This window comes from Leuresthes tenuis, unplaced genomic scaffold, assembly GCF_036924035.1.
Source record: "Leuresthes tenuis unplaced genomic scaffold, fLeuTen1.0.hap1 SCAF_17, whole genome shotgun sequence".
Taxonomy (NCBI): domain Eukaryota; kingdom Metazoa; phylum Chordata; class Actinopteri; order Atheriniformes; family Atherinopsidae; genus Leuresthes; species Leuresthes tenuis.
Genome location: NW_027325371.1, coordinates 25,655,008 through 25,727,096, shown reverse-complemented (window position 1 = coordinate 25,727,096; position 72,089 = coordinate 25,655,008). Strand labels below are relative to the sequence as shown.

Below are 72,089 nucleotides of genomic sequence, written 5' to 3'. Positions count from 1 at the left end.
ATCTTTCTAGACATGGTAAATATGAAGGACAAATCAGTTTTAACATAGTTTGAGTGAAGTAATGCATTTTATAAGCAAAATCCCAAATCATGCAAAACTCACGAAAAGCTTTTTCTCACTTTTCACTGCTTTTTACAAACTTTGGTCGGACGTTCACACCTTCTTGCATCCGAACACCTCCGCTTCCGCTTTTGATGATGTATATTCGGGCATTCGAACCTTTTATTACCCGCTTTTTACAAACCATTGTTGGACTTTCACACCTTCTTGCAGCCGAACACCACCTCCGCTCCCTGTTTTGATCATATATGGTCTGGCTACTACCTTTTCTTACCCGTTTGTGAGTAATTATGGCTGGACATTCACACCTACTTGCAGTCGAACACAACCTCTCTCGCTTTTGATGATGTATGGACCGGCATTTTTACCTTTTCTAACACATTTTTCAGCAATTATGGTCGGAGATTCACACCTACTCACAGCCGAACAACTCCGCTCCCGCTTTTGATGATATATAGTCGGGCATTCTCACCCTTTCTCATCAGCTTTTTGCAAATTATGATCTGACATTCACACCTACTTGCAGTCGAACAGCTCTGCTCCCGCTTTTGATTATGTTTGGTTGGATATTCGAACCTTTTCTTAACTTCTTTTTACATATTTTGGTTGGACGTTCACACCTTCTTGTAGCCGAACACTTCCACTCCTGCTTTTGATGATGTATGGTTGGGCATTCACACCTTTTTTTTGCCCATTTTTCAGGAATTATGGGTGGACATTCACACCTTGCAGCTGAACACCTCCTATCTCACTTATGATCATGTGCGGTTTGATTTTCGAAAAGTTTCTTTCATGTTTTCTAGCAATTATTGATGGACATGTAGACCTTCTTGCAGCAGAACACCTCCGCTCCCGCTTTTGATCATACATTGTCAGGCATTCGCACCTTGTCTTACCCACTTTTTACAAACTTTAGTCGAACAGTCACACCTTTTTGCAGCCGAACACCACCTCTCCCGCTTTTGATGATGTATGGTCCAGCATTCTTACCTTTTCTAACACATTCTTCAGCAATTATGGTCGGACATTCACACCTACTCAGAGCCGAACACCTCCGCTCCCGCATTTGATGGTGTATAGTCGGGCATTCTCACCCTTTCTCATCAGCTTTTTACAAATTATGATCTGACATTCACACCTGCTTTTGATAATGTATTGTTAGGCATTCGCACCTTTTTTTTAACCCATTTTTCATGAATTATGGGTGGACATTCACACCTTCTTGCAGCCGAACACCTCCTCTACCGCTTATGATCATGTGCGGTTTGATATTCGAAAATTTACTTTCTTGTTTTAAAGCAATTATTGATGGACATTCAAACCTTCTTTTTGATGGTGTATAGTCGGGCTTTCGAGCCTTTTCTTCCCGGTTTTTACAAACCATGGTCGGACTTTCACATCTTCTTGTAGCCGAACAACTCCGCTCCCGCTATTGATTGTGTACAGTCGGGTATTTTAACCTTTTCTTACCCGCTTTTTACCAACTATGGTCGGACATTCACACCGTCTTACAGCGGAACACCTCTGCTCCCGCTTTTGATGGTGTATAGTCGGGCATTCGAACCTTTTCTTACCCGCTTTTTACAAACTATGGTGGGACATTCAAACCTTCTTGTATCCGAAAACCTCCGCTCTCTCTTTTGATCATACATTGTCGGACATTCGCACCTTTTCTTACCCGCTTTTTACAAACCATGGTCGGACTTTCACATCTTCTTGTAGCCGAACACATCCGCTCCCGCTATTGATTGTGTACAGTCGGGTATTTTAACCTTTTCTTACCCGCTTTTTACAAACCATTGTTGGACTTTCACACCTTCTTGCAGCCGAACACCACCTCTCCCGCTTTTGATGATGTATGGCCCAGTATTCTTACCTTTTCTAACACATTTTTCAGCAATTATGGTCGGACAATCACACCTACTCACAGCTGGACACCTCCGCTCCCGCTTTTGATCATACAATGTCGGGACATCGCTCCTTGTCTTACCAGCTTTTTACAAACTTTAGTCGAACATTCACACCTTCTTGCAGCTGAACACCTCCGCTCCCGCTTTTGATGATGTATAGTCGGGCTTTCGAGCCTTTTCTTACCCGGTTTTTACAAATTATGGTTGGACATTCAGACCTTGCAGCCAAACACCTCCGCTCTCTCTTTTGATCATACATTGTCGGGCATTCGCACCTTGTCTTACCCGCTTTTTACAAACTATAGTCAGACATTCACACCTTGCAGCTGAACCTCCGCTCCCTGTTTTGATCATGTATGGTCTGGCAATACTACCTTTTCTTCCCCCGTTTGTGAGTAATTATGGCTGGACATTCACACCTACTTGCAGTCGAACAGCTCTGCTCCCGCTTTTGATTATGTTTGGTTGGATATTCGAACCTTTTCTTAACTGCTTTTTACAAACCATGGTCGTACTTTCACACCTTCTTGTAGCCGAACAACTCCGCTCCCGCTATTGATTTTGTACAGTCGGGTATTTTAACCTTTTCTTACCCGCTTTTTACCAACTATGGTCGGACATTCACACCGTCTTACAGCGGAACACCTCCGCTCCCGCTTTTTATGGTGTATAGTCGGGCATTTGAACCTTTTCTTACCCGCTATTTACAAACTATGGTAGGACATTCAAACTTTCGTGTATCCGAAAACCTCCGCTCTCTCTTTTGATCATACATTGTCGGACATTCGCACCTTTTCTTACCAGCTTTTTACAAACCATGGTCGGACTGTCACACCTTCTTGTAGCCGAACACATCCGCTCCCGCTATTGATTGTGTACAGTCGGGTATATTAACCTTTTCTTACCCGCTTTTTACCAAGTATGGTTGGACATTCACACCTTCGTACAGCGGAACACCTCCGCTCCCTCTTTTGATGGTGTATGTTCGGGCATTCAAACCTTTTCTTACCCGCTTTTTCCAAACTATGGTCGGCTATTCACAGCTTCCTCTCCACCCACCATACTTGTATGGTGGGATATTCACACCCACTTGCATCCGAAGACCTCCGCCCCAAATTTTGTTGATATTTAGTCGGACATTCGCACCTTACCCGCTTTTGGCAAACTATGGCCTTCTTGCAGCCAAACAACTCTGATCTTGCTTTTGATGATGTAAGGTTGGGCATTCAGACCTTGCTTCACCTGCTTTTCACCAAATATAGTCGGACATTCACACCTTCTTGCAGCCGAACACTTCCGCTCCACCTTTTAGTGTTCTATCACACCTTTTTTTTCACCGCATTTTATACATTATGGTTGGATATTTTCAACCACTCTCATCCGAAGACCTCTCCTCCCGCTTTTGTTAATATATTTGAACTTTAGTTTGACATTCAAACCTTCTTGCAGCTGAACACCACCTCCGCTCCCTGTTTTGATCATATATGGTCTGGCTACTACCTTTTCTTACCCGTTTGTGAGTAATTATGGCTGGACATTCACACCTACTTGCAGTCGAACACAACCTCTCTCGCTTTTGATGATGTATGGACCGGCATTTTTACCTTTTCTAACACATTTTTCAGCAATTATGGTCGGAGATTCACACCTACTCACAGCCGAACAACTCCGCTCCCGCATTTGATGATGTATAGTCGGGCATTCTCACCCTTTCTCATCAGCTTTTTGCAAATTATGATCTGACATTCACACCTACTTGCAGTCGAACAGCTCTGCTCCCGCTTTTGATTATGTTTGGTTGGATATTCGAACCTTTTCTTAACTTCTTTTTACATATTTTGGTTGGACGTTCACACCTTCTTGTAGCCGAACACTTCCACTCCTGCTTTTGATGATGTATGGTTGGGCATTCACACCTTTTTTTTGCCCATTTTTCAGGAATTATGGTTGGACATTCACACCTTGCAGCTGAACACCTCCTATCCCACTTATGATCATGTGCGGTTTGATTTTCGAAAAGTTTCTTTCATGTTTTCTAGCAATTATTGATGGACATGTAGACCTTCTTGCAGCAGAACACCTCCGCTCCCGCTTTTGATCATACATTGTCAGGCATTCGCACCTTGTCTTACCCGCTTTTTACAAACTTTAGTCGAACAGTCACACCTTTTTGCAGCCGAACACCACCTCTCCCGCTTTTGATGATGTATGGTCCAGCATTCTTACCTTTTCTAACACATTCTTCAGCAATTATGGTCGGACATTCACACCTACTCAGAGCCGAACACCTCCGCTCCCGCATTTGATGGTGTATAGTCGGGCATTCTCACCCTTTCTCATCAGCTTTTTACAAATTATGATCTGACATTCACACCTGCTTTTGATAATGTATTGTTAGGCATTCGCACCTTTTTTTTTACCCATTTTTCATGAATTATGGGTGGACATTCACACCTTCTTGCAGCCGAACACCTCCTCTCCCGCTTATGATCATGTGCGGTTTGATATTCGAAAATTTACTTTCTTGTTTTAAAGCAATTATTGATGGACATTCAAACCTTCTTTTTGATGGTGTATAGTCGGGCTTTCGAGCCTTTTCTTCCCGGTTTTTACAAACCATGGTCGGACTTTCACACCTTCTTGTAGCCGAACAACTCCGCTCCCGCTATTGATTGTGTACAGTCGGGTATTTTAACCTTTTCTTACCCGCTTTTTACCAACTATGGTCGGACATTCACACCGTCTTACAGCGGAACACCTCTGCTCCCGCTTTTGATGGTGTATAGTCGGGCATTCGAACCTTTTCTTACCCGCTTTTTACAAACTATGGTGGGACATTCAAACCTTCTTGTATCCGAAAACCTCCGCTCTCTCTTTTGATCATACATTGTCGGACATTCGCACCTTTTCTTACCCACTTTTACAAACCATGGTCGGACTTTCACATCTTCTTGTAGCCGAACACATCCGCTCCCGCTATTGATTGTGTACAGTCGGGTATTTTAACCTTTTCTTACCCGCTTTTTACAAACCATTGTTGGACTTTCACACCTTCTTGCAGCCGAACACCACCTCTCCCGCTTTTGATGATGTATGGCCCAGTATTCTTACCTTTTCTAACACATTTTTCAGCAATTATGGTCGGACATTCACACCTACTCACAGCTGGACACCTCCGCTCCCGCTTTTGATCATACAATGTCGGGACATCGCTCCTTGTCTTACCAGCTTTTTACAAACTTTAGTCGAACATTCACACCTTCTTGCAGCTGAACACCTCCGCTCCCGCTTTTGATGATGTATAGTCGGGCTTTCGAGCCTTTTCTTACCCGGTTTTTACAAATTATGGTTGGACATTCAGACCTTGCAGCCGAACACCTCCGCTCTCTCTTTTGATCATACATTGTCGGGCATTCGCACCTTGTCTTACCCGCTTTTTACAAACTATAGTCAGACATTCACACCTTGCAGCTGAACCTCCGCTCCCTGTTTTGATCATGTATGGTCTGGCAATACTACCTTTTCTTCCCCCGTTTGTGAGTAATTATGGCTGGACATTCACACCTACTTGCAGTCGAACAGCTCTGCTCCCGCTTTTGATTATGTTTGGTTGGATATTCGAACCTTTTCTTAACTGCTTTTTACAAACCATGGTCGTACTTTCACACCGTCTTGTAGCCGAACAACTCCGCTCTCGCTATTGATTTTGTACAGTCGGGTATTTTAACCTTTTCTTACCCGCTTTTTACCAACTATGGTCGGACATTCACACCGTCTTACAGCGGAACACCTCCGCTCCCGCTTTTTATGGTGTATAGTCGGGCATTTGAACCTTTTCTTACCCGCTATTTACAAACTATGGTAGGACATTCAAACTTTCGTGTATCCGAAAACCTCCGCTCTCTCTTTTGATCATACATTGTCGGACATTCGCACCTTTTCTTACCGGCTTTTTACAAACCATGGTTGGACTGTCACACCTTCTTGTAGCCGAACACATCCGCTCCCGCTATTGATTGTGTACAGTCGGGTATATTAACCTTTTCTTACCCGCTTTTTACCAAGTATGGTTGGACATTCACACCTTCGTACAGCGGAACACCTCCGCTCCCTCTTTTGATGGTGTATGTTCGGGCATTCAAACCTTTTCTTACCCGCTTTTTCCAAACTATGGTCGGCTATTCACAGCTTCCTCTCCACCCACCATACTTGTATGGTGGGATATTCACACCCACTTGCATCCGAAGACCTCCGCCCCAAATTTTGTTGATATTTAGTCGGACATTCGCACCTTACCCGCTTTTGGCAAACTATGGCCTTCTTGCAGCCAAACAACTCTGATCTTGCTTTTGATGATGTAAGGTTGGGCATTCAGACCTTGCTTCACCTGCTTTTCACCAAATATAGTCGGACATTCACACCTTCTTGCAGCCGAACACTTCCGCTCCACCTTTTAGTGTTCTATCACACCTTTTTTTTCACCGCATTTTATACATTATGGTTGGAAATTTTCAACCACTCTCATCCGAAGACCTCTCCTCCCGCTTTTGTTAATATATTTGAACTTTAGTTTGACATTCAAACCTTCTTGCAGCTGAACCACCTCCGCTCCCTGTTTTGATCATATATGGTCTGGCTACTACCTTTTCTTACCCGTTTGTGAGTAATTATGGCTGGACATTCACACCTACTTGCAGTCGAACACAACCTCTCTCGCTTTTGATGATGTATGGACCGGCATTTTTACCTTTTCTAACACATTTTTCAGCAATTATGGTTGGAGATTCACACCTACTCACAGCCGAACAACTCCGCTCCCGCATTTGATGATGTATAGTCGGGCATTCTCACCCTTTCTCATCAGCTTTTTGCAAATTATGATCTGACATTCACACCTACTTGCAGTCGAACAGCTCTGCTCCCGCTTTTGATTATGTTTGGTTGGATATTCGAACCTTTTCTTAACTTCTTTTTACATATTTTGGCTGGACGTTCACACCTTCTTGTAGCCGAACACTTCCACTCCTGCTTTTGATGATGTATGGTTGGGCATTCACACCTTTTTTTTGCCCATTTTTCAGGAATTATGGTTGGACATTCACACCTTGCAGCTGAACACCTCCTATCCCACTTATGATCATGTGCGGTTTGATTTTCGAAAAGTTTCTTTCATGTTTTCTAGCAATTATTGATGGACATGTAGACCTTCTTGCAGCAGAACACCTCCGCTCCCGCTTTTGATCATACATTGTCAGGCATTCGCACCTTGTCTTACCCACTTTTTACAAACTTTAGTCGAACAGTCACACCTTTTTGCAGCCGAACACCACCTCTCCCGCTTTTGATGATGTATGGTCCAGCATTCTTACCTTTTCTAACACATTCTTCAGCAATTATGGTCGGACATTCACACCTACTCAGAGCCGAACACCTCCGCTCCCGCATTTGATGGTGTATAGTCGGGCATTCTCACCCTTTCTCATCAGCTTTTTACAAATTATGATCTGACATTCACACCTGCTTTTGATAATGTATTGTTAGGCATTCGCACCTTTTTTTTTACCCATTTTTCATGAATTATGGGTGGACATTCACACCTTCTTGCAGCCGAACACCTCCTCTCCCGCTTATGATCATGTGCGGTTTGATATTCGAAAATTTACTTTCTTGTTTTAAAGCAATTATTGATGGACATTCAAACCTTCTTTTTGATGGTGTATAGTCGGGCTTTCGAGCCTTTTCTTCCCGGTTTTTACAAACCATGGTCGGACTTTCACACCTTCTTGTAGCCGAACAACTCCGCTCCCGCTATTGATTGTGTACAGTCGGGTATTTTAACCTTTTCTTACCCGCTTTTTACCAACTATGGTCGGACATTCACACCGTCTTACAGCGGAACACCTCTGCTCCCGCTTTTGATGGTGTATAGTCGGGCATTCGAACCTTTTCTTACCCGCTTTTTACAAACTATGGTGGGACATTCAAACCTTCTTGTATCCGAAAACCTCCGCTCTCTCTTTTGATCATACATTGTCGGACATTCGCACCTTTTCTTACCCGCTTTTTACAAACCATGGTCGGACTTTCACATCTTCTTGTAGCCGAACACATCCGCTCCCGCTATTGATTGTGTACAGTCGGGTATTTTAACCTTTTCTTACCCGCTTTTTACAAACCATTGTTGGACTTTCACACCTTCTTGCAGCCGAACACCACCTCTCCCGCTTTTGATGATGTATGGCCCAGTATTCTTACCTTTTCTAACACATTTTTCAGCAATTATGGTCGGACATTCACACCTACTCACAGCTGGACACCTCCGCTCCCGCTTTTGATCATACAATGTCGGGACATCGCTCCTTGTCTTACCAGCTTTTTACAAACTTTAGTCGAACATTCACACCTTCTTGCAGCTGAACACCTCCGCTCCCGCTTTTGATGATGTATAGTCGGGCTTTCGAGCCTTTTCTTACCCGGTTTTTACAAATTATGGTTGGACATTCAGACCTTGCAGCCGAACACCTCCGCTCTCTCTTTTGATCATACATTGTCGGGCATTCGCACCTTGTCTTACCCGCTTTTTACAAACTATAGTCAGACATTCACACCTTGCAGCTGAACCTCCGCTCCCTGTTTTGATCATGTATGGTCTGGCAATACTACCTTTTCTTCCCCCGTTTGTGAGTAATTATGGCTGGACATTCACACCTACTTGCAGTCGAACAGCTCTGCTCCCGCTTTTGATTATGTTTGGTTGGATATTCGAACCTTTTCTTAACTGCTTTTTACAAACCATGGTCGTACTTTCACACCTTCTTGTAGCCGAACAACTCCGCTCCCGCTATTGATTTTGTACAGTCGGGTATTTTAACCTTTTCTTACCCGCTTTTTACCAACTATGGTCGGACATTCACACCGTCTTACAGCGGAACACCTCCGCTCCCGCTTTTTATGGTGTATAATCGGGCATTTGAACCTTTTCTTACCCGCTATTTACAAACTATGGTAGGACATTCAAACTTTCGTGTATCCGAAAACCTCCGCTCTCTCTTTTGATCATACATTGTCGGACATTCGCACCTTTTCTTACCCGCTTTTTACAAACCATGGTCGGACTTTCACATCTTCTTGTATCCGAATACATCCGCTCCCGCTATTGATTGTGTACAGTCGGGTATTTTAACCTTTTCTTACCCGCTTTTTACAAACCATTGTTGGACTTTCACACCTTCTTGCAGCCGAACACCACCTCTCCCGCTTTTGATGATGTATGGTCCAGTATTCTTACCTTTTCTAACACATTTTTCAGCAATTATGGTCGGACATTCACACCTACTCACAGCTGGACACCTCCGCTCCCGCTTTTGATCATACAATGTCGGGACATCGCTCCTTGTCTTACCAGCTTTTTACAAACTTTAGTCGAACATTCACACCTTCTTGCAGCTGAACACCTCCGCTCCCGCTTTTGATGATGTATAGTCTGGCTTTCGAGCCTTTTCTTACCCGGTTTTTACAAATTATGGTTGGACATTCAGACCTTGCAGCCGAACACCTCCGCTCTCTCTTTTGATCATACATTGTCGGGCATTCGCACCTTGTCTTACCCGCTTTTTACAAACTATAGTCAGACATTCACACCTTGCAGCTGAACCTCCGCTCCCTGTTTTGATCATGTATGGTCTGGCAATACTACCTTTTCTTCCCCCGTTTGTGATTAATTATGGCTGGACATTCAAACCTACTTGCAGTCGAACAGATCTGCTCCCGCTTTTGATTATGTTTGGTTGGATATTCGAACCTTTTCTTAACTGCTTTTTACAAACCATGGTCGTACTTTCACACCGTCTTGTAGCCGAACAACTCCGCTCTCGCTATTGATTTTGTACAGTCGGGTATTTTAACCTTTTCTTACCCGCTTTTTACCAACTATGGTCGGACATTCACACCGTCTTACAGCGGAACACCTCCGCTCCCGCTTTTTATGGTGTATAGTCGGGCATTTGAACCTTTTCTTACCCGCTATTTACAAACTATGGTAGGACATTCAAACTTTCGTGTATCCGAAAACCTCCGCTCTCTCTTTTGATCATACATTGTCGGACATTCGCACCTTTTCTTACCGGCTTTTTACAAACCATGGTCGGACTTTCACACCTTCTTGTAGCCGAACACATCCGCTCCCGCTATTGATTGTGTACAGTCGGGTATATTAACCTTTTCTTACCCGCTTTTTACCAAGTATGGTTGGACATTCACACCTTCGTACAGCGGAACACCTCCGCTCCCTCTTTTGATGGTGTATGTTCGGGCATTCAAACCTTTTCTTACCCGCTTTTTCCAAACTATGGTCGGCTATTCACAGCTTCCTCTCCACCCACCATACTTGTATGGTGGGATATTCACACCCACTTGCATCCGAGGACCTCCGCCCCAAATTTTGTTGATATTTAGTCGGACATTCGCACCTTACCCGCTTTTGGCAAACTATGGCCTTCTTGCAGCCAAACAACTCTGATCTTGCTTTTGATGATGTAAGGTTGGGCATTCAGACCTTGCTTCACCTGCTTTTCACCAAATATAGTCGGACATTCACACCTTCTTGCAGCCGAACACTTCCGCTCCACCTTTTAGTGTTCTATCACACCTTTTTTTTCACCGCATTTTATACATTATGGTTGGAAATTTTCAACCACTCTCATCCGAAGACCTCTCCTCCCGCTTTTGTTAATATATTTGAACTTTAGTTTGACATTCAAACCTTCTTGCAGCTGAACCACCTCCGCTCCCTGTTTTGATCATATATGGTCTGGCTACTACCTTTTCTTACCCGTTTGTGAGTAATTATGGTTGGAGATTCACACCTACTCACAGCCGAACAACTCCGCTCCCGCATTTGATGATGTATAGTCGGGCATTCTCACCCTTTCTCATCAGCTTTTTGCAAATTATGATCTGACATTCACACCTACTTGCAGTCGAACAGCTCTTCTCCCGCTTTTGATTATGTTTGGTTGGATATTCGAACCTTTTCTTAACTTCTTTTTACATATTTTGGTTAGACGTTCACACCTTCTTGTAGCCGAACACTTCCACTCCTGCTTTTGATGATGTATGGTTGGGCATTCACACCTTTTTTTTGCCCATTTTTCAGCAATTATGGTCGGACATTCACACCTACTCAGAGCCGAACACCTCCGCTCCCGCATTTGATGGTGTATAGTCGGGCATTCTCACCCTTTCTCATCAGCTTTTTACAAATTATGATCTGACATTCACACCTGCTTTTGATAATGTATTGTTAGGCATTCGCACCTTTTTTTTTACCCATTTTTCATGAATTATGGGTGGACATTCACACCTTCTTGCAGCCGAACACCTCCTCTCCCGCTTATGATCATGTGCGGTTTGATATTCGAAAATTTACTTTCTTGTTTTAAAGCAATTATTGATGGACATTCAAACCTTCTTTTTGATGGTGTATAGTCGGGCTTTCGAGCCTTTTCTTCCCGGTTTTTACAAACCATGGTCGGACTTTCACACCTTCTTGTAGCCGTACAACTCCGCTCCCGCTATTGATTGTGTACAGTCGGGTATTTTAACCTTTTCTTACCCGCTTTTTACCAACTATGGTCGGACATTCACACCGTCTTACAGCGGAACACCTCTGCTCCCGCTTTTGATGGTGTATAGTCGGGCATTCGAACCTTTTCTTACCCGCTTTTTACAAACTATGGTGGGACATTCAAACCTTCTTGTATCCGAAAACCTCCGCTCTCTCTTTTGATCATACATTGTCGGACATTCGCACCTTTTCTTACCCGCTTTTTACAAACCATGGTCGGACTTTCACATCTTCTTGTATCCGAACACATCCGCTCCCGCTATTGATTGTGTACAGTCGGGTATTTTAACCTTTTCTTACCCGCTTTTTACAAACCATTGTTGGACTTTCACACCTTCTTGCAGCCGAACACCACCTCTCCCGCTTTTGATGATATATGGTCCAGTATTCTTACCTTTTCTAACACATTTTTCAGCAATTATGGTCGGACATTCACACCTACTCACAGCTGGACACCTCCGCTCCCGCTTTTGATCATACAATGTCGGGACATCGCTCCTTGTCTTACCAGCTTTTTACAAACTTTAGTCGAACATTCACACCTTCTTGCAGCTGAACACCTCCGCTCCCGCTTTTGATGATGTATAGTCGGGCTTTCGAGCCTTTTCTTACCCGGTTTTTACAAATTATGGTTGGACATTCAGACCTTGCAGCCGAACACCTCCGCTCTCTCTTTTGATCATACATTGTCGGGCATTCGCACCTTGTCTTACCCGCTTTTTACAAACTATAGTCAGACATTCACACCTTGCAGCTGAACCTCCGCTCCCTGTTTTGATCATGTATGGTGTGGCAATACTACCTTTTCTTCCCCCGTTTGTGAGTAATTATGGCTGGACATTCACACCTACTTGCAGTCGAACAGCTCTGCTCCCGCTTTTGATTATGTTTGGTTGGATATTCGAACCTTTTCTTAACTGCTTTTTACAAACCATGGTCGTACTTTCACACCGTCTTGTAGCCGAACAACTCCGCTCCCGCTATTGATTTTGTACAGTCGGGTATTTTAACCTTTTCTTACCCGCTTTTTACCAACTATGGTCGGACATTCACACCGTCTTACAGCGGAACACCTCCGCTCCCGCTTTTTATGGTGTATAGTCGGGCATTTGAACCTTTTCTTACCCGCTATTTACAAACTATGGTAGGACATTCAAACTTTCGTGTATCCGAAAACCTCCGCTCTCTCTTTTGATCATACATTGTCGGACATTCGCACCTTTTCTTACCAGCTTTTTACAAACCATGGTCGGACTTTCACACCTTCTTGTAGCCGAACACATCCGCTCCCGCTATTGATTGTGTACAGTCGGGTATATTAACCTTTTCTTACCCGCTTTTTACCAAGTATGGTTGGACATTCACACCTTCGTACAGCGGAACACCTCCGCTCCCTCTTTTGATGGTGTATGTTCGGGCATTCAAACCTTTTCTTACCCGCTTTTTCCAAACTATGGTCGGCTATTCACAGCTTCCTCTCCACCCACCATACTTGTATGGTGGGATATTCACACCCACTTGCATCCGAGGACCTCCGCCCCAAATTTTGTTGATATTTAGTCGGACATTCGCACCTTACCCGCTTTTGGCAAACTATGGCCTTCTTGCAGCCAAACAACTCTGATCTTGCTTTTGATGATGTAAGGTTGGGCATTCAGACCTTGCTTCACCTGCTTTTCACCAAATATAGTCGGACATTCACACCTTCTTGCAGCCGAACACTTCCGCTCCACCTTTTAGTGTTCTATCACACCTTTTTTTTCACCGCATTTTATACATTATGGTTGGAAATTTTCAACCACTCTCATCCGAAGACCTCTCCTCCCGCTTTTGTTAATATATTTGAACTTTAGTTTGACATTCAAACCTTCTTGCAGCTGAACCACCTCCGCTCCCTGTTTTGATCATATATGGTCTGGCTACTACCTTTTCTTACCCGTTTGTGAGTAATTATGGTTGGAGATTCACACCTACTCACAGCCGAACAACTCCGCTCCCGCATTTGATGATGTATAGTCGGGCATTCTCACCCTTTCTCATCAGCTTTTTGCAAATTATGATCTGACATTCACACCTACTTGCAGTCGAACAGCTCTTCTCCCGCTTTTGATTATGTTTGGTTGGATATTCGAACCTTTTCTTAACTTCTTTTTACATATTTTGGTTAGACGTTCACACCTTCTTGTAGCCGAACACTTCCACTCCTGCTTTTGATGATGTATGGTTGGGCATTCACACCTTTTTTTTGCCCATTTTTCAGCAATTATGGTCGGACATTCACACCTACTCAGAGCCGAACACCTCCGCTCCCGCATTTGATGGTGTATAGTCGGGCATTCTCACCCTTTCTCATCAGCTTTTTACAAATTATGATCTGACATTCACACCTGCTTTTGATAATGTATTGTTAGGCATTCGCACCTTTTTTTTTACCCATTTTTCATGAATTATGGGTGGACATTCACACCTTCTTGCAGCCGAACACCTCCTCTCCCGCTTATGATCATGTGCGGTTTGATATTCGAAAATTTACTTTCTTGTTTTAAAGCAATTATTGATGGACATTCAAACCTTCTTTTTGATGGTGTATAGTCGGGCTTTCGAGCCTTTTCTTCCCGGTTTTTACAAACCATGGTCGGACTTTCACACCTTCTTGTAGCCGTACAACTCCGCTCCCGCTATTGATTGTGTACAGTCGGGTATTTTAACCTTTTCTTACCCGCTTTTTACCAACTATGGTCGGACATTCACACCGTCTTACAGCGGAACACCTCTGCTCCCGCTTTTGATGGTGTATAGTCGGGCATTCGAACCTTTTCTTACCCGCTTTTTACAAACTATGGTGGGACATTCAAACCTTCTTGTATCCGAAAACCTCCGCTCTCTCTTTTGATCATACATTGTCGGACATTCGCACCTTTTCTTACCCGCTTTTTACAAACCATGGTCGGACTTTCACATCTTCTTGTATCCGAACACATCCGCTCCCGCTATTGATTGTGTACAGTCGGGTATTTTAACCTTTTCTTACCCGCTTTTTACAAACCATTGTTGGACTTTCACACCTTCTTGCAGCCGAACACCACCTCTCCCGCTTTTGATGATATATGGTCCAGTATTCTTACCTTTTCTAACACATTTTTCAGCAATTATGGTCGGACATTCACACCTACTCACAGCTGGACACCTCCGCTCCCGCTTTTGATCATACAATGTCGGGACATCGCTCCTTGTCTTACCAGCTTTTTACAAACTTTAGTCGAACATTCACACCTTCTTGCAGCTGAACACCTCCGCTCCCGCTTTTGATGATGTATAGTCGGGCTTTCGAGCCTTTTCTTACCCGGTTTTTACAAATTATGGTTGGACATTCAGACCTTGCAGCCGAACACCTCCGCTCTCTCTTTTGATCATACATTGTCGGGCATTCGCACCTTGTCTTACCCGCTTTTTACAAACTATAGTCAGACATTCACACCTTGCAGCTGAACCTCCGCTCCCTGTTTTGATCATGTATGGTGTGGCAATACTACCTTTTCTTCCCCCGTTTGTGAGTAATTATGGCTGGACATTCACACCTACTTGCAGTCGAACAGCTCTGCTCCCGCTTTTGATTATGTTTGGTTGGATATTCGAACCTTTTCTTAACTGCTTTTTACAAACCATGGTCGTACTTTCACACCGTCTTGTAGCCGAACAACTCCGCTCCCGCTATTGATTTTGTACAGTCGGGTATTTTAACCTTTTCTTACCCGCTTTTTACCAACTATGGTCGGACATTCACACCGTCTTACAGCGGAACACCTCCGCTCCCGCTTTTTATGGTGTATAGTCGGGCATTTGAACCTTTTCTTACCCGCTATTTACAAACTATGGTAGGACATTCAAACTTTCGTGTATCCGAAAACCTCCGCTCTCTCTTTTGATCATACATTGTCGGACATTCGCACCTTTTCTTACCAGCTTTTTACAAACCATGGTCGGACTTTCACACCTTCTTGTAGCCGAACACATCCGCTCCCGCTATTGATTGTGTACAGTCGGGTATATTAACCTTTTCTTACCCGCTTTTTACCAAGTATGGTTGGACATTCACACCTTCGTACAGCGGAACACCTCCGCTCCCTCTTTTGATGGTGTATGTTCGGGCATTCAAACCTTTTCTTACCCGCTTTTTCCAAACTATGGTCGGCTATTCACAGCTTCCTCTCCACCCACCATACTTGTATGGTGGGATATTCACACCCACTTGCATCCGAAGACCTCCGCCCCAAATTTTGTTGATATTTAGTCGGACATTCGCACCTTACCCGCTTTTGGCAAACTATGGCCTTCTTGCAGCCAAACAACTCTGATCTTGCTTTTGATGATGTAAGGTTGGGCATTCAGACCTTGCTTCACCTGCTTTTCACCAAATATAGTCGGACATTCACACCTTCTTGCAGCCGAACACTTCCGCTCCACCTTTTAGTGTTCTATCACACCTTTTTTTCCACCGCATTTTATACATTATGGTTGGAAATTTTCAACCACTCTCATCCGAAGACCTCTCCTCCCGCTTTTGTTAATATATTTGAACTTTAGTTTGACATTCAAACCTTCTTGCAGCTGAACCACCTCCGCTCCCTGTTTTGATCATATATGGTCTGGCTACTACCTTTTCTTACCCGTTTGTGAGTAATTATGGCTGGACATTCACACCTACTTGCAGTCGAACACAACCTCTCTCGCTTTTGATGATGTATGGACCGGCATTTTTACCTTTTCTAACACATTTTTCAGCAATTATGGTCGGAGATTCACACCTACTCACAGCCGAACAACTCCGCTCCCGCATTTGATGATGTATAGTCGGGCATTCTCACCCTTTCTCATCAGCTTTTTGCAAATTATGATCTGACATTCACACCTACTTGCAGTCGAACAGCTCTGCTCCCGCTTTTGATTATGTTTGGTTGGATATTCGAACCTTTTCTTAACTTCTTTTTACATATTTTGGTTGGACGTTCACACCTTCTTGTAGCCGAACACTTCCACTCCTGCTTTTGATGATGTATGGTTGGGCATTCACACCTTTTTTTTGCCCATTTTTCAGGAATTATGGGTGGACATTCACACCTTGCAGCTGAACACCTCCTATCCCACTTATGATCATACATTGTCAGGCATTCGCACCTTGTCTTACCCACTTTTTACAAACTTTAGTCGAACAGTCACACCTTTTTGCAGCCGAACACCACCTCTCCCGCTTTTGATGATGTATGGTCCAGCATTCTTACCTTTTCTAACACATTCTTCAGCAATTATGGTCGGACATTCACACCTACTCAGAGCCGAACACCTCCGCTCCCGCATTTGATGGTGTATAGTCGGGCATTCTCACCCTTTCTCATCAGCTTTTTACAAATTATGATCTGACATTCACACCTGCTTTTGATAATGTATTGTTAGGCATTCGCACCTTTTTTTTTACCCATTTTTCATGAATTATGGGTGGACATTCACACCTTCTGGCAGCCGAACACCTCCTCTCCCGCTTATGATCATGTGCGGTTTGATATTCGAAAATTTACTTTCTTGTTTTAAAGCAATTATTGATGGACATTCAAACCTTCTTTTTGATGGTGTATAGTCGGGCTTTCGAGCCTTTTCTTCCCGGTTTTTACAAACCATGGTCGGACTTTCACACCTTCTTGTAGCCGAACAACTCCGCTCCTGCTATTGATTGTGTACAGTCGGGTATTTTAACCTTTTCTTACCCGCTTTTTACCAACTATGGTCGGACATTCACACCGTCTTACAGCGGAACACCTCTGCTCCCGCTTTTGATGGTGTATAGTCGGGCATTCGAACCTTTTCTTACCCGCTTTTTACAAACTATGGTGGGACATTCAAACCTTCTTGTATCCGAAAACCTCCGCTCTCTCTTTTGATCATACATTGTCGGACATTCGCACCTTTTCTTACCCGCTTTTTACAAACCATGGTCGGACTTTCACATCTTCTTGTAGCCGAACACATCCGCTCCCGCTATTGATTGTGTACAGTCGGGTATTTTAACCTTTTCTTACCCGCTTTTTACCAAGTATGGTCGGACATTCACACCTTCGTACAGCGGAACACCTCCGCTCCCTCTTTTGATGGTGTATGTTCGGGCATTCAAACCTTTTCTTACCCGCTTTTTCCAAACTATGGTCGGCTATTTACAGCTTCCTCTCCACCATACTTGTATGGTGGGATATTCACACCCACTTGCATCCGAAGACCTCCGCCCCAAATTTTGTTGATATTTAGTCGGACATTCGCACCTTACCCGCTTTTGGAAAACTATGGCCTTCTTGCAGCCAAACACCTCTGATCTCGCTTTTGATGATATAAGGTTGGGCATTCAGACCTTGCTTCACCTGCTTTTCACCAAATATAGTCGGACATTCACACCTTCTTGCAGCCGAACACTTCCGCTTTTAGTGTTCTATGAGGCATTCACATATTTTTTTTCACCGTATTTTATAGATTATGGTTGGAAATTCTCACCCACTCTCATCCGAAGACCTCTCCTCCCGCTTTTGTTAATATATAGTCGGGCATTCGAACCTTTTCTTACCCGCTTTTTACAAATTATAGTCGAACATTCACACCTACTTGCAGCTGAATACTTCCGCTCCACCTTGTAGGTATGTATGGTTGGCATTTGCACCTCTTTTTATACTGATTGCTGAAGATTAAGTTGTACTTTCTCAAACTACAACTTTTTTTTATTTGTTGAAACTTGATTTGAAGTGGATAAATAAGGAGGACAAACAGTTTTAAGTCAGGCTGATAGAAGGAATTAATTTTATAGCAAAATCTGTACTTCGTCATATGTCGAGAGATGCTTATTGCTGAAGAAGTTCTTTCTCATTCTACAAAGTACAACGTTGTTTATCGTTGAAACTTGATTAGACATGAATAAATATGAAGGACAAAGCAGTCTTAACTTGGTTTGAGTTAATGAATTCGTTTTATAGGAGAATCCGAATTCGTGCATAACTCATAAAATAGAGCTTATTTTCGGATTCCTGAAGAATGATTCTGGTTCTTTCTAATAATACAAAGTTTGTTGTTTATTGTTGAAACTTCATCAGAAGTGAAGAAATAAATGAATGCCTATCAACAAATTGACCTTCTGTTGACCTTCGGGGAGGTGAGTATCTTCACTAGACTCACCTGTCTGCTCTTCCTCCTCATTTAGCGTAGCTCCACCCTCTGCCTGTGAATTCTCACAGACTTCAACACTGAGTGGTGAGGCCTCTACAGGCCCCTCCCCTTTTTGCTCCTCACTTCCAATCCAAGCTTTTGGCGGGAAGTTTGAATTTATTGGGTCAACCTCTTCACTTTGTTCACCAACTGCCACCTTTGGTCCTTCTCTTTGTTGGCTTGACTGTGGCTTTACCGTCTTTAATTTGTTGGCAAAAGATTTAGGGCAATCTCTGAAGAGGTGATTTAATTCTCCACAGAGATTACATTTCCTGCCATTTGGACACTCTCCAAAAGTTTGCCCAATTTCTCTGCTCTTCCCACATAACACCTTGGTACAAGCCTCAACCAGGTGCCCATGCTCACCACACTTGCGGCAGAACTTGGGCTGCCCCTGGTAGTGGATGTAACCTCGGTTTTCAAGGTGGCCAGAGTGTCGCCCACCCGCTGCACTGAGCACTCTTCAGCCCTTTTAAATGGTATAACTTTGCACTCCCGCACGCTCCAGCAAGCACCATTCAAGCAACAACTTTGCACTCCAGCTTCGAACATCGGCACAGTCGCAACAAGTAAGGCGACTCTACTCAGAGAAGTCACTCTGCACAGTAACAAGATTTCTTTTGCACAGACAGAAAGGGCTTCACCCGCAAAGGTAAAGCCTGCCAAAAATAGAAACAACTCATTAGTGCTGCTCTCCACAGAAATCTTTAGTAAAAGGCGAAAGACTTGTACGTTATGAAGAGAAACCAGAGTACGATTATCCGTCACAGCGGGAGCAGGGCATCAGGTTTGTTGGCATAGCCACCTTCCCCATGGTGAGCTTTGCTTGGTTGAGACACTTGCTCCCCCCCCCCTTGCTCCTCGGCTGACCAAGTAGGAACAATCGGGCCCTATTCGATGGCTGCCTTGTCTTTTACTCTGTGCAAAAGACAAGGCAGCAACAAAAACACCACGAGAATCCCGTATTGAGGCTTTGTTCTGACCGCTCATTCGGGGTCGCATTTCTTTCAAGCAATTCTCCTGGTTAGCCCACACTCGGCTCGCTCCCATAGCCGTGTTAAAGTCTACTTCGCATTCACTCTCTTTTCCCATCAGACTCTTGGGATTTTATCTATAAAATGAATTCCTTCACTCTAACTATGTGAAAACTGCTTTGTCCTTAATATTTACCATGTCTAGAAAGATTTAAACAAAAAAAACAACGTGTACTTTGCAGTAAAAGAAAGAGCAAATCTAAAGTTTCAGGAATCCGAGAATAAGCTTACTTTCATGAGTTCTTCACGATTTCGGATTTTGCTATAAAATGAATTCCTTCACTCAAACTAAATTAAAACTGCTAAACCGCTAATCTGTTATATGTAAGGCAGATGTCAAATTCACCGAAATAGGATCGAAGGGTATTCGGCCAATCGAGCTGTAGCAACTTCGGTAAAAGAGTATAAGTTGAAGAGTTTGTGAATAAAGGTGTGCGCACACATAGTGTGCTGTATGAAAATAGGCAGGGAGCAATGCCGGCTGGGGTATATGTTCTTGTATGTTGTCTGACTGTTTGATTTGAATGTGTTGTGTAAGTGTCCTGTTGAATGTTACATGTTTGGGCTTTGACACGCTTAACTGTGTGGTGTGTCCTGAAATGTTTTATGTTTGGGCTGTGTGACATGCTTAATGCTTGTCAGTAGCTACCCACTTATTCATATACTATCAAAGTATGTCCGGACTTCTTATGTTGTCAGTTCCCATCAAAAACGGAAGCGGAGGTCTTCGGATGCAAGTGGGTGTGAATATCCCACCATACAAGTATGGTGGAGAGGAAGCTGTGAATGGCCGACTATAGTAAAAGGCGGGTGAGAGAAGGTGCGAATGCCTAACCATACATCATCAAAAGAGGGAGCGGAGGTGTTCCGCTGTAAGACGGTGTGAATGTCCGACCATAGATGGTAAAAAGCGGGTAAGAAAAGGTTAAATTACCCGACTGTACACAATCAAAAGAGGGAGCGGAGTTGTTCAGCTAAGAGAAGGTGTGAAAGTCCGACCTTGGTTTGTAAAAAGCGGGTAAGAAAAGGTTCGTATGCCCGAATATACACCATCAAAAGCGGAAGCGGAGGTGTTCGGCTGCAAGATATTGTGAACGTCCGACCAAAGTTTGTAAAAAGCAGTTAAGAAAAGGTTCGAATATCTAACCAAACATAATCAAAAGCGGGAGCAGAGCTGTTCGACTGGAAGTAGGTGTGAATGTCAGATCATAATTTTCAAAAAGCTGATGAGAAAGGGTGAGAATGCCCGACTATACATCATCAAATGCGGGAGCGGAGTTGTTCGGCTGTGAGTAGGTGTGAATCTCCGACCATAATTGCTGAAAAATGTGTTAGAATAGGTAAAAATGCCGGTCCATACATCATCAAAAGCGAGAGAGGTTGTGTTCGGCTGCAAGTAGGTGTGAATGTCCAGCCATAATTACTCACAAACGGGTAAGAAAAGGTAGTATTGCCAGACCATATATGATCAAAACAGGGAGCGGAGGTGGTTCAGCTGCAAGAAGGTTTGAATGTCCGACTAAAGTTCAAATATATTAAAGAAAGCGGGAGGAGAGGTCTTCGGATGAGAGTGGTTGAAAATTTCCAACCATAATGTATAAAATGCGGTGAAAAAAAGGTGTGATAGAACACTAAAAGGTGGAGCGGAAGTGTTCGGCTGCAAGAAGGTGTGAATATCCGACTATATTTGGTGAAAAGCAGGTGAAGCAAGGTCTGAATGCCCAACCTTACATCATCAAAAGCGAGATCAGAGGTGTTTGGCTGCAAGAAGGCCATAGTTTGCCAAAAGCGGGTAAGGTGCGAATGTTCGACTAAATATCAACAAAATTTGGGGCAGAGGTCTTCGGATGCAAGTGGGTGTGAATATCCAACCATACAAGTATGGTGGAGAGGAAGCTGTGAATAGCCGACCATAGTTTTGAAAAAGCGGGTAAGAAAAGGTTTGAATACCCGAACATACACCATCAAAAGAGGGAGTGGAGGTGTTCCGCTGTACGAAGGTGTGAATGTCCGACCATAGTTGGTAAAAAGCGGGTAAGAAAAGGTTAAAATACCCGACTGTACACAATCAATAGCGGGAGCGGAGTTGTTCGGCTACTAAAAGTGTGAAAGTCCGACCCTGGTTTGTAAAAAGCGGGTAAGAAAAGGTTCGAATGCCCGAACATACACCAACAAAAGAGGGAGAGGAGGTGTTCGGCTGCAAGAAGGTGTGAACGTCCGACCAAAGTTTGTAAAAAAGCAGTTAAGAAAAGGTTCGAATATCTAACCAAACATAATCAAAAGCGGGAGCAGAGCTGTTCGACTGCAAGTAGGTGTGAATGTCAGAGAATAATTTGCAAAAAGCTGATGAGAAAGGGTGAGAAATCCCGACTATACACCATCAAATGCGGTAGCGGAGTTGTTCGGCTGTGAGTAGGTGTGATTCTCCAACCATAATTGCTGAAAAATGTGTTAGAAAAGGTAAGAATGCCGGTCCATACATCATCAAAAGCGGGAGAGGTGGTGTTCGGCTGCAAGTAGGTGTGAATGTCCATTAATAATTGCTTTAAAACATGAAAGAAAATTTTCGAATATCAAACCTTACATGATCATTAGCGGGAGAGGAGGTGTTCAGCTGCAAGAAGATGTGAATATCCACCCATAATTACTGAAAAATGGGTAGGAAAAGATGCGAATGTCCAACCATAAATCATCAAAAGCAGGAGTGGAGTTGTTCAGCTACAAGAAGGTATGAAAGTCCAACCATGGTTTGTAAAAAGCGGGTAAGAGAAGGTTCGAATACCCGAATATATACCATCAAAAGCAGAAGTGGGGGTGTTCGGCTGCAAGAAGGTGTGAACGTCCGACCAAATATTGTAAAAAGCAGTTAAGAAAAGGTTTGAATATCCAACCGAACATAATCAAAAGCGGGAGCAGAGCTGTTCGACTGCAAGTAGGTGTGAATGTCAGATCATAATTGCTGAAAAATGTGATAGAAAAGACTAGAATGCCGGACAATACATCATCAAAAGCGGGAGAGGTGGTTTTTCGGCTGCAAGTAGGTGTGAATGTCCAGCCATAATTACTCACAAACGGGGGAAGAAAAGGTAGTATTTCCAGACCACACATGATCAAAACAGGGAATGGAGGTGGTTCAGCTGCAAGGTGTGAATGTCTGACTAAAGTTTGTAAAAACCGTGTAAGACAAGGGGCGAATGCCCGACAATGTATGATCAAAAGAGGGAGCGGAGGTTTTCGGCTGCAAGGTCTGAATGTCCAACCATAATTTGTAAAAATCGGGGAAGAAAAGGCTCGAAAGCCCGACTATACACCATCAAAAGCGGGAGCAGAGGTGTTCAGGTGCAAGCAGGTCTGAATGTCCGACCAATAATTACTGAAAAATGGGTAAGAAAAGGTGCGAATGCCAAATCATACATCATCAAAAGCAGGAGCGGATGTGTTCGGCTACAAGAAGGTTTGAATGTCCAACCATAGTAAGTAATAGGTGGGTAAGAAAAGGCTCGAATGCCCGACTATACACCACCAAAAGCGGAAGCGGAGGTGTTCGGCTGCAAGATATTGTGAACATCCGACCAAAGTTTGTAAAAAGCAGTTAAGAAAAGGTTCGAATATCTAACCAAACATAATCAAAAGCGGGAGCAGAGCTGTTCGACTGCAAGTAGGTGTGAATATCAGATCATAATTTGCAAAAAGCTGATGAGAAAGGGTGAGAATGCCCGACTATACACCATCAAATGCGGGAGCGGAGTTGTTCGGCTGTGAGTAGGTGTGAATCTCCGACCATAATTGCTGAAATATGTGTTAGAAAAGGTAAGAATGCCGGTCCATACATCATCAAAAGCGAGAGAGGTTGTGTTCGGCTGCAAGTAGGTGTGAATGTCCATTAATAATTGCTTTAAAACATTAAAGAAAATATTCGAATATCAAACCTTACATGATCATTAGCGGGAGAGGAGGTGTTCAGCTGCAAGAAGATGTGAATATCCACCCATAATTACTGAAAAATGGGTAGGAAAAGATGCTAATGTCCAACCATAAATCATCAAAAGCAGGATTGGAGTTGTTCAGCTACAAGAAGGTATGAAAGTCCAACCATGGTTTGTAAAAAGCGGGTAAGAAAAGGCTCGAATACCCGACTATATACCATCAAAAGCGGAAGCGGAGGTGTTCGGCTGCAAGACGGTGTGAACGTCCGACCAAAGTTTGTAAAAAGCAGTTAAGAAAATGTTCGAATATCCAACCAAACATAATCAAAAGCGGGAGCAGAGCTGTTCGACTGCAAGTAGGTGTGAATATCAGATCATAATTTGCAAAAAGCTGTTGAGAAAGGGTGAGAATGCCCGACTATACACTATCAAATGTGGGAGCGGAGTTGTTCGGCTGTGAGTAGGTGTGATTCTACAACCATAATTGCTTAAAAATGTGTTAGAAAAGGTAAGAATGCCGGACCATATATCACCAAAAGCGGGAGAGGTTGTGTTCGGCTGCAAGTAGGTGTGAATGTCCAGCCATAATTACTCACAAACGGGTAAGAAAGGGTACTATTGCCAGACCATATATGATCAAAACAGGGAGCGGAGGTGGTTCAGCTGCAAGAAGGTTTGAATGTCCGACTAAAGTTTGTAAAAAGCGGGTAAGACAAGGTGTGAATTCCCCACAATGTATGATCAAAAGAGGAGTGGAGGTTTTCGGCTGCAAGAAGGTCTGAATGTCCACCCATAATTACTGAAAAATGGGTAAGAAAAGGTGCGAAAGCCCAACCGCACATGTTCATAAGTGGATGAGAAGGTGTTCGACTGCAAGTAGGTGTGAATGTAAGATCATAATTTGTAAAAAGCGGGTAAGAAAAGGTAAGAATGCCCAACCATAAATTATCAAAAGCGGCAGCAGAGTTTCGACTGGTATTTATCAATGTCTAGATAGATTTCAACAAAAAACAACGTTGTACTTTGCAGTAAAAGAAAGTGCAAATCAAAAGTTTTAGGAATCCGAGAATAAGCTTATTTTCATGAGTTCTGCACGATTTCGGATTTTATGTATAAAATGAATTCCTTCACGCAAACTAAGTTAACACTGCTTTGTCATTCATATGTACCCATTTCTACATATATTTCAAGCATAAACTTCCTCATACTACCCTGAATGAGAAAGAGCAACACTTGTGATTAAGCCATACGCCCCTTTTGAGGAGTTCTGCATGGTTTGGGATTTTATCTATAAAATTAATTCCTTCACTCAAACTATGTTAAAACGGCTTTTACCTTCATATTTATCAATGTCTCGATAGATTTAAACAAAAAAACAACGTTGTACTTTGCAATAAAAGAAAGAGCAAATCAAAAGTTTTAGGAATCCGAGAATAAGCTTATTTTCATGAGTTCTGCACGATTTCGGATTTTATGTATAAAATGAATTCATTCACTCAAACCAAGTTAAAACTTCTTTTTCCTTCATATTTATTAATGTCTAGATCGACTTCAACAAAGAACAACATTGTATTTTGCAGTAGAAGAAAGAGCAAAACTGAAGGATCAGGAATCCGAGAATAAGCTTCTTTTCATACGTTCTGCATGATTTGGGATTTTATGTATAAAATTAATTCCTTCACTCAAACTAAGTTAACACTGCTTTGTCCTTCATATGTACCCATTTCTACATATATTTCAAGCATAAACTTCCTCATACTACCCTGGATGAGAAAGAGCCACACTTGTGATTAAGCCATACACCCCTTTTGAGGAGTTCTGCATGATTTGGGATTTTATCTATAAAATCAATTCCTTCACTCAAACTATGTTAAAACGGCTTTTACCTTCATATTTATCAATGTCTCGATAGATTTAAACAAAAAAACAACGTTGTACTTTGCAGTAAAAGAAAGAGCCAATCAAAAGTTTTAGGAATCCGAGAATAAGCTTATTTTCATGAGTTCTGCACGATTTCGGATTTTATGTATAAAATGAATTCATTCACTCAAACCAAGTTAAAACTACTTTTTCATTCATATTTATCAATGTCTAGATCGACTTCAACAAAGAACAACATTGTATTTTGCAGTAGAAGAAAGAGCAAAACTGAAGGATCAGGAATCCGAGAATAAGCTTATTTTCTTATGGGCAAGTGGGAACTGCTTTGTCCTTCGTATTTATCAATGTGTAGATGGATTTCAACTTCTTCTACTGCAAAGTCCAATGTTTTTCTTTGTTGAAGTCGATCTAGACATTGATGAATATGGAAGGACAAAGCAGTTTTAACTTGGTTTGAGCAAAGCAATTCATTTTATAGCAAAATCCGAAATCGTGCAGAACTCATGAAAGCAGGCTTATACTCGGATTCCTGAAACTTTAGATTTGCTCTTTCTTTTACTGCAAAGTACAACGTTGTTTTTTTGTTTAAATCTTTCTAGACATGGTAAATATGAAGGACAAATCAGTTTTAACATAGTTTGAGTGAAGTAATGCATTTTATAAGCAAAATCCCAAATCATGCAAAACTCACGAAAAGCTTTTTCTCGCTTTTCACTGCTTTTTACAAACTTTGGTCGGACGTTCACACCTTCTTGCATCCGAACACCTCCGCTTCCGCTTTTGATGATGTATATTCGGGCATTCGAACCTTTTATTACCCGCTTTTTACAAACCATTGTTGGACTTTCACACCTTCTTGCATCCGAACACCACCTCTCCCGCTTTTGATGATGTATGGTCCAGTATTCTTACCTTTTCTAACACATTTTTCAGCAATTATGGTCGGACATTCACACCTACTCACAGCTGGACACCTCCGCTCCCACTTTTGATCATACAATGTCGGGACATCGCTCCTTGTCTTACCAGCTTTTTACAAACTTTAGTCGAACATTCACACCTTCTTGCAGCTGAACACCTCCGCTCCCGCTTTTGATGATGTATAGTCGGGCTTTCGAGCCTTTTCTTACCCGGTTTTTACAAATTATGGTTGGACATTCAGACCTTGCAGCCGAACACCTCCGCTCTCTCTTTTGATCATACATTGTCGGGCATTCGCACCTTGTCTTACCCGCTTTTTACAAACAATAGTCAGACATTCACACCTTGCAGCTGAACCTCCGCTCCCTGTTTTGATCATGTATGGTCTGGCAATACTACCTTTTCTTCCTCCGTTTGTGATTAATTATGGCTGGACATTCAAACCTACTTGCAGTCGAACAGATCTGCTCCCGCTTTTGATTATGTTTGGTTGGATATTCGAACCTTTTCTTAACTGCTTTTTACAAACCATGGTCGTACTTTCACACCGTCTTGTAGCCGAACAACTCCGCTCTCGCTATTGATTTTGTACAGTCGGGTATTTTAACCTTTTCTTACCCGCTTTTTACCAACTATGGTCGGACATTCACACCGTCTTACAGCGGAACACCTCCGCTCCCGCTTTTTATGGTGTATAGTCGGGCATTTGAACCTTTTCTTACCCGCTATTTACAAACTATGGTAGGACATTCAAACTTTCGTGTATCCGAAAACCTCCACTCTCTCTTTTGATCATACATTGTCGGACATTCGCACCTTTTCTTACCGGCTTTTTACAAACCATGGTCGGACTGTCACACCTTCTTGTAGCCGAACACATCCGCTCCCGCTATTGATTGTGTACAGTCGGGTATATTAACCTTTTCTTACCCGCTTTTTACCAAGTATGGTTGGACATTCACACCTTCGTACAGCGGAACACCTCCGCTCCCTCTTTTGATGGTGTATGTTCGGGCATTCAAACCTTTTCTTACCCGCTTTTTCCAAACTATGGTCGGCTATTCACAGCTTCCTCTCCACCCACCATACTTGTATATAGGGATATTCACACCCACTTGCATCCGAATACCTCCGCCCCAAATTTTGTTGATATTTAGTCGGACATTCGCACCTTACCCGCTTTTGGCAAACTATGGCCTTCTTGCAGCCAAACAACTCTGATCTTGCTTTTGATGATGTAAGGTTGGGCATTCAGACCTTGCTTCACCTGCTTTTCACCAAATATAGTCGGACATTCACACCTTCTTGCAGCCGAACACTTCCGCTCCACCTTTTAGTGTTCTATCACACCTTTTTTTTCACCGCATTTTATACATTATGGTTGGAAATTTTCAACCACTCTCATCCGAAGACCTCTCCTCCCGCTTTTGTTAATATATTTGAACTTTAGTTTGACATTCAAACCTTCTTGCAGCTGAACCACCTCCGCTCCCTGTTTTGATCATATATGGTCTGGCTACTACCTTTTCTTACCCGTTTGTGAGTAATTATGGCTGGACATTCACACCTACTTGCAGTCAAACACAACCTCTCTCGCTTTTGATGATGTATGGACCGGCATTTTTACCTTTTCTAACACATTTTTCAGCAATTATGGTCGGAGATTCACACCTACTCACAGCCGAACAACTCCGCTCCCGCATTTGATGATGTATAGTCGGGCATTCTCACCCTTTCTCATCAGCTTTTTGCAAATTATGATCTGATATTCACACCTACTTGCAGTCGAACAGCTCTGCTCCCGCTTTTGATTATGTTTGGTTGGATATTCGAACCTTTTCTTAACTTCTTTTTACATATTTTGGTTGGACGTTCACACCTTCTTGTAGCCGAACACTTCCACTCCTGCTTTTGATGATGTATGGTTGGGCATTCACACCTTTTTTTTGCCCATTTTTCAGGAATTATGGTTGGACATTCACACCTTGCAGCTGAACACCTCCTATCCCACTTATGATCATGTGCGGTTTGATTTTCGAAAAGTTTCTTTCATGTTTTCTAGCAATTATTGATGGACATGTAGACCTTCTTGCAGCAGAACACCTCCGCTCCCGCTTTTGATCATACATTGTCAGGCATTCGCACCTTGTCTTACCCACTTTTTACAAACTTTAGTCGAACAGTCACACCTTTTTGCAGACGAACACCACCTCTCCCGCTTTTGATGATGTATGGTCCAGCATTCTTACCTTTTCTAACACATTCTTCAGCAATTATGGTCGGACATTCACACCTACTCAGAGCCGAACACCTCCGCTCCCGCATTTGATGGTGTATAGTCGGGCATTCTCACCCTTTCTCATCAGCTTTTTACAAATTATGATCTGACATTCACACCTGCTTTTGATAATGTATTGTTAGGCATTCGCACCTTTTTTTTTACCCATTTTTCATGAATTATGGGTGGACATTCACACCTTCTTGCAGCCGAACACCTCCTCTACCGCTTATGATCATGTGCGGTTTGATATTCGAAAATTTACTTTCTTGTTTTAAAGCAATTATTGATGGACATTCAAACCTTCTTTTTGATGGTGTATAGTCGGGCTTTCGAGCCTTTTCTTCCCGGTTTTTACAAACCATGGTCGGACTTTCACACCTTCTTGTAGCCGTACAACTCCGCTCCCGCTATTGATTGTTTACAGTCGGGTATTTTAACCTTTTCTTACCCGCTTTTTACCAACTATGGTCGGACATTCACACCGTCTTACAGCGGAAAACCTCTGCTCCCGCTTTTGATGGTGTATAGTCGGGCATTCGAACCTTTTCTTACCCGCTTTTTACAAACTATGGTGGGACATTCAAACCTTCTTGTATCCGAAAACCTCCGCTCTCTCTTTTGATCATACATTGTCGGACATTCGCACCTTTTCTTACCCGCTTTTTACAAACCATGGTCGGACTTTCACATCTTCTTGTAGCCGAACACATCCGCTCCCGCTATTGATTGTGTACAGTCGGGTATTTTAACCTTTTCTTACCCGCTTTTTACAAACCATTGTTGGACTTTCACACCTTCTTGCAGCCGAACACCACCTCTCCCGCTTTTGATGATGTATGGTCCAGTATTCTTACCTTTTCTAACACATTTTTCAGCAATTATGGTCGGACATTCACACCTACTCACAGCTGGACACCTCCGCTCCCGCTTTTGATCATACAATGTCTTGACATCGCTCCTTGTCTTACCAGCTTTTTACAAACTTTAGTCGAACATTCACACCTTCTTGCAGCTGAACACCTCCGCTCCCGCTTTTGATGATGTATAGTCGGGCTTTCGAGCCTTTTCTTACCCGGTTTTTACAAATTATGGTTGGACATTCAGACCTTGCAGCCGAACACCTCCGCTCTCTCTTTTGATCATACATTGTCGGGCATTCGCACCTTGTCTTACCCGCTTTTTACAAACTATAGTCAGACATTCACACCTTGCAGCTGAACCTCCGCTCCCTGTTTTGATCATGTATGGTCTGGCAATACTACCTTTTCTTCCCCCGTTTGTGAGTAATTATGGCTGGACATTCACACCTACTTGCAGTCGAACAGCTCTGCTCCCGCTTTTGATTATGTTTGGTTGGATATTCGAACCTTTTCTTAACTGCTTTTTACAAACCATGGTCGTACTTTCACACCGTCTTGTAGCCGAACAACTCCGCTCTCGCTATTGATTTTGTACAGTCGGGTATTTTAACCTTTTCTTACCCGCTTTTTACCAACTATGGTCGGACATTCACACCGTCTTACAGCGGAACACCTCAGCTCCCGCTTTTTATGGTGTATAGTCGGGCATTTGAACCTTTTCTTACCCGCTATTTACAAACTATGGTAGGACATTCAAACTTTCGTGTATCCGAAAACCTCCGCTCTCTCTTTTGATCATACATTGTCGGACATTCGCACCTTTTCTTACCGGCTTTTTACAAACCATGGTCGGACTGTCACACCTTCTTGTAGCCGAACACATCCGCTCCCGCTATTGATTGTGTACAGTCGGGTATATTAACCTTTTCTTACCCGCTTTTTACCAAGTATGGTTGGACATTCACACCTTCGTACAGCGGAACACCTCCGCTCCCTCTTTTGATGGTGTATGTTCGGGCATTCAAACCTTTTCTTACCCGCTTTTTCCAAACTATGGTCGGCTATTCACAGCTTCCTCTCCACCCACCATACTTGTATGGTGGGATATTAACACCCACTTGCATCCGAAGACCTCCGCCCCAAATTTTGTTGATATTTAGTCGGACATTCGCACCTTACCCGCTTTTGGCAAACTATGGCCTTCTTGCAGCCAAACAACTCTGATCTTGCTTTTGATGATGTAAGGTTGGGCATTCAGACCTTGCTTCACCTGCTTTTCACCAAATATAGTCGGACATTCACACCTTCTTGCAGCCGAACACTTCCGCTCCACCTTTTAGTGTTCTATCACACCTTTTTTTTCACCGCATTTTATACATTATGGTTGGAAATTTTCAACCACTCTCATCCGAAGACCTCTCCTCCCGCTTTTGTTAATATATTTGAACTTTAGTTTGACATTCAAACCTTCTTGCAGCTGAACCACCTCCGCTCCCTGTTTTGATCATATATGGTCTGGCTACTACCTTTTCTTACCCGTTTGTGAGTAATTATGGCTGGACATTCACACCTACTTGCAGTCGAACACAACCTCTCTCGCTTTTGATGATGTATGGACTGGCATTTTTACCTTTTCTAACACATTTTTCAGCAATTATGGTCGGAGATTCACACCTACTCACAGCCGAACAACTCCGCTCCCGCTTTTGATGATGTATAGTCGGGCATTCTCACCCTTTCTCATCAGCTTTTTGCAAATTATGATCTGACATTCACACCTACTTGCAGTCGAACAGCTCTGCTCCCGCTTTTGATTATGTTTGGTTGGATATTCGAACCTTTTCTTAACTTCTTTTTACATATTTTGGTTGGACGTTCACACCTTCTTGTAGCCGAACACTTCCACTCCTGCTTTTGATGATGTATGGTTGGGCATTCACACCTTTTTTTTGCCCATTTTTCAGGAATTATGGGTGGACATTCACACCTTGCAGCTGAACACCTCCTATCCCACTTATGATCATGTGCGGTTTGATTTTCGAAAAGTTTCTTTCATGTTTTCTAGCAATTATTGATGGACATGTAGACCTTCTTGCAGCTGAACACCTCCGCTCCCGCTTTTGATCATACATTGTCAGGCATTCGCACCTTGTCTTACCCACTTTTTACAAACTTTAGTCGAACAGTCACACCTTTTTGCAGCCGAACACCACCTCTCCCGCTTTTGATGATGTATGGTCCAGCATTCTTACCTTTTCTAATACATTCTTCAGCAATTATGGTCGGACATTCACACCTACTCAGAGCCGAACACCTCCGCTCCCGCATTTGATGGTGTATAGTCGGGCATTCTCACCCTTTCTCATCAGCTTTTTACAAATTATGATCTGACATTCACACCTGCTTTTGATAATGTATTGTTAGGCATTCGCACCTTTTTTTTTACCCATTTTTCATGAATTATGGGTGGACATTCACACCTTCTTGCAGCCGAACACCTCCTCTCCCGCTTATGATCATGTGCGGTTTGATATTCGAAAATTTACTTTCTTGTTTTAAAGCAATTATTGATGGACATTCAAACCTTCTTTTTGATGGTGTATAGTCGGGCTTTCGAGCCTTTTCTTCCCGGTTTTTACAAACCATGGTCGGACTTTCACACCTTCTTGCAGCCGAACACCTCCTCTCCCGCTTATGATCATGTGCGGTTTGATATTCGAAAATTTACTTTCTTGTTTTAAAGCAATTATTGATGGACATTCAAACCTTCTTTTTGATGGTGTATAGTCGGGCTTTCGAGCCTTTTCTTCCCGGTTTTTACAAACCATGGTCGGACTTTCACACCTTCTTGTAGCCGAACAACTCCGCTCCCGCTATTGATTGTGTACAGTCGGGTATTTTAACCTTTTCTTACCCGCTTTTTACCAACTATGGTCGGACATTCACACCGTCTTACAGCGGAACACCTCTATTCCCGCTTTTGATGGTGTATAGTCGGGCATTCGAACCTTTTCTTACCCGCTTTTTACAAACTATGGTGGGACATTCAAACCTTCTTGTATCCGAAAACCTCCGCTCTCTCTTTTGATCATACATTGTCGGACATTCGCACCTTTTCTTACCCGCTTTTTACAAACCATGGTCGGACTTTCACATCTTCTTGTAGCCGAACACATCCGCTCCCGCTATTGATTGTGTACAGTCGGGTATTTTAACCTTTTCTTACCCGCTTTTTACCAAGTATGGTCGGACATTCACACCTTCGTACAGCGGAACACCTCCGCTTCCCTCTTTTGATGGTGTATGTTCGGGCATTCAAACCTTTTCTTACCCGCTTTTTCCAAACTATGGTCGGCTATTTACAGCTTCCTCTCCACCATACTTGTATGGTGGGATATTCACACCCACTTGCATCCGAAGACCTCCGCCCCAAATTTTGTTGATATTTAGTCGGACATTCGCACCTTACCCGCTTTTGGAAAACTATGGCCTTCTTGCAGCCAAACACCTCTGATCTCGCTTTTGATGATATAAGGTTGGGCATTCAGACCTTGCTTCACCTGCTTTTCACCAAATATAGTCGGACATTCACACCTTCTTGCAGCCGAACACTTCCGCTTTTAGTGTTCTATGAGGCATTCACATATTTTTTTTCACCGTATTTTATAGATTATGGTTGGAAATTCTCACCCACTCTCATCCGAAGACCTCTCCTCCCGCTTTTGTTAATATATAGTCGGGCATTCGAACCTTTTCTTACCCGCTTTTTACAAATTATAGTCGAACATTCACACCTACTTGCAGCTGAATACTTCCGCTCCACCTTGTAGGTATGTATGGTTGGCATTTGCACCTCTTTTTATACTGATTGCTGAAGATTAAGTTGTACTTTCTCAAACTACAACTTTTTTTTATTTGTTGAAACTTGATTTGAAGTGGATAAATAAGGAGGACAAACAGTTTTAAGTCAGGCTGATAGAAGGAATTAATTTTATAGCAAAATCTGTACTTCGTCATATGTCGAGAGATGCTTATTGCTGAAGAAGTTCTTTCTCATTCTACAAAGTACAACGTTGTTTATCGTTGAAACTTGATTAGACATGAATAAATATGAAGGACAAAGCAGTCTTAACTTGGTTTGAGTTAATGAATTCGTTTTATAGGAGAATCCGAATTCGTGCATAACTCATAAAATAGAGCTTATTTTCGGATTCCTGAAGAATGATTCTGGTTCTTTCTAATAATACAAAGTTTGTTGTTTATTGTTGAAACTTCATCAGAAGTGAAGAAATAAATGAATGCCTATCAACAAATTGACCTTCTGTTGACCTTCGGGGAGGTGAGTATCTTCACTAGACTCACCTGTCTGCTCTTCATCCTCATTTAGCGTAGCTCCACCCTCTGCCTGTGAATTCTCACAGACTTCAACACTGAGTGGTGAGGCCTGTACAGGCCCCTCCCCTTTTTGCTCCTCACTTCCAATCCAAGCTTTTGGCGGGAAGTTTGAATTTATTGGGTCAACCTCTTCACTTTGTTCACCAACTGCCACCTTTGGTCCTTCTCTTTGTTGGCTTGACTGTGGCTTTACCGTCTTTAATTTGTTGGCAAAAGATTTAGGGCAATCTCTGAAGAGGTGATTTAATTCTCCACAGAGATTACATTTCCTGCCATTTGGACACTCTCCAAAAGTTTGCCCAATTTCTCTGCTCTTCCCACATAACACCTTGGTACAAGCCTCAACCAGGTGCCCATGCTCACCACACTTGCGGCAGAACTTGGGCTGCCCCTGGTAGTGGATGTAACCTCGGTTTTCAAGGTGGCCAGAGTGTCGCCCACCCGCTGCACTGAGCACTCTTCAGCCCTTTTAAATGGTATAACTTTGCACTCCCGCACGCTCCAGCAAGCACCATTCAAGCAACAACTTTGCACTCCAGCTTCGAACATCGGCACAGTCGCAACAAGTAAGGCGACTCTACTCAGAGAAGTCACTCTGCACAGTAACAAGATTTCTTTTGCACAGACAGAAAGGGCTTCACCCGCAAAGGTAAAGCCTGCCAAAAATAGAAACAACTCATTAGTGCTGCTCTCCACAGAAATCTTTAGTAAAAGGCGAAAGACTTGTACGTTATGAAGAGAAACCAGAGTACGATTATCCGTCACTGCGGGAGCAGGGCATCAGGCTTGTTGGCATAGCCACCTTCCCCATGGTGAGCTTTGCTTGGTTGAGACACTTGCCCCCCCCCCCCCCTTGCTCCTCGGCTGACCAAGTAGGAACAATCGGGCCCTATTCGATGGCTGCCATGTCTTTTACTTTGTGCAAAAGACAAGGCAGCAACAAAAACACCACGAGAATCCCGTATTGAGGCTTTGTTCTGACCGCTCATTCGGGGTCGCATTTCTTTCAAGCAATTCTCCTGGTTAGCCCACACTCGGCTCGCTCCCATAGCCGTGTTAAAGTCTACTTCGCATTCACTCTCTTTTCCCATCAGACTCTTGGGATTTTATCTATAAAATGAATTCCTTCACTCAAACTATGTGAAAACTGCTTTGTCCTTAATATTTACCATGTCTAGAAAGATTTAAACAAAAAAAACAACGTGTACTTTGCAGTAAAAGAAAGAGCAAATCTAAAGTTTCAGGAATCCGAGAATAAGCTTACTTTCATGAGTTCTTCACGATTTCGGATTTTGCTATAAAATGAATTCCTTCACTCAAACTAAATTAAAACTGCTAAACCGCTAATCTGTTATATGTAAGGCAGATGTCAAATTCACCGAAATAGGATCAAAGGGTATTCGGCCAATCGAGCTGTAGCAACTTCGGTAAAAGAGTATAAGTTGAAGAGTTTGTGAATAAAGGTGTGCGCACACATAGTGTGCTGTACGAAAATAGGCAGGGAGCAATGCCGGCTGGGGTATATGTTCTTGTATGTTGTCTGACTGTTTGATTTGAATGTGTTGTGTAAGTGTCCTGTTGAATGTTACATGTTTGGGCTTTGACACGCTTCACTGTGGTTGTTAACTGTGTGGTGTGTCCTGAAATGTTATATGTTTGGGCTGTGTGACATGCTTAATGCTTGTCAGTAGCTACCCACTTATTCATATACTATCAAAGTATGTCCGGACTTCTTATGTTGTCAGTTCCAATCAAAAGCGGAAGCGGAGGTCTTCAGATGCAAGTGGGTGTGAATATCCCAACATACAAGTATGGTGGAGAGGAAGCTGTGAATGGCCGACCATAGTAAAAGGCGGGTGAGAGAAGGTGCGAATGCCTAACCATACATCATCAAAAGAGGGAGCGGAGGTGTTCCGCTGTAAGACGGTGTGAATGTCCGACCATAGATGGTAAAAAGCGGGTAAGAAAAGGTTAAATTACCCGACTGTACACAATCAAAAGAGGGAGCGGAGTTGTTCAGCTAAGAGAAGGTGTGAAAGTCCGACCTTGGTTTGTAAAAAGCGGGTAAGAAAAGGTTCGTATGCCCGAATATACACCATCAAAAGCGGAAGCGGAGGTGTTCGGCTGCAAGATATTGTGAACGTCCGACCAAAGTTTGTAAAAAGCAGTTAAGAAAAGGTTCGAATATCTAACCAAACATAATCAAAAGCGGGAGCAGAGCTGTTCGACTGGAAGTAGGTGTGAATGTCAGATCATAATTTTCAAAAAGCTGATGAGAAAGGGTGAGAATGCCCGACTATACATCATCAAATGCGGGAGCGGAGTTGTTCGGCTGTGAGTAGGTGTGAATCTCCGACCATAATTGCTGAAAAATGTGTTAGAATAGGTAAAAATGCCGGTCCATACATCATCAAAAACGAGAGAGGTTGTGTTCGGCTGCAAGTAGGTGTGAATGTCCAGCCATAATTACTCACAAACGGGTAAGAAAAGGTAGTATTGCCAGACCATATATGATCAAAACAGGGAGCGGAGGTGGTTCAACTGCAAGAAGGTTTGAATGTCCGACTAAAGTTCAAATATATTAAAGAAAGCGGGAGGAGAGGTCTTCGGATGAGAGTGGTTGAAAATTTCCAACCATAATGTATAAAATGCGGTGAAAAAAAGGTGTGATAGAACACTAAAAGGTGGAGCGGAAGTGTTCGGCTGCAAGAAGGTGTGAATATCCGACTATATTTGGTGAAAAGCAGGTGAAGCAAGGTCTGAATGCCCAACCTTACATCATCAAAAGCGAGATCAGAGGTGTTTGGCTGCAAGAAGGCCATAGTTTGCCAAAAGCGGGTAAGGTGCGAATGTCCGACTAAATATCAACAAAATTTGGGGCAGAGGTCTTCGGATGCAAGTGGGTGTGAATATCCAACCATACAAGTATGGTGGAGAGGAAGCTGTGAATAGCCGACCATAGTTTGGAAAAAGCGGGTAAGAAAAGGTTTGAATACCCGAACATACACCATCAAAAGAGGGAGCGGAGGTGTTCCGCTGTACGAAGGTGTGAATGTCCGACCATAGTTGGTAAAAAGCGGGTAAGAAAAGGTTAAAATACCCGACTGTACACAATCAATAGCGGGAGCGGAGTTGTTCGGCTACTAAAAGGTGTGAAAGTCCGACCCTGGTTTGTAAAAAGCGGGTAAGAAAAGGTTCGAATGCCCGAACATACACCAACAAAAGAGGGAGCGGAGGTGTTCGGCTGCAAGAAGGTGTGAACGTCCGACCAAAGTTTGTAAAAAAGCAGTTAAGAAAAGGTTCGAATATCTAACCAAACATAATCAAAAGCGGGAGCAGAGCTGTTCGACTGCAAGTAGGTGTGAATGTCAGAGAATAATTTGCAAAAAGCTGATGAGAAAGGGTGAGAAATCCCGACTATACACCATCAAATGCGGTAGCGGAGTTTTTCGGCTGTGAGTAGGTGTGATTCTCCAACCATAATTGCTGAAAAATGTGTTAGAAAAGGTAAGAATGCCGGTCCATACATCATCAAAAGCGGGAGAGGTGGTGTTCGGCTGCAAGTAGGTGTGAATGTCCATTAATAATTGCTTTAAAACATGAAAGAAAATTTTCGAATATCAAACCTTACATGATCATTAGCGGGAGAGGAGGTGTTCAGCTGCAAGAAGATGTGAATATCCACCCATAATTACTGAAAAATGGGTAGGGAAAGATGCGAATGTCCAACCATAAATCATCAAAAGCAGGAGTGGAGTTGTTCAGCTACAAGAAGGTATGAAAGTCCAACCATGGTTTGTAAAAAGCGGGTAAGAGAAGGTTCGAATACCCGAATATATACCAGGGTTGTCAAATTATCGCGTTAATGGAGATTAATTAATTACAGGGATTTTTAGTGCGTTATATTTTTTAATCACGTTAATCTAATTTTTAATCTCTAATTTTGCTGTTTCTGAATGCCAGTTGCCTTTTTTTAAAATCCGTTTTTATACGTTGGGCTTCTTGTACTTGGGTTGGAAATCAATGGTCTGTCACACCCTGAAGTGGACATTGATTGGCTGTCATTGTGTTTGGATGGTTTGGGATAAGCTGATAGGCTCCCACTGTAGTTGGGCAAGGTGAGGAGACTTGAAAATGGAGGAGCATGTAAGAGTTGTCGGTCCAATGAATGGAAAATTTACATTTCACAAACGCCTCGACGGCACCATTGATAAAGGTAGAGTGATCTGCATTCTTTGTAAGAAGGAGTTTGCTTACCACCGAAGTAGCTCAAGTTTAGCCTACCACATCAACGCAAAGCACCCAGTCGCGAGTGCAGCCACAGCTAACGTTAGCAATTTAGCGATCTATAGCAAAGCTCTTCGCCAAACTAAACTCGAGGAGAACATCCCGCGTATGAGCAAGTCTGCGACCGACAGGCTGACGAATGTTCTTGCCAAGTGGATAGCGATGAACTGCAGGCCGATAAACATAGTGGAAGACGAGGGGTTAACAGAGGTGTTGCAAACTGCGTCCAATGACCCATCATACAAGCCACCGTGCAGGACTACAGTGACGACCAAAATCAGCAAGATGTACGACGGCGAAAAGAAAAACAAACTTGAGATTTTGGTGGAGGATTCGCCCAACTTTGTTGCTATAACCGGAGATCACTGGACCTCAGCTGGCAACCACAGCTATTTGGGGGTGACCGGACACTTTATTGATGGTGAGTGGAACCTCAACTCGTTTGCGCTGACCGTCATGAAAACAGAAACCAGGCACTTTGCTGATAAATGCGCCGAACAGTTCCTCAATGTGGCAAATGACTGGGGAATTGAAAATAAGATATCCACCATCGATACAGATAGCGCAGCAAACATGCTGGCTGCTATGAGAGCCCTTCCATATGAGCACATCGCCTGCAATGCTCACATTCTCCAGAGGACCATCACAGTCTGCCTCGATGGCAGTGGGTTTGCTGGTGTACTAGCAAAGTGCCGCAAGATTGTTGGCCATTTCAAACAAAGCCCTGCAAGTACCACAGAACTTAACCAGCAACAAGTTGCACATGGAAAAAAAAAGCGAGCAACTTATACAAGATGTACCAACCAGGTGGAATTCGACACTCGCAATGGTCTCACGCCTCCTATGCAACCGAGAGGCTGTCCAGGCTACGTTGGACCAACAGAACAACCACAGATGGGTCATGCTAACCGAAGCTGAGTGGGGGAAACTGCAGAGGCTGGAGGTCCTGCTTGAACCATGCAGGTAAGCCCAAATAAACACCTGTCCATTTTAATGAAATAAACTACACATGTGTCATCCAAAAATGAATGAAAATTAGGTAGTACTTCTCGGGGCAATTAAATTGGAAATTTAAATGTCCAGCGATGTTTATTTTTCAAACTTATCCACCTCTACAGGTATGTGACTGAGCTGCTGGGTGGTGAGGCCTACGTCTCTTGCTCTGTAGTGCTGCCTGCTTTTCGCCATCTGGACCGTGTCATGGACATCACTGATGATGATCCAGCCTATGTGGTGAAGTTCAAGAATGCCTTCCAGAGGGACCTGGAAGCACGGCAAGCTGTAGTCAATGAGACGTGGTTCAAGGTGGCCACAGCACTGGATCCACGTTTCAAGGATTTGAAATGTCTTCCAAGAGAAAAGAGGGAACAAGTAAAGACTATAAGGATAAGCTGGACTATTGAGTCCAATTTTATCAAATCAAGCTTTATTTATATAGCACTTTTTACATATAGGAAATGCAACACAAAGTGCTGCACAAAATAAAATAAATCTACCTGTCCATCTATGTATTCATTCATTCATTCAGGTGTGGACCAGTCTGGAAAACATGCTCCAAGCAGCAGAGCCTAGAAGAGCAGCTACTCTCCAGCCCTCCACAGAGGATGATCAACCAGCTCAGAAGAAGAGGAGAAGCGCTCTTCTGCTTGGGTCTGACTCAGAAGAAGATGGAATGGAGTCCGGAGAGCTGCAGCGCTACAGAGCAGAGCCCAGCATCAGTATTGATGACTGTCCCCTGCAGTGGTGGTATGCTCACTCAGGAGCCTATGAAAAGCTGTCAGTCGTGGCACGCAAGTACCTGGCCTCCCCGGCAACCTCCGTACCTTGTGAGAGACTGTTTAGTCTCGCAGGCCACATAGTACAAAAGAAAAGGGCAGCCTTGCTTCCAGAAAATGTGACCAAGCTGGTCTGTCTCAGCGACTGGCTGAAGAAGAAGAAATAAGAAGCATGAGGTCAGCATAGCTGCCATGTCATCTGTACCCCAATTAGAAGTGATTGCTTGATGTTATTTCAGCACTTTATTTTGTGATGATGAACAATGTTATTTTTGATGTGCTAACAGCACTGTGATTGCTGGTTCTGTTTTATTTATTTTATATTATCTGAAGCAGAGGAAAAGCAACAAGTTCAGTGTCCAGTACTTCTATTGATCTAAAAAGTGTTGTTACTGTTTTTTTGATGTGTTAACTTACAGCACTTTATATGGATTTGATGTTTTATTTTATTTTTATTTTCTAATTATTTGGAGATTGAAAAAAGCTTGAAACTAAAGGTTGCAGGCAGTGCTTGGGACTAGTCTCAAATACAGTGGAATGTAAATGGCTCGTACAGCATCTGTTCAAATCTGTTAAAAACCATAAATTACTTCATAAAGCTGCTTTTTTGTTATTTATCACTCTTTTGATTTGCTGCAATAATGTAATGATTTTAAATGGAAATACCTCAAGTTGAAGGCTTTTTTCAGCATTTCTATTAGGTGAGATTAAAATAGATTAATTAGATCAATTAATTACAGATCATAATTAATTCATCTCAAATTTTTTTTAATCTCTTGACAGCACTAATATATACCATCAAAAGCGGAAGTGGGGGTGTTCGGCTGCAAGAAGGTGTGAACGTCCGACCAAATATTGTAAAAAGCAGTTAAGAAAAGGTTTGAATATCCAACCGAACATAATCAAAAGCGGGAGCAGAGCTGTTCGACTGCAAGTAGGTGTGAATGTCAGATCATAATTGCTGAAAAATGTGATAGAAAAGACTAGAATGCCGGACAATACATCATCAAAAGCGGGAGAGGTGGTTTTTCGGCTGCAAGTAGGTGTGAATGTCCAGCCATAATTACTCACAAACGGGGGAAGAAAAGGTAGTATTTCCAGACCACACATGATCAAAACAGGGAATGGAGGTGGTTCAGCTGCAAGGTGTGAATGTCTGACTAAAGTTTGTAAAAACCGTGTAAGACAAGGGGCGAATGCCCGACAATGTATGATCAAAAGAGGGAGCGGAGGTTTTCGGCGGCAAGGTCTGAATGTCCAACCATAATTTGTAAAAATCGGGGAAGAAAAGGCTCGAAAGCCCGACTATACACCATCAAAAGCGGGAGCAGAGGTGTTCAGGTGCAAGCAGGTCTGAATGTCCGACCAATAATTACTGAAAAATGGGTAAGAAAAGGTGCGAATGCCAAATCATACATCATCAAAAGCAGGAGCGGATGTGTTCGGCTACAAGAAGGTTTGAATGTCCAACCATAGTAAGTAATAGGTGGGTAAGAAAAGGCTCGAATGCCCGACTATACACCATCAAAAGCGGAAGCGGAGGTGTTCGGCTGCAAGATATTGTGAACGTCCGACCAAAGTTTGTAAAAAGCAGTTAAGAAAAGGTTCGAATATCTAACCAAACATAATCAAAAGCGGGAGCAGAGCTGTTCGACTGCAAGTAGGTGTGAATATCAGATCATAATTTGCAAAAAGCTGATGAGAAAGGGTGAGAATGCCCGACTATACACCATCAAATGCGGGAGCGGAGTTGTTCGGCTGTGAGTAGGTGTGAATCTCCGACCATAATTGCTGAAAAATGTGTTAGAAAAGGTAAGAATGCCGGTCCATACATCATCAAAAGCGAGAGAGGTTGTGTTCGGCTGCAAGTAGGTGTGAATGTCCATTAATAATTGCTTTAAAACATGAAAGAAAATTTTCGAATATCAAACCTTACATGATCATTAGCGGGAGAGGAGGTGTTCAGCTGCAAGAAGATGTGAATATCCACCCATAATTACTGAAAAATGGGTAGGAAAAGATGCGAATGTCCAACCATAAATCATCAAAAGCAGGAGTGGAGTTGTTCAGCTAGAAGAAGGTTTTACAAACCATGGTTTGTAAAAAGCGGGTAAGAAAAGGTTCGAATACCCGAATATATACCATCAAAAGCGGAAGCGGAGGTGTTCGGCTGCAAGAAGGTGTTAACGTCCGACCAAAGTTTGTAAAAAGCAGTTAAGAAAAGGTTTGAATATCCAACCGAACATAATCAAAAGCGGGAGCAGAGCTGTTCGACTGCAAGTAGGTGTGAATGTCAGATCATAATTGCTGAAAAATGTGATAGAAAAGACTAGAATGCCGGACAATACATCATCAAAAGCGGGAGAGGTGGTTTTTCGGCTGCAAGTAGGTGTGAATGTCCAGCCATAATCACTCACAAACGGGGGAAGAAAAGGTAGTATTTCCAGACCACACATGATCAAAACAGGGAATGGAGGTGGTTCAGCTGCAAGGTGTGAATGTCTGACTAAAGTTTGTAAAAACCGTGTAAGACAAGGGGCGAATGCCCGACAATGTATGATCAAAAGAGGGAGCGGAGGTTTTCGGCTGCAAGGTCTGAATGTCCAACCACAATTTGTAAAAATCGGGGAAGAAAAGGCTCGAAAGCCCGACTATACACCATCAAAAGCGGGAGCAGAGGTGTTCAGGTGCAAGAAGGACTGAATGTCCGACCAAAAATTAATGAAAAATGGGTAAGAAAAGGTGCAAATGCCAAATAATACATCATCAAAAGCAGGAGCGGATGTGTTCGGCTACAAGAAGGTTTGAATGTCCAACCATAGTAAGTAATAGGCGGGTAAGAAAAGGCTCGAATGCCCGACTATATACCATCAAAAGCGGAAGCGGAGGTGTTCGGCTGCAAGACGGTGTGAACGTCCGACCAAAGTTTGTAAAAAGCAGTTGAGAAAATGTTCGAATATCCAACCAAACATAATCAAAAGCGGGAGCAGAGCTGTTCGACTGCAAGTAGGTGTGAATATCAGATCATAATTTGCAAAAAGTTGTTGAGAAAGGGTGAGAATGCCCGACTATACACTATCAAATGTGGGAGCGGAGTTGTTCGGCTGTGAGTAGGTGTGATTCTACAACCATAATTGCTGAAAAATGTGTTAGAAAAGGTAAGAATGCCGGACCATATATCACCAAAAGCGGGAGAGGTTGTGTTCGGCTGCAAGTAGGTGTGAATGTCCAGCCATAATTACTCACAAACGGGTAAGAAAGGGTACTATTGCCAGACCATATATGATCAAAACAGGGAGCGGAGGTGGTTCAGCTGCAAGAAGGTTTGAATGTCCGACTAAAGTTTGTAAAAAGCGGGTAAGACAAGGTGTGAATTCCCGACAATGTATGATCAAAAGAGGAGTGGAGGTTTTCGGCTGCAAGAAGGTCTGAATGTCCACCCATAATTACTGAAAAATGGGTAAGAAAAGGTGCGAAAGCCCAACCGCACATGATCATAAGTGGATGAGAAGGTGTTCGACTGCAAGTAGGTGTGAATGTAAGATCATAATTTGTAAAAAGCGGGTAAGAAAAGGTAAGAATGCCCAACCATAAATTATCAAAAGCGGCAGCAGAGTTTCGACTGGTATTTATCAATGTCTAGATAGATTTCAACAAAAAACAACGTTGTACTTTGCAGTAAAAGAAAGTGCAAATCAAAAGTTTTAGGAATCCGAGAATAAGCTTATTTTCATGAGTTCTACACGATTTCGGATTTTATGTATAAAATGAATTCATTCACGCAAACTAAGTTAACACTGCTTTGTCATTCATATGTACCCATTTCTACATATATTTCAAGCATAAACTTCCTCATACTACCCTGAATGAGAAAGAGCAACACTTGTGATTAAGCCATACGCCCCTTTTGAGGAGTTCTGCATGGTTTGGGATTTTATCTATAAAATTAATTCCTTCACTCAAACTATGTTAAAACGGCTTTTACCTTCATATTTATCAATGTCTCGATAGATTTAAACAAAAAAACAACGTTGTACTTTGCAGTAAAAGAAAGAGCCAATCAAAAGTTTTAGGAATCCGAGAATAAGCTTATTTTCATGAGTTCTGCACGATTTCGGATTTTATGTATAAAATGAATTAATTCACTCAAACCAAGTTAAAACTGCTTTTTCCTTCATATTTATTAATGTCTAGATCGACTTCAACAAAGAACAACATTGTATTTTGCAGTAGAAGAAAGAGCAAAACTGAAGGATCAGGAATCCGAGAATAAGCTTCTTTTCATACGTTCTGCATGATTTGGGATTTTATGTATACAATTAATTCCTTCACTCAAACTAAGTTAACACTGCTTTGTCCTTCATATGTACCCATTTCTACATATATTTCAAGCATAAACTTCCTCATACTACCCTGAATGAGAAAGAGCCACACTTGTGATTAAGCCATACGCCCCTTTTGAGGAGTTCTGCATGATTTGGGATTTTATCTATAAAATCAATTCCTTCACTCAAACTATGTTAAAACGGCTTTTACCTTCATATTTATCAATGTCTCGATAGATTTAAACAAAAAAACAACGTTGTACTTTGCAGTAAAAGAAAGAGCCAATCAAAAGTTTTAGGAATCCGAGAATAAGCTTATTTTCATGAGTTCTGCACGATTTCGGATTTTATGTATAAAATGAATTCATTCACTCAAACCAAGTTAAAACTGCTTTTTCATTCATATTTATCAATGTCTAGATCGACTTCAACAAAGAACAACATTGTATTTTGCAGTAGAAGAAAGAGCAAAACTGAAGGATCAGGAATCCGAGAATAAGCTTATTTTCTTATGGGCAAGTGGGAACTGCTTTGTCCTTCGTATTTATCAATGTGTAGATGGATTTCAACTTCTTCTACTGCAAAGTCCAATGTTTTTCTTTGTTGAAGTCGATCTAGACATTGATGAATATGGAAGGACAAAGCAGTTTTAACTTGGTTTGAGCAAAGCAATTCATTTTATAGCAAAATCCGAAATCGTGCAGAACTCATGAAAGCAGGCTTATACTCGGATTCCTGAAACTTTAGATTTGCTCTTTCTTTTACTGCAAAGTACAACGTTGTTTTTTTGTTTAAATCTTTCTAGACATGGTAAATATGAAGGACAAATCAGGTTTAACATAGTTTGAGTGAAGTAATGCATTTTATAAGCAAAATCCCAAATCATGCAAAACTCACGAAAAGCTTTTTCTCGCTTTTCACTGCTTTTTACAAACTTTGGTCGGACGTTCACACCTTCTTGCATCCGAACACCTCCGCTTCCGCTTTTGATGATGTATATTCGGGCATTCGAACCTTTTATTACCCGCTTTTTACAAACCATTGTTGGACTTTCACACCTTCTTGCAGCCGAACACCACCTCTCCCGCTTTTGATGATGTATGGTCCAGTATTCTTACCTTTTCTAACACATTTTTCAGCAATTATGGTCGGACATTCACACCTACTCACAGCTGGACACCTCCGTTCCCGCTTTTGATCATACAATGTCGGGACATCGCTCCTTGTCTTACCAGCTTTTTACAAACTTTAGTCGAACATTCACACCTTCTTGCAGCTGAACACCTCCGCTCCCGCTTTTGATGATGTATAGTCGGGCTTTCGAGCCTTTTCTTACCCGGTTTTTACAAATTATGGTTGGACATTCAGACCTTGCAGCCGAACACCTCCGCTCTCTCTTTTGATCATACATTGTCGGGCATTCGCACCTTGTCTTACCCGCTTTTTACAAACTATAGTCAGACATTCACACCTTGCAGCTGAACCTCCGCTCCCTGTTTTGATCATGTATGGTCTGGCAATACTACCTTTTCTTCCCCCGTTTGTGATTAATTATGGCTGGACATTCAAACCTACTTGCAGTCGAACAGATCTGCTCCCGCTTTTGATTATGTTTGGTTGGATATTCGAACCTTTTCTTAACTGCTTTTTACAAACCATGGTCGTACTTTCACACCGTCTTGTAGCCGAACAACTCCGCTCTCGCTATTGATTTTGTACAGTCGGGTATCTTAACCTTTTCTTACCCGCTTTTTACCAACTATGGTCGGACATTCACACCGTCTTACAGCGGAACACCTCCGCTCCCGCTTTTTATGGTGTATAGTCGGGCATTTGAACCTTTTCTTACCCGCTATTTACAAACTATGGTAGGACATTCAAACTTTCGTGTATCCGAAAACCTCCGCTCTCTCTTTTGATCATACATTGTTGGACATTCGCACCTTTTCTTACCGGCTTTTTACAAACCATGGTCGGACTGTCACACCTTCTTGTAGCCGAAATTATGATCTGACATTCACACCTGCTTTTGATAATGTATTGTTAGGCATTCGCACCTTTTTTTTTACCCATTTTTCATGAATTATGGGTGGACATTCACACCTTCTTGCAGCCGAACACCTCCTCTACCGCTTATGATCATGTGCGGTTTGATATTCGAAAATTTACTTTCTTGTTTTAAAGCAATTATTGATGGACATTCAAACCTTCTTTTTGATGGTGTATAGTCGGGCTTTCGAGCCTTTTCTTCCCGGTTTTTACAAACCATGGTCGGACTTTCACACCTTCTTGTAGCCGAACAACTCCGCTCCCGCTATTGATTGTGTACAGTCGGGTATTTTAACCTTTTCTTACCCGCTTTTTACCAACTATGGTCGGACATTCACACCGTCTTACAGCGGAACACCTCTGCTCCCGCTTTTGATGGTGTATAGTCGGGCATTCGAACCTTTTCTTACCCGCTATTTACAAACTATGATGGGACATTCAAACCTTCGTGTATCTGAAAACCTCCGCTCTCTCTTTTGATCATACATTGTCGGACATTCGCACCTTTTCTTACCGGCTTTTTACAAACCATGGTCGGACTGTCACACCTTCTTGTAGCCGAACACATCCGCTCCCGCTATTGATTGTGTACAGTCGGGTATTTTAACCTTTTCTTACCCGCTTTTTACCAAGTATGGTTGGACATTCACACCTTCGTACAGCGGAACACCTCCGCTCCCTCTTTTGATGGTGTATGTTCGGGCATTCAAACCTTTTCTTACCCGCTTTTTCCAAACTATGGTCGGCTATTCACAGCTTCCTCTCCACCCACCATACTTGTATGGTGGGATATTCACACCCACTTGCATCCGAAGACCTCCGCCCCAAATTTTGTTGATATTTAGTCGGACATTCGCACCTTACCCGCTTTTGGCAAACTATGGCCTTCTTGCAGCCAAACAACTCTGATCTTGCTTTTGATGATGTAAGGTTGGGCATTCAGACCTTGCTTCACCTGCTTTTCACCAAATATAGTCGGACATTCACACCTTCTTGCAGCCGAACACTTCCGCTCCACCTTTTAGTGTTCTATCACAGCTTTTTTTTCACCGCATTTTATACATTATGGTTGGAAATTTTCAACCACTCTCATCCGAAGACCTCTCCTCCCGCTTTTGTTAATATATTTGAACTTTAGTTTGACATTCAAACCTTCTTGCAGCTGAACCACCTCCGCTCCCTGTTTTGATCATATATGGTCTGGCTACTACCTTTTCTTACCCGTTTGTGAGTAATTATGGCTGGACATTCACACCTACTTGCAGTCGAACACAACCTCTCTCGCTTTTGATGATGTATGGACCGGCATTTTTACCTTTTCTAACACATTTTTCAGCAATTATGGTCGGAGATTCACACCTACTCACAGCCGAACAACTCCGCTCCCGCTTTTGATGATGTATAGTCGGGCATTCTCACCCTTTCTCATCAGCTTTTTGCAAATTATGATCTGACATTCACACCTACTTGCAGTCGAACAGCTCTGCTCCCGCTTTTGATTATGTTTGGTTGGATATTCGAACCTTTTCTTAACTTCTTTTTACATATTTTGGTTGGACGTTCACACCTTCTTGTAGCCGAACACTTCCACTCCTGCTTTTGATGATGTATGGTTGGGCATTCACACCTTTTTTTTGCCCATTTTTCAGGAATTATGTGTGGACATTCACACCTTGCAGCTGAACACCTCCTATCCCACTTATGATCATGTGCGGTTTGATTTTCGAAAAGTTTCTTTCATGTTTTCTAGCAATTATTGATGGACATGTAGACCTTCTTGCAGCAGAACACCTCCGCTCCCGCTTTTGATCATACATTGTCAGGCATTCGCACCTTGTCTTACCCACTTTTTACAAACTTTAGTCGAACAGTCACACCTTTTTGCAGCCGAACACCACCTCTCCCGCTTTTGATGATGTATGGTCCAGCATTCTTACCTTTTCTAACACATTCTTCAGCAATTATGGTCGGAAATTCACACCTACTCAGAGCCGAACACCTCCGCTCCCGCATTTGATGGTGTATAGTCGGGCATTCTCACCCTTTCTCATCAGCTTTTTACAAATTATGATCTGACATTCACACCTGCTTTTGATAATGTATTGTTAGGCATTCGCACCTTTTTTTTTACCCATTTTTCATGAATTATGGGTGGACATTCACACCTTCTTGCAGCCGAACACCTCCTCTACCGCTTATGATCATGTGCGGTTTGATATTCGAAAATTTACTTTCTTGTTTTAAAGCAATTATTGATGGACATTCAAACCTTCTTTTTGATGGTGTATAGTCGGGCTTTCGAGCCTTTTCTTCCCGGTTTTTACAAACCATGGTCGGACTTTCACACCTTCTTGTAGCCGAACAACTCCGCTCCCGCTATTGATTGTGTACAGTCGGGTATTTTAACCTTTTCTTACCCGCTTTTTACCAACTATGGTCGGACATTCACACCGTCTTACAGCGGAACACCTCTGCTCCCGCTTTTGATGGTGTATAGTCGGGCATTCGAACCTTTTCTTACCCGCTATTTACAAACTATGGTGGGACATTCAAACCTTCTTGTATCCGAAAACCTCCGCTCTCTCTTTTGATCATACATTGTCGGACATTCGCACCTTTTCTTACCCGCTTTTTACAAACCATGGTCGGACTTTCACATCTTCTTGTAGCCGAACACATCCGCTCCCGCTATTGATTGTGTACAGTCGGGTATTTTAACCTTTTCTTACCCGCTTTTTACAAACCATTGTTGGACTTTCACACCTTCTTGCAGCCGAACACCACCTCTCCCGCTTTTGATGATGTATGGCCCAGTATTCTTACCTTTTCTAACACATTTTTCAGCAATTATGGTCGGACATTCACACCTACTCACAGCTGGACACCTCCGCTCCTGCTTTTGATCATACAATGTCGGGACATCGCTCCTTGTCTTACCAGCTTTTTACAAACTTTAGTCGAACATTCACACCTTCTTGCAGCTGAACACCTCCGCTCCCGCTTTTGATGATGTATAGTCGGGCTTTCGAGCGTTTTCTTACCCGGTTTTTACAAATTATGGTTGGACATTCAGACCTTGCAGCCAAACACCTCCGCTCTCTCTTTTGATCATACATTGTCGGGCATTCGCACCTTGTCTTACCCGCTTTTTACAAACTATAGTCAGACATTCACACCTTGCAGCTGAACCTCCGCTCCCTGTTTTGATCATGTATGGTCTGGCAATACTACCTTTTCTTCCCCCGTTTGTGAGTAATTATGGCTGGACATTCACACCTACTTGCAGTCAAACAGCTCTGCTCCCGCTTTTGATTATGTTTGGTTGGATATTCGAACCTTTTCTTAACTGCTTTTTACAAACCATGGTCGGACTTTCACACCTTCTTGTAGCCGAACAACTCCGCTCCCGCTATTGATTTTGTACAGTCGGGTATTTTAACCTTTTCTTACCCGCTTTTTACCAACTATGGTCGGACATTCACACCGTCTTACAGCGGAACACCTCCGCTCCCGCTTTTTATGGTGTATAGTCGGGCATTTGAACCTTTTCTTACCCGCTATTTACAAACTATGGTAGGACATTCAAACTTTCGTGTATCCGAAAACCTCCGCTCTCTCTTTTGATCATACATTGTCGGACATTCGCACCTTTTCTTACCGGCTTTTTACAAACCATGGTCGGACTGTCACACCTTCTTGTAGCCGAACACATCCGCTCCCGCTATTGATTGTGTACAGTCGGGTATATTAACCTTTTCTTACCCGCTTTTTACCAAGTATGGTTGGACATTCACACCTTCGTACAGCGGAACACCTCCGCTCCCTCTTTTGATGGTGTATGTTCGGGCATTCAAACCTTTTCTTACCCGCTTTTTCCAAACTATGGTCGGCTATTCACAGCTTCCTCTCCACCCACCATACTTGTATGGTGGGATATTCACACCCACTTGCATCCGAAGACCTCCGCCCCAAATTTTGTTGATATTTAGTCGGACATTCGCACCTTACCCGCTTTTGGCAAACTATGGCCTTCTTGCAGCCAAACAACTCTGATCTTGCTTTTGATGATGTAAGGTTGGGCATTCAGACCTTGCTTCACCTGCTTTTCACCAAATATAGTCGGACATTCACACCTTCTTGCAGCCGAACACTTCCGCTCCACCTTTTAGTGTTCTATCACACCTTTTTTTTCACCGCATTTTATACATTATGGTTGGAAATTTTCAACCACTCTCATCCGAAGACCTCTCCTCCCGCTTTTGTTAATATATTTGAACTTTAGTTTGACATTCAAACCTTCTTGCAGCTGAACCACCTCCGCTCCCTGTTTTGATCATATATGGTCTGGCTACTACCTTTTCTTACCCGTTTGTGAGTAATTATGGCTGGACATTCACACCTACTTGCAGTCGAACACAACCTCTCTCGCTTTTGATGATGTATGGACCGGCATTTTTACCTTTTCTAACACATTTTTCAGCAATTATGGTCGGAGATTCACACCTACTCACAGCCGAACAACTCCGCTCCCGCATTTGATGATGTATAGTCGGGCATTCTCACCCTTTCTCATCAGCTTTTTGCAAATTATTATCTGACATTCACACCTACTTGCAGTCGAACAGCTCTGCTCCCGCTTTTGATTATGTTTGGTTGGATATTCGAACCTTTTCTTAACTTCTTTTTACATATTTTGGTTGGACGTTCACACCTTCTTGTAGCCGAACACTTCCACTCCTGCTTTTGATGATGTATGGTTGGGCATTCACACCTTTTTTTTGCCCATTTTTCAGGAATTATGGGTGGACATTCACACCTTGCAGCTGAACACCTGTCTTACCCGCTTTTTACAAACTTTAGTCAGAAATTCACACCCTGCAGCTGAACCACCTCCACTCCCTGTTTTGATCATGTATGGTCTGGCAATACTACCTTTTCTTACCCATTTGTGAGTAATTATGGCTGGACATTCACACCTACTTGCAGCCGAACACCACCTCTCTGAGCTTTTGATGATGTATTGTCCGGCATTCTAGTCTTTTCTAACACATTTTTCAGCAATTATGGTCGGACATTCACACCTACTCACAGCCGAACACTTCCGCTCCCGCAATTGATTGTGTACAGTCGGGTATGTCAACCTTTTCTTACCTGCTTTTTACCAACTATGGTCGGACATTCACACCGTCTTACAGCGGAACCCCTCCGCTCCCTCTTTTGATCATACATTGTCGCGCATTCGCACCTTGTCTTACCCGCTTTTTATAAACTTTAGTCAGACATTCAGACCTTGCGGCTGAACCACCTCCGCTCCCTGTTTTGATCGTGTATGGTCTGGCAAAACTACCTTTTCTTACCCGTTTGTGAGTAATTATGGCTGGGCATTCACACCTACTTGCAGCCGAACACCACCTCTCCCAGCTTTTGATGATGTATTGTCCGGCATTCTAGTCTTTTCTAACACATTTTTCAGCAATTATGGTCGGACATTCACACCTACTCACAGCCGAACAACTCCGCTCCCGCATTTGATGGTGTATAGTCGGGCATTCTCACCCTTTCTCATCAGCTTTTTGCAAATTATGATCTTACATTCACACCTACTTGCAGTCGAACAGCTCTGCTCCCGCTTTTGATTATGTTTGGTTGGATATTCGAACCTTTTCTTAACTGCTTTTTAAAAACTTTGGTCAGACGTTCACACCTTCTTGCAGCCGAAAACCTCCGCTCCCTCTTTTGATCATACATTGTCGGGCATTCGCACTTTGTCTTACCCGCTATTTACAAACTTTAGTCAGAAATTCACACCCTGCAGCTGAACAACCTCCGCTCCCTGTTTTGATCATGTATGGTCTGGCGGGTAAGCGGGTCGGCTACTGACCTGGAGCCTTGGCGTAGTGAGAGCAGTCGGTTGCCCGCCTCTTTACCACGAACAGGATGGTCGAAGACCCCTCTCATCTCCACCACGAACCGCCGGTAGGAGGAGCAGAGCTGGGGGTTGCCCTCCCACATAGCCAGCGCCCAAGAACCCAAGAACATTCCTCCGGCCCATAACCCTCCCAGTCAACCAAATACTGGAAACCCCTGCCTCGACGTCTGACATTCAGAATCCGATTAATTGAGTAAGCAGGATGGCCATCCACGACCAGGGGGGGGAGGAGGAGGTTCAGCTGGAGGACCAAGTGCACAAGAGGTGACTGGCTTTAAGAGGGACACATGAAACGTGGGGTGTACCTTAAGGGAGTCTGGGAGCTTAAGGCGCACAGCCGAGGGATTAATGATTCTGACCGCTGGAAAAGGACCAATGAAACGAGGGGACAGCTTAGGATTCTACCTGCAAAGGCAGGTCCCTGGTGGATAACCACACCATCTGCCCAGGCTGATAATTAGGAGCGGGCGAACGCCTACACTCTGCGAACTCGTCGCAAGTGTTCCTGAACAGAAGGGACGGACACATCATCCTCCTGGGAAGGGAACAAAGGGGGTTGAAAACCATACATTACCATGAATGGCGACATACCAGTAGCAGATGTGGAGAGACTGTTATGAGCATACTCCACCCACGGTAGCTGAACACTCCAGGAGGATGGGTTACGTGCACACACACATCTTAAAGCGGCCTCCAGGTCTTGGTTGGCCCGTTCTGTCTGGCCGTTCGACTGAGGATGGTACCCAGACGATAGACTAACCCTCGCCCCCAATGCGCCACAGAACGCTCGCCAAACCTGGGAAAAAAACTGGGGTCCCCGATCAGAAACGATGTCCATGGGGATACCATGGTGACGAAAAACATGATGAACCAAGAGTTCAGCAGTCTCCAGAGCAGAAGGGAGCTTCGACAGTGGTACAAAATGCACAGCCTTAGAAAAACGATCGACAATAGTAAGGATGACAGAGTTACCTGCAGAAGGAGGTAGACCAGAGACAAAATCCTACGCGATGTGAGGGAATGGGGAGAGGGTTCAGCAAGCAAGCGGGCCGTTGGTGCGAGGCCTTCCCTCGGGCACAGACAGAGCACGCTGCCACAAACTGATTGGTGTCACAGACCAGCGTGGGCCACCAGGACCGCTGTCGAATAAGCTCAAGTGTGCGTGCCGCCCCAGGATGGCAGGCCAATCTGGAGGAGTGCCCCCACTGCAGCACCTGAGACCTAACGTTCTCGGGAACGAACAAAGAGTTAGGTGGTCCGATCTCTGGACGGGGACAACGGGATAGGGCCCTCTTAACCTGCTGCTCAACCTCCCAATGGACCGCTCCCACAAAACAGCTTGGAGGGAGCACAGGCTCAGAGGGATCAGTCAATGGCTGTCTCTCTGTCTGACGGGAAAGGGCATCATGCTTTAAATTATGGGAACCAGGTCTATAAGAGAGAGTAAAATTAAATCTGCCTAAAAAAGTGCCCATCTGGCCTGTCGAGAATTGAGACGTTTGGCTTGCTGAAGGTAGGCCAAGTTCTTATGGTCCGTCCAAACCACAAATGGAATTTCTGCTCCCTCCAGCCAGTGTCTCCACTCCTCTAATGCCAGAACGACTGCTAAAAGCTCCCGGTTACCCACATCATAGTTGCGCTCAGCTGGAGACAGCCGGCGAGAAAAATAAGCACACGGATGCAACTTCTGTTGTGAGATCTGCGAAAGCACTGCTCCCACACCACTGTCAGAGGCATCCACCTCCACTACGAACTGCTTAGAGGTATCAGGGTGGATGAGAACAGGCGCAGAGGAAAACAGCTCTTTAAGTCTTGAGAATGCCTGGGCAGCTTCAGAGGTCCAGGTAAAAGGGCTGGAGGTGGAGGTAAGTTGGGTGAGTGGAGCAGCCACCTTACTAAAATTCCTAATAAAGCGCCGGTAAAAATTAGCAAAATCAAGGAAACGCTGAAGTTGCTTGCGGTTCTCAGGTACTGGCCACTCAACCACCGCCCTTACCTTGGCTGGATCACAGCGAATCTGACCTCTTTCAATGACAAAGCCCAAAAAAGAGACTGACTGGACATGAAACTCGCATTTCTCAGCCTTGACAAATAATCTTTTCTCAAGCAATCTTTGGAGAACTAATCTGACATGCTTGCTATGTTCCTCCAGTGTGCTAGAAAAAACTAAAATGTTGTCCAGATAAACAAAAACAAAACGGTTGAGCATGTCACGGAGTACATCATTAACTAAGGATTGAAAAACTGCCGGTGCATTAGTTAACCCAAAAGGCATGGCCAAGTACTCAAAATGGATCAAGAGGTGTGTTGAACGCCGTTTTCCACTCATCCCCCTCACGAATACGGACAAGATGGTATGCATTCCGAAGATCTAGTTTGAAGAAGACAGTGGCTTGATGAAGGGAGTGAAAAGCTGAATCCAATAGTGGCAGGGGATATTTATTCTTGACAGTGATAGCGTTCAGACCACGATAGTCAATGCAGGGGCGCAAGGTCTTGTCTTTCTTAGACACAAAAAAACCCCCAGCACCTACAGGGGAGGAAGAGGGGTGAATGATACCTGCTGCCAATGACTCCTTTATGTACCTCTCCATAGTCTCTCTCTCGGGACGGGAGAGGTTGTAAAGGCGGCTGGAGGGGAGAGGGGACCCAGGCAGTAAGTCTATGTGGCAGTCATAGGGACGGTGTGGTGGGAGAGAGAGAGCTTGATGTTTGCTAAATACCTCAGCCAAGTTATGATAACAAGGAGGAACCCCAGAAAGATCAGGAGAGACGGGAGGAACTATGGCAGGAGGACTCAAGGCTGGAACAGCAGATCTAAGACAATTATTGTGGCATGCTACACTCCAGCTAAATATTGTGCTCTGTGTCCAGTCAATGTTGGGATTGTGCAGTCTAAGCCAGGGGAGACCTAAAACCACAGGAGTATGAGGAGCAGGCATAATAAAAAAACTGATAAGCTCATGGTGGTTACCAGAGATAAGTAGAGATAAAGGTACAGTCTGGTGAGAAATTACAGACAACAACATACCGTCTAGAGCATTTACCTTACGAGGTGCTGTAAGTGACACAACAGGAATATTATGTAGTTTAACAAAATCTGCGGCAATAAAATTCTCATCTGCCCCAGAATCCACAAACGGGTTTATAGCCACCTCCTTAGAGTCACAAAACAAAACGGCAGACAACTGAGTACGTGTGGAAGGGAAAAAACCTGAATCTTGGCTCACCTGGATCCCCCCCTCCTCAGGTGAGCCCAGGCTTTTGGCAGATTGGGGCAGTTCTCTCGAACGTGGCCGGGTTGGCCGCAATAAAAACACAGCCTCGCCTGAAGTCTTCGTTGACGCTCAGTCGGAGTCTATCTGGCTCGTCCAAGCTGCATGGGTTCAGGAGGGGGCAGGACAACAGGAGTGTGAGCACCTGCTGGAGTGGACACCTCCACCTGTTGGCCAGAGGCAGAACCAAACAACGGGGTACAGGCGGAAGCGATGCAGCTCCGGTCACGCTCTCGGCGTCTCTCTCGCACTGGCAAGGAGAAATACTTTCAGTCCTGTGGGGTTTGGTTTTCCGGGCACAAACTGTCGTACAGGACACCGGCCTGTGAATGGAATTATCTGCTCATCTACAAATACCTTCCCTGGCCTAGGCAGATTAAACAGAAACTCTGTTTAAGAGAGGTCTCACCTTCCAGAGGGAATCACGCTTCTTCTCCTCATCAGAGATGTCAAGATCATTTGTGACTTTGATGGACTGCCTGATCTTGAAGAATCTGTCTCGACTCATTGCATCAGCTATAACTGGGACCCTTGTCTTCGCCGCTCAGTACATCCGGATCCTAGGGTATCCGAGTCATGCCATGTACATAGACATGCCAAAGAAGGTTTTCAGCTCCTCTGGTGTGGTTTTTAGACTTCCTCCAGTGATCAACACCTCCGGATTTTTTGTTCGTTCTGACATTTCTTTAAAAACTTGGTCATCGATGTGCTGTTGGAAGTAGTCAGAGGGCTTCCAGTTCTGATGGATGTGTCCAGTGTTGTCATTAGAATTGCTGTCTTCCACAATAGGGTTGAAACTTAAGTGATAAAGAAAGGAGAGGTATAAGTTCAATGTGTGTGTTAGAACAAGAGTGTGAACTAAAACTGCTCTCATTTCCATTGCTATACACTGTAATAAACATCAAAACCAGAGCTTACACATTGCTACTGATCCATAACACACGATGGGTGTTTCTCGGCTCAGGCTCAGGCTCCTCAACAGCTGCAGTATCCTCCTCTGAACTGTCATCTTCCTCCTCTCTCTGGGCCTCATCCATCTCATCAAATCTGAATCTCCATCCACAACTCATAGCAAAATCCTCTCTGCCTCACTTAGCCCTCTGCTCCCTGATGTATTAAAAATGGGAGTCCTGATGTCCACTACAAAGGACATTACATAGAGGTTGTGTTTTTAAAGGGTTAAAAATACTGTGTCTTCATAAAAATGTTACTAAATTGAAGTAAAGACTTTGATATTAAAGAAAAAATAGATTTTTAACAATAGAAACATGATATCTGCAAAACATTGTCGACTAACCTCTCTTGTTGCTGTAAAACACGGACGTTGAAATTCCCGCCATTTTCAAAAGATCCCAACAACTGGGGCATCAAAACAGAGCCCAGGATGTCCTCTGAGAGGGACAGTAGGACTCAGATAGATTTTATAAGTTATGCCTGACTCATGTTCTGCACAGAGGACAAAAATTAACTGCCGGGTCTTGGAAGGTTTATGATTTTTAGACACAATTATTACACTGTCCATAGAGTCTCTGTGGCGCAATCGGCCAGCGCATTCAGCTGTTGACCGAAAGTTTGGTGGTTCGAGCCCACCCAGGGAAGAGTGTGTTTACCAACAGATCGTTGGTAACTCAGACATACTGCTGCCATGTCTTCAGAACATGGTGTGCATATATATCTCTTTCTTCGGGCTTTGGCCCCGTCCTTTACAACCAAGTTGGAAACTTTCTCTATCGACTATTCTGCAACCAGTTCTATGTTTGGTAGCAAATCGAAAGCCGCCGGGGTAACGTGTCCCACTGTACCCACAACCTATCAGGCTCTGTGGTTAGAGTGGGTCCTCCAATAACTTCCATTCCTACTCTCGCCACTCCGTACCACCCATAATCCCCGGGCGCTGGAAGTGGCTGCCCCATCTCTCCAGTGTATGGCATCTGTCTCCATGAGTGTGTCACCCCGTGCATGTGTGTGTTCAACAGGTGTCAACCTGGATGAGTCAGATGCGGAGAGTCATTTCGTGTGACTACATGACAATAAAGTAATCTTAATAAAGTCATCTTAGTTACTTACATTGATTCTTTATCATTCAAATGGTCATTAGTATTCCATGAGACTGTGTATATTACAGTGGTCTTTTAAAGTGAAAGAAAGTTGACCTGTTTTGACAGTAATTAAAACCAGATTTATTCTGCGGGAAGCTCCCTGGGGTTGTAATTGCAAGACAGTTTCTCCTGAAATGCCTCAAGTCAAGATGAAGCACAGGTCTGCTACTCAGGCTTTGTGGACTCTTCTTTTATAACGAACCCTTACACAGAAAAATGTGAAAATGTGGTTAAAACATTTTTGAGATGCTTCATTATATTTTCACCAACAACTCCTTATCATCTGAGACTTTTAACTGTGATGTCTCTGGTGCTCGGGCAGGAATCTCTACACTGGCACAAGGTCTCCATCTTCTGGAGAGAGTGCTGCAGGAGTGGTGACAGTAGAGCTCAGATGAGGTTTCTCTGGAGAATCATGCTGCTCTGCAGCAATCTTAGGAATTTTCTGAAGTAATGCATGAATTATGGACCTCTATTAATCATTCAGTCACCAAGAGGTTAATTATGTGTATGTAACTTGAATCTTTATGGAAGTAAAAATTCTGCTCAGCAGCACCTCTCCTCTGGTGAAAAGTAAACGTGCCAAGAAAACATAAACTTTAGCACATTTGACTGTACTTGACAGTGACAATTGGGGAAACCGGGAATGTTCACTCTGACTTTAAATGTTTGCTGAACAATGAGGGATTCCGTGCAGGAGCTCAGTGGTCCTGATCTGCATTATTGATACAAAGAGCAGTGAGACAATGGCAGATTCATACAGAATAAAGACACATTTAGATCCAAACACAGTCTGTAAACATCCCTTCATGCTGTCTGCCTTGATAGAGAGTTTGGACCCAAAATACTACAAACTATCATGTCTGACCTGCCAAATGACACATTATCTTAGAAATCTAATGCTGCTGAAAAGTACAGTACCTATGCAAGACGGGTGATAATGACAAAATGACTCACACATTAGTAGGATATATTCGCTCATAATCAAAGGCGCAAAGGAAAAAGTTTGTCCTTAGCGTTCAGTGTTCAGATGGGCCTGAGCCGTCTCTTCTTTCTGAGACGGCTCATGTCTGTAGAGATATGATATGCATGTTTGATCACTCCAATGCACTGTTCAATGCTGTTGTCTGCTGGGGGAGTTGCACTTAAGACAAAACTGTAGGTGCCTGGACAAACTGGTGAAAAAGGCTTGTTCTGTGGTAGGCAGAAGGCTAGATCCTCTCGGTGCTGTGTTGGGGCAAAGGATGAGGAGGAAATCGTATTCTTTTTTTGAGAACAATAAACATCCTCTCCACAGCATCCTGGCAGGACAGAGGAGCAGCTGCAGTGAGAGGCTCATCTCACTGAGCTGCAGGACTGAGAGGTTCAGGAGGTCCTTTTTCCCCACAGCCATAAGGCTTTTTAACAGCGACTGCTGACATGTTCTTCTCAAATTGATTTAATTTGTCATTGATTACCTGAGCCATCCCTAACTATAAGCTTTATCAAAAAGGAAAGTTTTAAGCCTAATCTTAAAAGTGGAAAGGGTGTCTGCTTCAGTTTGAATGTGGAAAAAGGTTTATTTTGGAAACATTTTAAAAACTGACATTATTCTGTCTTGGAAAACACTGCTAGTGGGAAACATTACACTGGTTGCTGAAAAACTGGCAGAAGTGGACCTTCTGTGACATGAAGTATTCAGCTGAAGTCGTCAAGTGATTAACAGAGAACAAAAATCAACATTCTGCAATCCGGACTTCAATTCCATTCAGAATCTGTGGTTGGAATCACAGACCAGAAGAGAGACAGATCATTACAGAATGAGGTCCAATTTTCCAGTGGAGAAATTAAGAAAGCAGTCGTGAGTACCATAACATACAATGAATGCATTAAATTTGACCTGGACAATAATATTTTGAGATTTCACAGAAAAACGTTTAAAAATGTATAATCATAAAACTGAACAAGAGAGCAAAACAACACACAAGATGGTGACTGAGAACGGAATGCCATTGCTCTTTTTTAGTCTTATCACTAAATTGTGATGTCATCACTGATGACATCACTGATGACATCACAATCTCTCTTCTGGTCTTCTGGTCATCACTGATGATGACATCACAATTGATGTCACCACTGATGTTGTTTGACATCACAATTGATGTCACCACTGATGTTGTTTGACATCACAAATGTTATATAGGCCAGACATTTTCCCTCCTATTTCACAGTTCGTCAGGAGTTTATCTGAAGAAACACGTCCAGTTTTCGAAGCGAATTTGAAAGTCACAGCAAACGGTTTTCACATCGTCTAAAAAAACAACACTTAATTACTATCTTAAATAGTAATTTTGACAAACTATTAAAAACAACACTTAATTACTATCTTAAATAGTAATTTTGACAAGCTCTTAAAAACAACAAGCAAAATGAGTCAAACCAAGATATCATCTGCTCCACTTCAGTGGTGTGACATGGTAGAGGACGATTTACCTGAGGATATCTACACATATACCATTACTTTTGGCGATAATGAAGGTTATGAGGAACCCACCAACAGGTCAGAAAATGAGCTGTGTGAAAAAGAACAATGCCAGGCCTCTGAGGATTCCCCGTCTCCTCAAACAGTAAATGACGAAGAGGAAAAAGAACCATCCCAGGTCTCTGCTGCGGCTGTGACTCCTCATTCCGAGGACGTCCAGCTGGTGCAGGATCATCCCCAGGCCTCCAAAGTACGTTGCGTCACGTGGAAGTTTCCAAATTCACAAACCGACAAACAAGCCCAGATCTCCAACAAATATAACATTACTTTTGGCAGTAATGAAAGTTATAAGAAACCCACCAACAGGCAAGAAATTTTAACATCAAGCCTAGAAAATGACCTGTTTGAAAAAGAACAATCTCAGGCGTCCTACAAATATAACATTACTTTTGTCAGTAAGGAAAGTTATAAGGAACCCACCAACAGGCGAGAAATTTTAAAATCAAACCTAGAAAATGACCTGTTTGAAAAAGAACAATCTCAGGCGTCCTACAAATATAACATTACTTTTGGCAGTGATGAAAGTTTGGAGGAACCCACCAACAGATCAGAAATGTTGGACGTGTTGGAAAAGGAACAATCCCAGGTCTCTGCTGCGGCTGTGACTCCTCATTCCGAGGACGTCCAGCTTGTGCAGGATCATCCCCAGGCCTCCAAAGTTCGTCGCGTCACGTGGAAGTTTCCAATTTCACAAACCGAGGAGATTCCCTCTAATGCCTCTGCTGCCGACGATGATTATGGATCAGAAAAATTACAGGAATCTTACCAACATAATAAGGACAAGATCAACTATTTATACCATCGGATGGATATTGTCAGGACTAAGCTGCTGAAAAAGAATTTCTTTCTAACACGAGAAAAAGACAGAAGAGTCGCAGCAGAGAATAGCTGCTCCATTTCTGAGAAAAAACTCAAGGACCTGGAAAACTGTTTGAAGTGTGAGCGTCATCTCCGTGAAAAGTGTGAGCAGGAGCTCAAGGAATGCAATGACGTAATTGCAGAATTGATTGAAACACTGAAACCACCAGTATCTGAAACTGAATATCAGTCAGTTGTAAAAGAGGTAGAGAGCTTGAAAGAACAACTCAAAGAAAAGACTGCCTCCAATATTGATCTTGCCTCCAAACTAAAGGCACAGGAGGAGGAAACAAAGACACAGGAAAAGAAGGTGGCAGAACTTATGAAGGCTGTATTTCTATCCCTCATCATCAAGCCAGAAGAAAAAACAGAGCTGTACATCCTCCCAGAACTCCATTTAGATCAGATACGTCTTCCACCAAAGAACATAACTGTAGAAGAGCTGGCTTCACAAGTGGAAGTATCGAATCCAGAAGTGGATGGAGTCAACAAAACAGAACCACAAGGGATCCCTGAGCCACCAAAAGAGAACGTTACATCAAAGAAGCGTCGGCGCAAGAACAAAAAGATGCCAGAAACCATTGTAAAGAACCTGCCTGAAGTCATCCAGGAACCTCAAGACACGGAGGACATTTCATCACCGATTTATATCCAGGAACCAGAGAAGATTTCTGAACCCGTGGAAGAAAAGGAAATAGAAAGGGCTTCTGAAGACTCACAGGAAGTGATTCCATCAGATTTGGCTCATCAGGCTGGAGTGCCACAACCAGACGTGGTCCCAGAGCTGGTGAGTGACATCGAAATGGAATTAGTCCCACAACCAAAAGATGTCTCAGAGCCACCAAAGGAGAAAGTTTCCTCTAAAAAGCGTCGGCGCGAAAGCAAAAAGACGGTAGAGACCATTATAAAGAACGACCAGTCTGAAGTCATGCAGGAAACTCAAGACACGGAGGACATTTCATCACTGATCGTTGTCCAAGAACCACTTCCAAAGCAAAATCAAGAAAGAACTTTCATTGTCATCGAAATGGAACCAGCCTCTAAACAGTCAGAGGACTCTCCAACATCAAACCCCTTACATACCACAGAAGACTTGTCTCTTCAACTTGCAGTACCAGAACAAGCAGTGGACAAGTTTAACCCCTCAGAAGAAAGACCAGAGCTGCCTTCAATGTGGAGGCTCTTCAAAAAATATATGACGCCAAAACATCGTAGACAATACAAATACAACAACATCAAGAGAGAAAGTAGCAGCAGCGTTTAGTATTCGCGCACAAGACTAGTCATCCAATGAAATCTCTATACCTCCTGTTACAGTAACATCAATAAAAATACTTCAAATGTATCTATCTTTTGCACGACTCTATCTTTTCATCCTGAACAACTGATTCAGGATGTGGGGATTTATGCTGGAAGCATCCCCACATGTGAGAATCTGGTGTTCTCACAACTGTTCAGAGCATTATTGTGTCATTCAAATAAGAATATGAATAAGATCCTACACAAATTATTATTACATTGATTTATGTGTTTAAATAAAATAAAACATGAAAAAAAAAATTACGCACTTGTTTGGATTCTTTTATCAAAATAAGAAACAATTAAAAGGTCATTTTCTTCAAAAGTTATTCTTCCAAAGACAAATAAGGTATTTTTGATATTGTTGAGGGTTTGATATCCCCTTTTATTGTACACATTTATGCACTGTGCTTACATAGAGTTGATACACTCCTTTTTTAAAGGAACAAGCATTGACCGCACAGTGTGAAGTGTTAGAACACTACATGCTTACAGGGGGAGTCAAAACAGGTCAAAATATTTGAATAATGAATAGATTTTACTGGTGTTAAAAGATGAGTTTCCCTGTTTAGTGTCACGGCAGCTGGAATGTACATCAGCATATGAATTAGTGTCTAACAGGAGGACTCCACTCTGGACGCAGCAGAGGACGTCTTGAGAAAGTGGAGCCAAAGAGAGTAAAACCACCAAGCTGCTTAAAGCTGCTTGATCTGACTGCCCAGGTGTTTTTTGTGTGTTTGACCCATCAAACACACCTCCATCCTCTTACACATGAGGAAACTCTGGTGCTCTGCTGCATTTCTCAATAGAAATTAAATATATGTATACATGTGATTTTGTTTAAAAAGTTAGATAACGTATGTGTGGAACACTTTAACTGCAGGAGTATTTGTTGGAATGAAACAATGCAAAAAGTTCAATAAACTTTTAGTAAATTGTTGCTCGTGTTCTTTAGCCTCATCAGAGCCATGTTTCCTCTTGCCTGCGGAAGGATTAAAGATCTTGGACTTTCTATATAAAGACAGTGGAACAAAGAGTAGATTTTATTCACCAATCTGACAACATCATTTACAACAAAAAGTACTCTTCAACAGAACAGAAAGATTCAGGAAACACTGAACAGCATCAACACCTGAACTCATTCAGCAGTGTGGTGAAAACAGAAAAATACTGAAACTTCTCTGTTTAAAGGAGAAACTTTCAGCTGTGGGGCAAGATTTCCCTGCAGGCTCCTGATTTTCTCTTTGTTCGCTCAGTCTGTTGTTTTCTGTCCTCACTTTAATCAACACAGTCCGACAGTAAAAGCTCATTCTCTCTCTTTATCTGGTGTTTACATCACTGTGTCGACAGCACAGTTACACATGTATGCTGTTAAGTCAACGTTCACTTTTTATGCTGTTTCACATGTTCTGCTTTGAACATAAAATCTGACATCATTGGAGCTTTTATCATTAGCATCAAATATTTAAAAGAACGTTGTTGGACATAAAAACACATTTTTCATTTTTAACAGACTTCAATAAATTCAAATTGTAAGAATATGTGTGTCAGACAGGAATAACGGGATCACACTCCTCAGCCTCCCTGGTAAGGTCTATTCGGGGGTACTGGAGAGGAGGAACGACATTTTCACAGTTTTCTGTGTAAAGGTTCGTTATAAAAGAAGAGTCCACAAAGCCTGAGTAGCAGACCTGTGCTTCATCTTGACTTGAGGCATTTCAGGAGAAACTGTCTTGCAATTATAACCCCAGGGAGCCTCCCGCAGAATGAATCTGGTTTTAATTATTGTCAAAACTGGTAAACTTTCTTTCACTTTAGTCTCATGGCATACTAATAACCATTTGAATGATAGAGGATCAGTGTAAATAACTAAAATTATTTAATTTAATATTACTCCTCCGCATTTGACCTATCCAGGTTGGGACCTGTTGAACACACACATGCACAGGGTGACACACTCATGGAGACAGATGCCATACACTGGAGCAGTGGGGCAGCCAATTACAGCGCCCGGGGAGCATGGGGGGTACGGAGCCTTCTTCAAGGGCCGTGGAGGTGGAGGTGGACTACCAGTGAGTACTGATATTTCCTCACTCTTGTGTTTTGGAGTGACTGAGGGTTTGTTCCACCACCAGAGTTGGATGTCTGTCACTTGCCCCAGAGAGTTGGAGAGTGAGATGATCCAGAGGCTGTGGGATCCTTGGCGGAGATTTTGGGCTGGGTTACCTATTTTATGACAATAAATCTTGTAAAATACCAGTTAGACTCCTGTTTTTTTAAGTCTGCTCAAACCTTGTTTTGATTAAGAACCTGTACGTGTCTTTAGAGTCTTGGGCTCTCAAACCTAGGTGGCGTTGTCAACCTCTTTTAATCACTATATCTTTAGAATCTATAAATATATGAATATAATTTATTTATAAGGCCCACAACCTCCAACAAAGCAGTATGACAGACAAACTGTGGAGCTCCTTTAGTGACAGGTTGTACTATATAAAACGTGTTACGAAGACGTATCACAAGGCATTTACAATGAATACTGGGCCCAATGCTCCCTCTGACAGGCCACATAAACTTCAGTAACTTCTAATTCACTGTGCACTTCACTCATGTGAGTATAGGAAAGAACTTACTTTGGAGGCACCGATTGTGAAATTGTGGGCCGATACATATGTTAGAAATGACCAGATTTTAAACAAATTAACATCAGTGAAACAATTATATATATATATATATGGAAAGGTTAGTATATCAGCCCCTCATCATGCTATCCTTGAATGAGCTCAAATTCTTTTAAAAAGGTTTTTTAACCGACCTCTACTATACACTTTCACATCAGAAAAATCCTTTTGTGTGAAAAATAACAGTTTCAAAAGCCCCTTTAACATGTTAAAGTATGCCCAAATCAATGACTTTTCAGTACTTAACTGACCAAACAAGATGTTCTTGTGAAAAATTTAAAACATAATTTAGGTTTGTTAGCTCTGAGACCCTGGAGGAAATGTTTATGCCTAAATATCTAATATTTGCAGGTATATTCTGGACCCTACAGTTAATGGGCAGAACTGTGGTCTTAGACCAGTTGATAGAGTAGTCAGAAAGTGCTGAGAATTTATTTATGAGTGTGATCGTGTGTGTGAGAGACGTCTGTGAGTTCTGAAGGAAAAGTAATACATCATCAGCATAAAGACTTATTTTATGCTCAATATTTTGGGATTGGATGCCTTTAATATTTCTATCTTGTCTGATAGAAGCTGCTAAAGGTTTGATGAAAAAAGCAAAAAATGAGGAAGAAAATGGGCAACCCTGTCTTGTACCTCTCTGCAGACTGAAGCTTGGAGAAGTTTGATCATTTGTCCTGACACTTGCATTTGGGGAGCTATATAATATCCTTATCCATTTGATGAAGTGTGACCCAAACCCGAATTTGTTTAATGTTGCGAATAAAAATTTCCAGTTCACTCGATCAAATGCTTTTTCTGCATCTAGAGAGTCGATTGTGGTTTCCAACTTGTTGAAGGTAGAATAGTCTATGAGATTAATGATCCGGTTTGTGAACGAACTGTTGTGCCTACTGCTCTTCAGCCTGTCAAATGAAACGTAGAATTTGAAACGTGACAAATGAACAAAGACCCAAGGAGTTGAGTCATAAACGAATCAATACTGTTTCCTGTGCGAGGACCCGTCAGCCGAGGAGTTGAGTCGTGAACGAATCAATACTGTTTCCTGTCCTGCTGACTGAACTTATGAAGCTGCCGCCTGCCATGTGGTGAGGAAGGCTACTGCATGAAATTGAACAAATCACTCACTGAGACAACTCGTTACTCCCGAGTCATATAAAAAATTAGTTCATATCGAACAAATCGCTCACGAACGACACATCACTATCTATTTGACGAGTTATGCATGAATTCGGATTTTGCAATAAAATTAATTCCTTCTCTCAAACCAAGTTCAAACTGCTTTGTCCTTCATATTTATCTACTTCTAATCTAGTTTCAACAATAAACAACACTGTATTTTGTAGTATGAAAAAGAACCAGACCTAATTTTCAGCAATGAGCTTCTCTCCAGGAGATATGAAAGAATACAGATTTTGCTATAAAATGAAATCCTTCTATCAAACTTACTTAAAACGTGTGACATGGTAGAGGACGATTTACCTGAGGATATCTACACATATACCATTACTTTTGGCGATAATGAAGGTTATGAGGAACCCACCAACAGGTCAGAAAATGAGCTGTGTGAAAAAGAACAATGCCAGGCCTCTGAGGATTCCCCGTCTCCTCAAACAGTAAATGACGAAGAGGAAAAAGAACCATCCCAGGTCTCTGCTGCGGCTGTGACTCCTCATTCCGAGGACGTCCAGCTGGTGCAGGATCATCCCCAGGCCTCCAAAGTACGTTGCGTCACGTGGAAGTTTCCAAATTCACAAACCGACAAACAAGCCCAGGCCTCCAACAAATATAACATTACTTTTGGCAGTAATGAAAGTTATAAGAAACCCACCAACAGGCAAGAAATTTTAACATCAAGCCTAGAAAATGACCTGTTTGAAAAAGAACAATCTCAGGCGTCCTACAAATATAACATTACTTTTGTCAGTAAGGAAAGTTATAAGGAACCCACCAACAGGCGAGAAATTTTAAAATCAAACCTAGAAAATGACCTGTTTGAAAAAGAACAATCTCAGGCGTCCTACAAATATAACATTACTTTTGGCAGTGATGAAAGTTTGGAGGAACCCACCAACAGATCAGAAATGTTGGACGTGTTGGAAAAGGAACAATCCCAGGTCTCTGCTGCGGCTGTGACTCCTCATTCCGAGGACGTCCAGCTTGTGCAGGATCATCCCCAGGCCTCCAAAGTTCGTCGCGTCACGTGGAAGTTTCCAATTTCACAAACCGAGGAGATTCCCTCTAATGCCTCTGCTGCCGACGATGATTATGGATCAGAAAAATTACAGGAATCTTACCAACATAATAAGGACAAGATCAACTATTTATACCATCGGATGGATATTGTCAGGACTAAGCTGCTGAAAAAGAATTTCTTTCTAACACGAGAAAAAGACAGAAGAGTCGCAGCAGAGAATAGCTGCTCCATTTCTGAGGAAAAACTCAAGGACCTGGAAAACTGTTTGAAGTGTGAGCGTCATCTCCGTGAAAAGTGTGAGCAGGAGCTCAAGGAATGCAATGACGTAATTGCAGAATTGATTGAAACACTGAAACCACCAGTATCTGAAACTGAATATCAGTCAGTTGTAAAAGAGGTAGAGAGCTTGAAAGAACAACTCAAAGAAAAGACTGCCTCCAATATTGATCTTGCCTCCAAACTAAAGGCACAGGAGGAGGAAACAAAGACACAGGAAAAGAAGGTGGCAGAACTTATGAAGGCTGTATTTCTATCCCTCATCATCAAGCCAGAAGAAAAAACAGAGCTGTACATCCTCCCAGAACTCCATTTAGATCAGATACGTCTTCCACCAAAGAACATAAGAATATGAATAAGATCCTACACAAATTATTATTACATTGATTTATGTGTTTAAATAAAATAAAACATGAAAAAAAAAATTACGCACTTGTTTGGATTCTTTTATCAAAATAAGAAACAATTAAAAGGTCATTTTCTTCAAAAGTTATTCTTCCAAAGACAAATAAGGTATTTTTGATATTGTTGAGGGTTTGATATCCCCTTTTATTGTACACATTTATGCACTGTGCTTACATAGAGTTGATACACTCCTTTTTTAAAGGAACAAGCATTGACCGCACAGTGTGAAGTGTTAGAACACTACATGCTTACAGGGGGAGTCAAAACAGGTCAAAATATTTGAATAATGAATAGATTTTACTGGTGTTAAAAGATGAGTTTCCCTGTTTAGTGTCACGGCAGCTGGAATGTACATCAGCATATGAATTAGTGTCTAACAGGAGGACTCCACTCTGGACGCAGCAGAGGACGTCTTGAGAAAGTGGAGCCAAAGAGAGTAAAACCACCAAGCTGCTTAAAGCTGCTTGATCTGACTGCCCAGGTGTTTTTTGTGTGTTTGACCCATCAAACACACCTCCATCCTCTTACACATGAGGAAACTCTGGTGCTCTGCTGCATTTCTCAATAGAAATTAAATATATGTATACATGTGATTTTGTTTAAAAAGTTAGATAACGTATGTGTGGAACACTTTAACTGCAGGAGTATTTGTTGGAATGAAACAATGCAAAAAGTTCAATAAACTTTTAGTAAATTGTTGCTCGTGTTCTTTAGCCTCATCAGAGCCATGTTTCCTCTTGCCTGCGGAAGGATTAAAGATCTTGGACTTTCTATATAAAGACAGTGGAACAAAGAGTAGATTTTATTCACCAATCTGACAACATCATTTACAACAAAAAGTACTCTTCAACAGAACAGAAAGATTCAGGAAACACTGAACAGCATCAACACCTGAACTCATTCAGCAGTGTGGTGAAAACAGAAAAATACTGAAACTTCTCTGTTTAAAGGAGAAACTTTCAGCTGTGGGGCAAGATTTCCCTGCAGGCTCCTGATTTTCTCTTTGTTCGCTCAGTCTGTTGTTTTCTGTCCTCACTTTAATCAACACAGTCCGACAGTAAAAGCTCATTCTCTCTCTTTATCTGGTGTTTACATCACTGTGTCGACAGCACAGTTACACATGTATGCTGTTAAGTCAACGTTCACTTTTTATGCTGTTTCACATGTTCTGCTTTGAACATAAAATCTGACATCATTGGAGCTTTTATCATTAGCATCAAATATTTAAAAGAACGTTGTTGGACATAAAAACACATTTTTCATTTTTAACAGACTTCAATAAATTCAAATTGTAAGAATATGTGTGTCAGACAGGAATAACGGGATCACACTCCTCAGCCTCCCTGGTAAGGTCTATTCGGGGGTACTGGAGAGGAGGAACGACATTTTCACAGTTTTCTGTGTAAAGGTTCGTTATAAAAGAAGAGTCCACAAAGCCTGAGTAGCAGACCTGTGCTTCATCTTGACTTGAGGCATTTCAGGAGAAACTGTCTTGCAATTATAACCCCAGGGAGCCTCCCGCAGAATGAATCTGGTTTTAATTATTGTCAAAACTGGTAAACTTTCTTTCACTTTAGTCTCATGGCATACTAATAACCATTTGAATGATAGAGGATCAGTGTAAATAACTAAAATTATTTAATTTAATATTACTCCTCCGCATTTGACCTATCCAGGTTGGGACCTGTTGAACACACACATGCACAGGGTGACACACTCATGGAGACAGATGCCATACACTGGAGCAGTGGGGCAGCCAATTACAGCGCCCGGGGAGCATGGGGGGTACGGAGCCTTCTTCAAGGGCCGTGGAGGTGGAGGTGGACTACCAGTGAGTACTGATATTTCCTCACTCTTGTGTTTTGGAGTGACTGAGGGTTTGTTCCACCACCAGAGTTGGATGTCTGTCACTTGCCCCAGAGAGTTGGAGAGTGAGATGATCCAGAGGCTGTGGGATCCTTGGCGGAGATTTTGGGCTGGGTTACCTATTTTATGACAATAAATCTTGTAAAATACCAGTTAGACTCCTGTTTTTTTAAGTCTGCTCAAACCTTGTTTTGATTAAGAACCTGTACGTGTCTTTAGAGTCTTGGGCTCTCAAACCTAGGTGGCGTTGTCAACCTCTTTTAATCACTATATCTTTAGAATCTATAAATATATGAATATAATTTATTTATAAGGCCCACAACCTCCACCAAAGCAGTACGACAGACAAACTGTGGAGCTCCTTTAGTGACAGGTTGTACTATATAAAACGTGTTACGAAGACGTATCACAAGGCATTTACAATGAATACTGGGCCCAATGCTCCCTCTGACAGGCCTTCAGTAACTTCTAATTCACCGTGCACTTCACTCATGTGAGTATAGGAAAGAACTTACTTTGGAGGCACCGATTGTGAAATTGTGGGCCGATACATATGTTAGAAATGACCAGATTTTAAACAAATTAACATCAGTGAAACAATTATATATATATATATATGGAAAGGTTAGTATATCAGCCCCTCATCATACTATCCTTGAATGAGCTCAAATTCTTTTAAAAAGGTTTTTTAACCGACCTCTACTATACACTTTCACATCAGAAAAATCCTTTGTGTGAAAAATAACAGTTTCAAAAGCCCCTTTAACATGTTAAAGTATGCCCAAATCAATGACTTTTCAGTACTTAACTGACCAAACAAGATGTTCTTGTGAAAAATTTAAAACATAATTTAGGTTTGTTAGCTCTGAGACCCTGGAGGAAATGTTTATGCCTAAATATCTAATATTTCCTGACTGTAAAGTGATTGCAGGTATATTCTGGACCCTACAGTTAATGGGCAGAACTGTGGTCTTAGACCAGTTGATAGAGTAGTCAGAAAGTGCTGAGAATTTATTTATGAGTGTGATCGTGTGTGTGAGAGACGTCTGTGAGTTCTGAAGGAAAAGTAATACATCATCAGCATAAAGACTTATTTTATGCTCAATATTTTGGGATTGGATGCCTTTAATATTTCTATCTTGTCTGATAGAAGCTGCTAAAGGTTTGATGAAAAAAGCAAAAAATGAGGAAGAAAATGGGCAACCCTGTCTTGTACCTCTCTGCAGACTGAAGCTTGGAGAAGTTTGATCATTTGTCCTGACACTTGCATTTGGGGAGCTACATAATATCCTTATCCATTTGATGAAGTGTGACCCAAACCCGAATTTGTTTAATGTTGCGAATAAAAATTTCCAGTTCACTCGATCAAATGCTTTTTCTGCATCTAGAGAGTCGATTGTGGTTTCCAACTTGTTGAAGGTAGAATAGTCTATGAGATTAATGATCCGGTTTGTGAACGAACTGTTGTGCCTACTGCTCTTCAGCCTGTCAAATGAAACGTAGAATTTGAAACGTGACAAATGAACAAAGACCCAAGGAGTTGAGTCATAAACGAATCAATACTGTTTCCTGTGCGAGGACCCGTCAGCCGAGGAGTTGAGTCGTGAACGAATCAATACTGTTTCCTGTCCTGCTGACTGAACTTATGAAGCTGCCGCCTGCCATGTGGTGAGGAAGGCTACTGCATGAAATTGAACAAATCACTCACTGAGACAACTCGTTACTCCCGAGTCATATAAAAAATTAGTTCATATCGAACAAATCGCTCACGAACGACACATCACTATCTATTTGACGAGTTATGCATGAATTCGGATTTTGCAATAAAATTAATTCCTTCTCTCAAACCAAGTTCAAACTGCTTTGTCCTTCATATTTATCTACTTCTAATCTAGTTTCAACAATAAACAACACTGTATTTTGTAGTATGAAAAAGAACCAGACCTAATTTTCAGCAATAAGCTTCTCTCCAGGAGATATGAAAGAATACAGATTTTGCTATAAAATGAAATCCTTCTATCAAACGGTTTGTCCTTATTTCTTCACTTCTGATGAAGTTTCAACAATAAACAACAAACTTTGTATTATGAGAAAGAACCAGACTCATTCTTCAGGAATCCG

The 72,089-nt window shown here is 42.6% G+C and overlaps 1 protein-coding gene and 2 non-coding genes across 3 annotated transcripts; 1 reads left to right on the top strand and 2 right to left on the bottom strand.

Annotated features, from left to right (window-relative positions):
• Positions 1-19,472: 19,472 nt before the first annotated feature.
• LOC140274231 (U5 spliceosomal RNA) lies at positions 19,473-19,586 on the bottom strand. The gene has a single exon (XR_011908204.1). It is a non-coding gene; the product is annotated as a U5 spliceosomal RNA (small nuclear RNA).
• A 15,181-nt stretch (positions 19,587-34,767) lies between these two features.
• LOC140274230 (U5 spliceosomal RNA) lies at positions 34,768-34,881 on the bottom strand. Its single transcript, XR_011908203.1, has one exon. It is a non-coding gene; the product is annotated as a U5 spliceosomal RNA (small nuclear RNA).
• A 3,124-nt stretch (positions 34,882-38,005) lies between these two features.
• On the top strand, positions 38,006-40,358 carry LOC140273937 (E3 SUMO-protein ligase ZBED1-like). The gene is made up of 3 exons (XM_072369596.1): positions 38,006-39,379; positions 39,535-39,787; positions 39,945-40,358. Exons 1-3 carry the CDS (start codon positions 39,180-39,182, stop codon positions 40,356-40,358), a joined length of 867 nt encoding a protein of 288 aa, XP_072225697.1. The 5' UTR covers positions 38,006-39,179.
• The last annotated feature ends 31,731 nt before the right edge of the window (positions 40,359-72,089 follow it).

Excerpts from the sequence above, each read along its gene's own strand:
- LOC140273937 (XM_072369596.1), top strand. The coding sequence starts at position 39,180 with ATGGAAAAAAAAAGCGAGCAACTTATACAAGATGTACCAACCAGGTGG. Across the intron at positions 39,380-39,534 it reads GTCCTGCTTGAACCATGCAG|GTATGTGACTGAGCTGCTGG; the intron begins GTAAGCCCAAAT and ends CCACCTCTACAG. Across the intron at positions 39,788-39,944 it reads CAAGAGAAAAGAGGGAACAA|GTGTGGACCAGTCTGGAAAA; the intron begins GTAAAGACTATA and ends TCATTCATTCAG.